The following is a 72,089-nucleotide window of genomic DNA, read 5'->3' on the forward strand; positions in this document are numbered from 1 at the left end:
CTGGACTTCCCCAACATTGGGAACAATCTTCCTGCATCTAGCCTGTCCAATCCCTTTAGGATTTTATACGTTTCAATCAGATCCCCCCTCAATCTTCTAAATTCCAACGAGTACAAGCCCAGTTCATCCAGTCTTTCTTCATATGAAAGTCCTGCCATCCCAGGAATCAATCTGGTGAACCTTCTTTGTACTCCCTCTATGGCAAGGATGTCTTTCCTCAGATTAGGGGACCAAAACTGCACACAATACTCCAGGTGTGGTCTCACCAAGGCCTTGTACAACTGCAGTAGTACCTCCCTGCTCCTGTACTCGAATCCTCTCGCTATAAATGCCAGCATACCATTCGCCTTTTTCACCGCCTGCTGTACCTGCATGCCCACTTTCAATGACCGGTGTATAATGACACCCAGGTCTCGTTGCACCTCCCCTTTTCCTAATCAACCACCATTCAGATAATAATCTGTTTTCCTATTTTTGCCACCAAAGTGGATAACTTCACATTTATCCACATTAGATTGCATCTGCCATGAATTTGCCCACTCACCCAACCTATCCAAGTCACTCTGCATCCTCTTAGCATCCTCCTCACAGCTAACACTGCCACCCAGCTTCGTGTCATCCGCAAACTTGGAGATGCTGCATTTAATTCCCTCATCCAAGTCATTAATATATATTGTAAACAACTGGGGTCCCAGCACTGAGCCTTGCGGTACCCCACTAGTCACCGCCTGCCATTCTGAAAAGGTCCCGTTTATTCCCACTCTTTGCTTCCTGTCTGCTAACCAATTCTCCATCCACATCAATACCTTACCCCCAATACCATGTGCTTTAAGTTTGCACACTAATCTCCTGTGTGGGACCTTGTCAAAAGCCTTCTGAAAATCCAAATATACCACATCCACTGGTTCTCCCCTATCCACTCTACTAGTTACATCCTCAAAAAATTCTATGAGATTCGTCAGACATGATTTTCCTTTCACAAATCCATGCTGACTTTGTCCGATGATTTCACCGCTTTCCAAATGTGCTGTTATCACATCTTTGATAACTGACTCCAGCAGTTTCCCCACCACCGACGTTAGGCTAACTGGTCTATAATTCCCCGGTTTCTCTCTCCCTCCTTTTTTAAAAAGTGGGGTTACATTAGCCACCCTCCAATCCTCAGGAACTAGTCCAGAATCTAACGAGTTTTGAAAAATTATCACTAATGCATCCACTATTTCTTGGGCTACTTCCTTAAGCACTCTAGGATGCAGACCATCTGGCCCTGGGGATTTACCTGCCTTCAATCCCTTCAATTTACCTAACACCATTTCCCTACTAACATGTATTTCGCTCAGTTCCTCCATCTCACTGGACCCTCTATCCCCTACTATTTCTGAAAGATTATTTATGTCCTCCTTAGTGAAGACAGAACCAAAGTAATTATTCAATTGGTCTGCCATGTCCTTGCTCCCCATAATCAATTCACCTGTTTCTGTCTGTAGGGGACCTACATTTGTCTTTACCAGTCTTTTCCTTTTTACATATCTATAAAAGCTTTTACAGTCAGTTTTTATGTTCCCTGCCAGTTTTCTCTCATAATATTTTTTCCCCTTCCTAATTAAGCCCTTTGTCCTCATCTGCTGAACTCTGAATTTCTCCCAGTCCTCAGGTGAGTCACTTTTTCTGGCTAATTTGTATGCTTCTTCTTTGGAATTGATACTATCCCTAACTTCTCTTGTCAGCCATGGATGCACTACCTTCCTTGATTTATTCTTTTCCCAAACTGGGATGAACAATTGTTGTAGTTCATCCATGCAACCTTTAAATGCTTGCCATTGCATATCCACTGTCAATCCTTTAAGTGTCATTTGCCAGTCTATCTTAGCTAATTCATGTCTCATACCTTCAAAGTTACCCCTCTTTAAGTTCAGAACCTTTGTTTCTGAATTAACTATGTTACTCTCCATCTTAATGAAGAATTCCACCATATTATGGTCACTCTTACCCAAGGGGCCTCTCACGACAAGATTGCTAATTAACCCTTCCTCATTGCTCAAAACCCAGTCCAGAATAGCCTGCTCTCTAGTTGGTTCCTCGTCATGTTGGTTCAAAAAACCATCCCGCATACATTCCAAGAAATCCTCTTCCTCAGCACCTTTCCCAATTTGGTTCTCCCAATCCACATGTAGATTGAAGTCACCCATTATAACTGCTGTTCCTTTATTGCACACATTTCTAATTTCCTGTTTAATACCATCTCCGACCTCACTACTACTGTTAGGTGGCCTGTACACAACTCCCACCAGCGTCTTCTGCCCCTTAATGTTACGCAGCTCTACCTATATCGATTCCACATCTTCCCGGCTTATGTCCTTCCTTTCTATTGCGTTAATCTCTTCTTTAACCAGCAACGCCACCCCACCTCCTCTTCCCTCATGTCTATCCCTCCTGAATATTGAATATTCCTGAACGTTGAGTTCCCATCCTTGGTCACCCTGGAGCCATGTCTCTGTAATCCCAATTATATCATAATCATTAATAACAATCTGCACTTTCAATTCATCCACCTTATTACGAATGCTCCTTGCATTGACACACAAAGCCTTCAGGCGCTCTTTTACAACTCTCCTAGCCCTTATACAATTATGTTGAAACGTGGCCCTTTTTAATGCTTGCCCTGGATTTGTTGGCCTGCCACTTTTACTTTTCTCCTTAGTACTTTTTGCTTAAATAGTGAGCTAATGTTCATGGACTTGTTTTGGGGGACTTTGCATGCGTTTTTGTGGATTCTGGATACTTTTTTTGCTGTTTCTGAGTGGTTTATTGGAGCGGTTGATGTGGACTGGGGTGCTTCGGTGAAAACTGGCTCTGCAGCCAGCAGTGGACTAGTGACGTGATGCTGAACTGAACAAAGATAAATACACCGGGTTTGGTGTTGATATTCTACATGTCATTCACTTGTTTTTCGCCATTTGTGCAATTTGTTCTTTTTCTCATGGTGTTTGATGTTTTTCTTTGAATGGGTTCCATGGTGTTTCTTTGTTTCATGGCTGCCTGCAGGAGGACTAATCTCAGAGTTGTATTCTATGTGCATACTTTGATAATAAATCTACTTTGAACTTTGAATTTTTTGACCGTTCAGAAATCTGATGGTGGAGGGGCAGAAGCTGTTCCTAAAACATTGATTGTGCATCCTCGGGCTCCTGTGCCTCCTCCCTGAGAAGGCACATCCTTGATGTTGAGTGTCCTTAATGATGGATGCTGCCTTTTGAGCTAGGATCAAGATATCTTTTGATGATTGGAAGGCTGATGCCCATGATAAAGCTGGCTGAGACTACAACCCTCTGAGGCTTTTTCCAGTTCTCTGCATTGGAGCTGCCATACCAGGTGGTGATGCAACCAGTCAGAATGCTCTCCATCGTACTTCTGTAGAAATTTGGTAGAGTCTTTGATTTTAAAAAAAAAGTTTCCTCAAACTTCTGTGGAAGTTTAGCCACTGATGTGCTTTCTTTTTGATTGCATCAATATGTTGGGCTGAGGATAGATCTTCTTAGGTGTTGCCCAGGAACTTGAAGATGCTCACTCACTATTTCCACTGCTGAACCCTGACTTGGCCTTGCTGAGGTACACAATCAGTTAATTGGTCTTGCTGACACTGAGTGCAGGGTTGTTGTTGTGGCACCACTTAGCCAGTCCAACTCTCTCAGTCCTGGACGCCAGGTGAAACCAGGGCCCCAGTGGGTGGAAATGAACATGGGAACCTTGCTCAGGATGGACAGAGTGGAGCATGGAATAAGCCCTAATAAGTGAAAGGGAGCGGAGGAAACAGACACCAAGCAAGTTGGAAGGGAGCTTCGGAAATTCAGTTCTGGCAAATCGGAAGGGTGTCTGAGGTGCTGGTGAGTCAGAAAAACCATAAGACACAGGAGCAGAATTATGCCATTTGGCCCATTGAGTATGTTCTATTGTGGCTGATTTATTTTCCCTCTCAATCCCATATTACAGCTTTGACACCCTTTCTAATCAAGAACCTATCTACCTCCACTTAAACTATACCCAATGTTTTGACCAACGCAGCCCTCTGTGGCAATGAATTCCTCCATAGATTCACAACCCTCTGGCTAAAGAAACTCCTTCTCATCTCTATTCTGAAGGAACATCCTTCTGTTCCCTCTAGTCCTAGACCCTCCCACGATTGGAAACATCCTCTTCATGTCCACTCTATCTAGGCCTCTTGAAGAGTGCAGAGAGAATGTTACCTGATGATCCAGATGCCAAACCAATTTGGATTTCTGAATGGTGACTAGCAGATTGTCGTAATTTACTGTAGTAATAACTGCCATTTTCCTAAGTAATAAAACAGTGAGAATATCCAAATTACACTGCTGAATTCCAAGTTCAAAGTCAATTTATTCTCAAAGAACATAAATGTCACCATATACAATCCTGAGATTTGTTTTTGTGGGCACACAGTAAATCCAAGTGTAGCCCCCTCACTGGGCTCAGATGTGAACTTGGCTTGTTAGCTGGCTCTGCTAACAGCCACATGACTAGGTGGTGAGGCCACCCTTCATAAACGATATCCATCTAGGGTCGATATGATTTGGGGTTTAACCAAACAGGAAAGCTGGGAAGTTCTAATTAATGGAACCCTAATTTGAGCGAATGCTGTGTAAAGACTGGCCATACACAATTGTCAGTCAGCAAGAAATAACAGATCGTACACTGCATATAATTACAAAGAACGTGTATTTACTAACTTCTATGTGCTCAATGATAAGTTGGGCTTTACCTGTGATGACTGGGCCATATCCACTACTTTTGTAGGCTTTTCTGTTGAAGGGAATTGGTGCTTCCATACCAGGCCATGATGTAACCAGTCAATATACTCTCCACCACACATCTATAGAAGTTTGTCACAAGTTTTAGATGTCATGCCGTATCTTAGCAAACTCCGAAGGAAGTAGAGATGCTGCCGTGCTTTCTTCATAATTGCACTTGCATGCTGGGCCCAGGAAAGATCCTCTGAAATGATAACACCGAGGAATTTTAAGTTGCTGACCCTCTCCTCCTCTGATCCCCCGATGGGAACTGGCTCATGGGCCTCTGGTTTCTTCCTCTCGAAGTGGGCCGAAGGGCCTGTAATATGTGCTGTACTATTCTATGTTCTAAGACAATAATCATCCTCCTTGGTCTTGCCAACATTGAGTGAGAAGTTGTTGTTGTGGCACCACTCAGCCAGATTTTCGGTCTCCCTCCTGTATGCCATTTTGTCACCACCTTTGATTAGGCCTACCACAGGGGTGTTGTCAGCAAACTTGAATATGGCATTGGAGCTCTGCTTTACCTCACAGTCATAAGTGTAAAGCGAGTAGAGCAGGGGGCTCAGCACACAGACTATTGGGCCATCTGTGCTGATGGAGATCATGGAGGAAATGTTGCCAATCCAAATTGACTGAGGTCTGCAAGTGAGGAAATTGAGGATCCAATTGCACAAGGGCATAATGCAGCCAAGGTCTTCAAGCTTATTATTTTTGAGGCTGTAGTTGATGAAGAGCATCCTGATGTAGATATCTTTGCAGTCAAAATGTTCCAGCGTTGAGTGAAGAGCCAAAGAAATGGCATTTGTTATGAACCTGCTGTACCAGGAGGCAAATTGGAGCAGATCCAAGTCATTTCTTAGGCAGAAGTTGATCACTTCATCACAGTAGATGCAAGTGGCACTGGACAGTAGTCATTGAGCAAGGTTACCATGTTCTTCTTAGGCACCGGTATAGTTGAAGTCTGCTTGAAGCAGGTGAGCATCTCAGACTGCCAAAGTGAGAGGCTGCAAATATTGGTGAAGGCACCAGCCAATTGATCACATCAAAAGTGTGGGTTGCATGGGCACCAATAAAGAAGTAGCTTATCGATCTCTGCTTTGATGTAACTGCAATGCTCCACATTCTCATCATTTAGTAAGAGAATATTAATTCAAAGTCAAAGTAATATTTATTATCAGAGCACATGCATGTCACTACATACAACCTTGAGATTCTTTTTGGCCGGAGCATACTTAGCAAATCTGTAGAACAGTAACTGCAGGTAGAATCAACGGACAACAAATTGTGCAAATGCAGATAATAAACAGCAATAACTAGAGAGCATGAAATAATGAGGTAAGGGTCCTTAAATGAGTGTAGTTATCCTTTTTGTTCAAGATGGTTGAGGGGTAGAAACTATTCTTGAACCTGTTGATGTGAGTCCTGAGGTACCTGTACCTTCTACCTGATGGCAACAGTGAAAAACGTGCATAGTCTGGATGCTGAGGATCTCTGATGATGAATGCCGGTTTCCTACAGCAATGTTTCATCTTGATATGGTCAATGGTTGGGAGGGTTTTACCCATGATGTACTGGTCTGAATTTTCTATCTTTTGCAGGATTTTCCACTCAAACGATTGGTGTTCCCATTTCAGGCAGTAATGCAGCCAGTCAGCACACTTTACACCACACACCTATAGAAGTTTGCCAAGGTTTTTGTTGGCATGCTGAACCTTTGCAGACTCCAGAGGAAGCAGAGGAGCTTTCGGGTTTTCTTCGCAATTTATTTACATGATGGGTCCACAACAGGTCTTCTAAGATGGTGACAACCAGGAACTTAAAGATACTGATCTTCTCCACCTCTGATCCTCTGACGATTACTGGCTCATGGACCTCTGGTTTCCTTCTCCTGAAGTCTACAATCAGTTCCTTGGTCTTACTGATATTGGGTGAGAGGTTGTTGTCATTACACCACTCAGCCAAATTTTCAGTCTCCCTCCTTTTACACTGATTCATCAGCACCTTTGATACGTCCCACAACAGTGTGTCATCAGCAAACTTGTACATGCTGTAGGAGCTGTACCTAGCCACACAGTCACAGGTGTAAAGCGAGTAGAGCAGGGGGCTAAGTACACATCCCAGCAGTGCTCCCGTGCTGATGGAGACCATGAAGGAGATGTTTTTGCCAATCTGGACTGACTGGGGTACATTGTATTCATAAGAATACAGAACATTACAGCATAGTACAGGTCCTTCAGCCCACAATGTTGTGATGACTTTTTAATCTACGGTAAGATCAAGCTTACCCTTCCCTCCTACATTGACCTCCATTTGTCTATCATCCATGTGCACAACCAAATGAAATAACCACATTCCTCCGGACCAAGGTGCACCCACAAAACATTTATCACACACAGCACATAAAACAAAATATTACCATAAATAAGTTAATAAAACTTAATTCAGAATGTGTGTACACGCAGCACAGGTAAACGGTAAACAGCTTGTTGTCCTAGGGATGGAACCTCAGTGGTGACAGGGTATTCATTAATCTCACGGGCTGAGGGAAGAAGCTGTTACCCAGTAGGGCAGTTCTAGTCCTGACGCTCCTGTACCTTCTTCCTGATGGTGAGATTGTGGGGTGGGTGTTAGGGATCCTCAACATTGCTTTGGGACCTTCGTCTGCAACATGATCCTGGTAAATGTCACAAATAATGGGGAGGGAGACCCGGTGATCCTCTTGGTGTTTTTTACTATCTTCTGTAGGGTCTTGCAGCTTCCAGACAGGACCTTCCATTTTATAAGCCCATGAGACTATGAGATGTAGGAACAGAATTCGGCTGTTTGGCTCATCGAGTCTGCTCCACCATTTCACCAAGGCTGACATTTCCTCCTCAGCCCGTCTCCTTCCTTCTCCCCGTATCCCTTCATGTCCTGACTAAAAAGAATCTATCAACCTCTGACTTCAATATTCCTAATGACTTGGCCTCCACAGCCCTCTGTAGCTACAAATTCCACAGACTCACCACTCTCTGGCTAAAGAAATTCCTCATCTCCATTCTAAATGGACATACTTCTATTCTGAGGCTAAGTCCCCAGACCCCTACACCATAGGAAACATCCTCTCCACATCCAGTCTATCAAGTGGGTTTAATGGATGTCTGTGATAAAGAATCCATTAATAACACAGGGATGATCGGCATGATAATGCATTTCTCATTGCAACTGTCTGGAATTATGAGTGACTGGTCCATTTAGAAGTTCTTCTTTGCAGATGTGCATCTGGACGTTGAGAGAACATGCAAGGTCATTTTCTATCCTCCAAGTAGCATACCATATGACTTTAAACCCATTTGTAGGAATTGGAAGACACACAAGGCTACTTATGTGTACATCTGCAGCAAACGATCTGCTGGAGGAACTCAGCAGGTCAAGCAACATCTTGTGTGTGACGGAGGAAGAAATTATTGATGCTTGGAGTTGAAACCCTGCATCAGAATTGGAGTCAAACATTGACAGTTCTTTGATTAATTCAGCTCAGCACCGTGAGCCAAAACAAAACACACAAAATGCTGGTTCGGCAACATCTAGAGTGAGGAATACAGTCGACATCTTGGGCTGAGGCTGTTCATCGGCAATGGAAAGCAAGGGGGGAAAAGCCAAATAAGAAGGTGGGGGAAGGGAAGGAGTACAGGCTGGCGGGTGATAAAAGTGAGACCAGGTGAGGGGGGGGGGGCCTGGGGAGAGAAATGAATTAAGTAGCTGGGAGGTGATAGGGAAGAGATAAAGAGCTGAAGAAGGAATCCGATAGGAGAAGAGAGTGGACCATGGGAGAAAGAGGAGGAGGGAAATGAGGAAGGTGATCGGCAAGTGAGAAGGGGTATGAGGGAACACAGAATGGGAATTAGAGAAAGAGTAAAGGGGATGGGGGGGAATCATAGATCGTTATAGAAATCAACGTCCTGCCATTAGGTTGGAGGCGACCCAGACGGAATATGAGATGCTACGCCTCCAACTCATGATGAAAGTAGAGAAAGCCATGGACTGACAGGTCAGAATGAGGATGACACGTCGAATTGAATTGGTGGCCACCAGGTAATCGGTAAGATGGAGCGAAGGTGCCCGATGAATCGGTGTCCTGACTGTAGGGAAGGCCGCACCGGGACTGGCACAAAACACTGCAGGGACTCAGCAAGGAGCACTTTCTCAGGCGACCGTCACCCAGGAAGGTCCTTTTTCCAACTGTCTTCTACAATGCCTGCCCCAAATTCGGATTTTATTTTTGTTATTTTCGTGTTTGAATTTCCCTTATTTTTTCCTTTGCTATAACGAGAGCGGTTTGAAGCACACGCATTTGCCGGAGACTTAACGGGGTAACGGGCGATTTGATCAGGCAAGAGAGGTAGGGGAGATTAGAGATGCGCCAGGTTGTGCGGGAGGTCCCGTTGTTGTGGCGTTCGTCGATCGGTGATGGGCTCGGGGGTGGATGGCGGTCGGAGTCACCGGGAGCGGGACCAGGGAAAGAGGGAGAGGGAGCGATCCCGGGGCACGGAGAGGGAGCGATCCCGGGACAGGGAGAGGGAGCGGTCCCGGGACGGGGAGAGGGAGCGATCCCGGGGCACGGAGAGGGAGCGATCCCGGGACAGGGAGAGGGAGCGATCCCGGGACGGGAAGAGGGAGCGATCCCGGGGCACGGAGAGGGAGCGATCCCGGGACAGGGAGAGGGAGCGATCCCGGGACGGGAAGAGGGAGCGGTCCCGGGACGGGGAGAGGGAGCGGTCCCGGGACGGGGAGAGGGAGCGGTCCCGGGACGGGGAGAGGGAAAGGTCCCGGGACGGGGAGAGGGAAAGGTCCCGGGACGGGGAGAGGGAAAGGTCCCGGGACGGGGAGAGGGAAAGGTCCCGGGACGGGGAGAGGGAGCGGTCCCGGGACGGGGAGAGGGAAAGGTCCCGGGACGGGGAGAGGGAGCGGTCCCGGGACGGGGAGAGGGAAAGGTCCCGCGACAGAGAGAAGGAGCGGTCCCGGGACGGGGATCGGAAGGGGGTCCGGCGCCGGAGGGGGAGCAGGAGCGACAGCCGCAGCCCGGGCCGAAGGCGATCGAGATGCGAGCGCGGGTCCAGGCCGAGCAGATCCCGCCGCCGGCGCTCGTCCTCTGGCTCCCGTTCCCGGTCTCCACGCTCCGACCGCTCGGCCTCCTCCTCCTCTTCTTCTTCTTCCTCTTCCTCCAACCACTCGGGCATTTCGAGCCATACCAGCCGCTTGCTGAGCCTCCAGGAGAAGCTGAAGGAGAAAGCGGAGAAGAAACGGCAGCGAGAACTGGCCAAGGCCATGGAGACCCCCGAGGAGAAGCGAGCCCGCCGGCTAGCCAGAAAGGAGGCCAAAGAGAGAAAGAAGAGGGAGAAGATGGGCTGGAGCGAGGAGTACATGGGCTACACGAACGCTGACAATCCCTTTGGAGACAACAACCTACTTGGGACCTTCATCTGGCAAAAGGTTAGATATTGTCAGATAGTTTTTATTGAACGTTTATAAAATTGGTGGTTTTGTGGTGAATGAGGAATGTTGTCTAAGGTTACAAGATAGTCATCCTTTTCTCCCATGCAACACACATAAAATTCTAGAGGAACTCAACAGGCCAGGCAGCGTCTGTGGAAAAGAGTAAACAGTCGACGTTTCAGGCCGAGACGCTTCATCAACCTTTCTCCCATGGTTCACTCTCCACTGTTAACGGATTCCTTCGCCAGCCCTTTGCCTTTTCCGTCTATCACCTCCCGGCTTCTTACTTCATTCCCCCTTCCATCCACCGACCAGGCTTCACCATCACCTCCTTCCCCCACCTCACCTTATTCTGGCATCTTCCCCCCTCCCTTCCAGCCCTGATGAAGGGTCTCATCCTGAAACATTGACTGTTTGTTTCCATAGATGCTGCCTGAATTCCTCCAGCATTTTGTGTGTGTTGCTCTGGACTTCCAGCATCTCTAGAGTTTCTCGTGTTTATACACAGGATATGAGTAAGTAGGAAAGTGGACAAATGAACGAGTAAACTCTTCTCAGGTTTCCAGCAAGGTACAGGTATCGATTATAACCAATGTTTCGATGATAAACTCCACCATCTTCATCCTGGCTGGAAGCGCGTAGAGAGTTTATTTATCATATACATTGGAAAAGCCCGAGATCTGTTTTTGAACAAAAGAATGTCATATGCCAAGTGTTAGGTAAGTTAAACCAGAGTAGGACTTGTACAGTAAGTGTTCTAGGAGTTTGGTAGAACAGGGAGACAAGTACAGCATTTCCTGAAAGTGGCAGCACAGATAAACGGTACTGAAAATGCAATTTGGAATGTTTACCTACGTCACATGGATTCACTGAGCAGAAAAGTTAAGGAGTCATGTTGCATTTGTGTACGACATCCGTTGGAAACATTTGGAGAATTATGTACAGTTTTAGTCACCACACTCTGGGAAGAAAATGATTAAGCCAGAGCAGAGAAAAGGGTGGAGGAATGTAAAACTAGGGGCGGCACGGTCGCATCGTGCTATTACAGCACCAGTTACCCGGTTCAATTCCTGCTGCTTGCTGCCTGTACGTTCTCCGCCTGGGTGTCCTCACGGTGCTCCAATTTCCTCCCACTTTCCAAAGACGTACAAGTGAGTAGGTAAATTGGACACGAGCCTATTGGGCGACACAGGCTCATTTGGCCAGAAGGGCCTGTTATTGTGCTGTATCCATAAGTAAATAAATCAATAAATAGATCGGTGTGAGGTGGTCAGGAAAAGATTTAAAAGGCACTTAGTCATAGAACACTACAGCACAGAAACAGGCCCTTCAGCCTATCTAATCTGTGCTGAACTATTAATCTGCCTCGTCCTATTGAGCTACACCTGGACCAAAGCCCTCCGTACCCCTCCCATCCATGTACCTACCCAAACTTCTCTTAAATGTTGAAATCAAATCTGCATCCACCACTTCCGCTGGTAGCTCATTCCACACTCTCTCCACCCTCTCTTTCTGTGTGTTGCTTGAATTTCCAGCATCTGCAGATTTCCTTGTATCTCAGTGGAAAATGCCTGCTTGCATTTACCCTATATATACTCTTCATAATTTTGTATACCTCTATCAAATCTCCCCTCATTTGCCAATGGTCCTGGAAGTAAAGCCCTAATCTATTGAACTTTTACCTAGAACTCAGGGAATTGTAACTTAGAGCATTTTTTTTTTTGTCTTGCACTGTACTGCTGCCGCAAAACAACACAATTTATTGAGGGACAAGTTTTTCCTGCATATCTGTTGATGGGAATATGCAATGAGCTGCTGGAAGAAGGTGGACAATATTTAAAAAAGCAAATTTGGATCGATGAATACATAGGAGAGATTTAGGGGATGTGGGTGGACGGGATTCGCCTGGAAAGGTGTATTGGGTGAGGTTTGCCCAAAAGGTCTGTATGACTTCATGACTCCTCAGAAACTCTGGTCCTGACCTGGGCTATTTTTTTTCACTTCTGGTTGCCGTGATATCAGAAGGAAATGAAAGCATTAGGGAATGTCGAGGAAAAATAGAGTTTCTGAGAAGGTTTCCTGGATGAGAGACCAAAGTTCCGAGGATAGATTACAGAGTCTGCAGTTGCTTTTGGAGAGGAGAAAGCTATGTGGTGATCCAATAGCATTTAGTTGTTAGTGGCAGCTTATCCCCATTACCTCCCGCGGCTATGATAACCTTGAAAAGCCAAATACAGGCCTACTAGCACTTATTAACCCATACATCTTTAAAATGTGAGAGGGACCTGGAGGAAACCTGCAAAGTCATAGTAAGGACGGAGTGGCAGGAAATGAACCCAGATCACTGGCACTACAAAACATTATGCCAGTCCCACCCACATATAATCATGGCACAGGAGAGAAACAGTTAGCACAGCAGTATTACAGTGTCAGTGAGCTGAGTTAAGTCTCACTGCTATCTGTGAGGAGTTTGTATGTTTCCTCTGGGAGCTCTCGTTTCCTCCCACATTCCAAAGACGTGTGGGTTAGTAGGTTAATTGGTCACATGGGTGTACAGTGTAAGGGTATAACATCTTTTTTAATTGTTTGTTTTCTTGCATTATAGGCACTAGAGAAAAAAGGCATCAGTCATCTCACTGAAAAAGATTTGAAGGACAGAAACAAGAGAATTCAAGAGGACAACCGTTTGGAACTGCAGAAGGTATGGGCTAATATCTTAGTTTTCTACAAACCTTTCATTCTGCTGTCTTTAACCTTAATGTTCCTGAAGTTTCTGCAAATCTGATTTTGGTGCATTTCCGCATCTTCCTTCCAAACTGACCGGGTCAATTGGCACTCAGGAGGAGAAGTCAAAACCCTTTCTTGTTTGAAGTGTCTTTTGAACTGGGGAAAAAAATTCGGTGTAAAGTTTCTTGTGTTTTCAGAACATAGCTTGGCTCAATGGGCACCCTGTTGGCAGTGATTTCTTCACTTTCTGAAGGATGACTTGCTTTCTATTGAGGACCATTAGGTAATAGCTACAAAGTTTAATTTCATTTATTTGGGGATAGAGTGTTTGTTCTACATTTAAATAAATGTTAATTCTATTAGCTCAACATTTCATTTATTTTTAAGGAAATATTTGGAAGTTATGCTGTTGATGACTGATAATTATTTCAGAATCAGATTTAATATCACTGGCATAGCAATGCTGCAGTGAATTGGACAAATATCTTTGATTCCACTCCACATTGGAGCAGAAATTGTGGTATAGAGTGATTCTAAATCAACCATTTTCAAGATTACAAATTTCAGTCAAAACTTGTGGAATGATTGTATTTTTATGGACCTGTCATTGACTCTTACACAGCTGCTTATAGATGGGAATTGCAAGAAGAAATGTGTGGATAGCTCAAATCTACCCAAATGTTTCTGTTATTTAAATATGAAGCGTGGCTGGATATTGGGAATATCCAGATTAACCCTCAAACTTTCCGAATCAGAATAACGTTTTTATATCACTGGTATATGTCATGAATCCAACGTTTGGAAGTTTTAAGCGCCATTCCAGATCGAAAAGGTCAGTGTGTCGCGGCCCGGGGTGAGGACGGGCTGGTTCAGTTCGCTGCCACAAAAAAAAGAAACCCCAAGAAAAAGCATTAAAAAGACTGTCAAATACCCAATGTGCAGAGAAATAATAAACAAATCACGCAAACAATTAGTGTTCTGAACTAAAGTTCACAAAGACAGTCCAGTGTATCTGAGAAACAGGACTGAAGAAACTGGAAATGTGGTTTAAAGGAGATCAAAAAGCTGTTGTCAAATGAAGAACCTGAGCTGAGGATTAAGCGTTGATCCACATTAATCAGACAAACAGATTGGCTTTATGTACATTGAAACAGAGTGAAATGCATTGTTTGCCTAACACAGTACAAGGATTGTTCTGGGGAAGCCCCCAAGTGTCACTACACTTCTGGTGCCAGCGTAGCATGCCCACAACTCAGCCTACCTCCCCGTCTTTGGAGTGTAGGAGGAACTGGAGCACCTGGAGGAAACCCATGCAGTGACAAGCTTCTTACATACAGCTGGGGAAATTGAAACCCAATCACTGGTGCTGTAAAGTGATTGCTCTACTATGCATATGTGCATTGTGTTGTTGCATTTCAGGTGTGGAGACAATATCCAGTGGCAGGAACGTAGCAAGACTCAGATCTGCCGTTTCCTGTTGGTCACGGTAGGCATTGTAATACACAGATTCTTGTAACTTGTGGTGTCTCAACTCCAGTAGTTGTCCCAGTTAAACATTCTGGACAAGGTGTCTGATTTGGTGGCTTCATTGCAAACTAAGATGATTCTCACTCTGACTTCATCAAATAAGAACATTGTGCGATCATGTGGATCTCCTCTGGGTGCTCTGGTTTCTTCCCACAGTCCGAAGGCGTACCAGTTAGTAGTTTAATTGGTCATTGCAAATTGTCCTGTGATCTCCTAGGGTGAAACTGGGGGGGTTGCTGGGTGGTGCGGCTCGAAGGGCCGGAAGGGTCTGTTCTGCGATGTATCTCTAAGTAAATAAGTAGATACCACTTAATAAGTTTTTTTAAAAAGGTGCCACGGTAGCGTAGCAGTTAGTGTGTTGCTGTTACCACTTGGGGCATCAGAGTTCAATCCTGGTGTCTTTGATAAAAGGTCTTTCCATCCATCCCGTGGAATGCGTGTGTTTCGTCCAGGCACTCTGGTTTTTCGCACAGTACAAAGACCTTCAGGTTAATTGGTCATTGTAAATTGTCCTGCATTAAGCTAGGGTTAAACAGGTGGGTTGTTGGGTAGAGTGGCTCAAGTTAACCTATTTTACGTCACGTGTTGGTGATAATAAACCTGATTCTGATTTATTGGGCCCGAGGGGCCTATTCCACCCTGTGTCTCTGAATAAATAAAAAATAAATAAAGAAGTTAAAGATACCATGAGGTTCGAGAGAAAGCTATGTTGCCAAGAGTGGAAAATACAAAAGTTGGGAAAAATTCTGATTTTGGCAAAGGTGGACCAAGAAATTAGGAAGAGAAGGAAAGTAATATATGTAATCTTCATTATTTTAAGACTATATGATATAGGAGCTGAGTTAGGCCATTTGGCTCATTGCTCATTGTAAATTGCCCTGTGATTAGGCTAGGGTTAAATAGGTGGGTTGCTGGGTGTGGCTTGTTGGGCCAGAGGGGCCTGTTCTGTGCTCTAACTCTAAATAATTAAATAGCAAAAGTAGAGGATAATTTTATAAAACTTGGCTGTGGTTTCTGCTTATTGTAATTAAAGTCATAATTAACCTTTTAATTGTTTGACAACCTATTTTTATCCATGTTCCTTTTATTTAATCCTAAGTATGACAAGGTATTGTGTGGGCACGTGGCCAAGTGGTTAAGGCGTTCGTCTAGTGATCTCAAGGTCGCTAGTTCGAGCCTCAGCTGTGGCAGTGTGTTTGTGTCCTTGAGCAAGGCACTTAACCACACATTGCTCTAGCGTCTGTGCAAGGAGTGGCGCCCCACACAGACTTCCAGTCTGCGCCTTGTAAGGCATGAAAATGCCCGACTCAGGCCCCTCATGGTCTGAGTCGACGTTCCCCTCCCCCATGACAAAAACTGAGACTGACTTACACTTGATACATTATGGGAACATTTCTCAATTTTGTTCATCACCTACTCATCATAAAAAAACCAGGCTTTTACATGGTTGGTTAAGGTATCGGGATACTGACATATTGTCATCGGATCTGAGGTAGATTTTTGTAAGTGGAAGAGGAGAAATTAAGTTTATTGATCAGCAGTCTGGTTCTGGGTACAAACTCAACACCGACAGATTAGGTTTTTGATAAATGAGTTTTATCAGTGAACGTTTTATAGATCTTAATCTTGTTGACAAAATATTGATTATATGTATTGTTTAATTTTTAGTTAAACATTTTAATAAATTAGTATCAGTTTTGTGCGAGCAGTTCCAGTGGAAGATAACATTGAGGGGAAGTGCAAGGGGGTAGACTGATGCATGAACAGTGTTTAAGCTTGCCCCATTGAATCCAAAATGACTAAGAATTTTATTGAAAAATCAAGCAATATCCTTTAATTGAAAATTAAACATAGAACATCACAACATGGTACAGGCCTTTAGCCCACAATGTTGTGCAAAATATTAACCTACTCTAAGATCAATCTAACCCTTCCCTTCCTACATAGCCCTCCATTTTTCTATCATCCATGTGCTTATCTACAGTTTCTTCGATATCCCTAATGTATCTGCCTCTACCACTTCCCTGACAGTACATTCCACATACCACTCTCTGTGTTTAAAAAAGAACCTCTGATATTCCCCCTATATTTTTTTCTAATCCCCTGAATGTTATGCCCCCTCCTATTAGTTTTATTTATCGCATGTTGACCGAAACATTGCAACATACAGTGAACTCACTTTGAAAATGTGCTGGGGGCTGCCCAGAAGTATCTTATTCTTATTGAGATGCAGCGCCGAACAGACCCTTCTGGCCCTTTGAGCCGCAAAGCCCAGCTATCCCCCGATTTAAACCGAGCCTAGTCACAGGACAACTTAAATGACCGATTAACCAACCAACCAGTACACTATTGGACTGTGGGACGAAACTGGAGCACCCGGAGGAAACCCATGCAGTCATGGGGAGAACATACAAGCTCTTTCCAGGCAGCGCGGGAATTGAACTTAGGTTGTCTGCACTGTGAAGCATTGTGCTAACCACCACACTACCGTGCCACCCCACACTTGCAGCGCCAACACAGCACACCGATGAAAATTGGGATCTGTAAATACAGAAGGCCAAATGATTAAACAGAGCTTGTGCTTAATTGTTTGCTTTTGTTGTTCACTTTACTCGAAGCTCTCATTTTGCTCTCCAGGTGAAGCAGCTTCGTCTGGAACGGGAGCGGGAGAAAAGTCTGCGGGAACAGGAGTTGGAGATGTTGCAGCGGGAAAAAGAAGCAGAACACTTCAAGACCTGGGCAGAACAAGAAGATTATTTCCACTTACAGCAAGCCAAACTGAGGTAAACTGGAATAGAGAAGCCAAGCTTCCAAATGATTTAAAACATAGCCACTCGTGTGCTTGATGTTTGGTAGAAGTACTGTTCTGCAATCTTAAACACTTAGTGGCCACTCTAGTAGGTGCCTCCTGTACTTAATAAAATGGCTACTGAGTGTATGTTTGTGGTCTTCTGCTTCTGTAGCCCATCCACTTCAAGGTTCAATGTGTCGTGTGTTCAGAGATGCTCTTCTGCACACCACTGTTGTAACGTGTGATTATTTGACTTACTGTCACCTTCCTGTCAGCTTGAACCAGTCTGGCTATTCTCCTCTGGTCTCTCTCATTAACAAGATGATCTCGCCTACAGAACAGCTGCTCACTGGGTGTATTCTATTCAGTTTTTTTTTGCACCATTCACGGTAAACTCTAGAGACTGTTGTGCATGAGAATCTAATAAGATCAGCAGTTTCTGAGATACTCAAACTACCCTGTCTGGCACCAACAATCATTCCACAGTCAAAGTCACTTAGATCCCATTTCTTCCCCATTCGGATGTTTAATGTGAAAAACAGGTGAAGCTCTGGACCATGTCTGCATGGTCAAGGTTGTTGTTGTGTCACCGCTCAGCTTGATTTTCAATCTCCCTCCTATGTTCTGATTCAGTGCCATCTTTGATTTGATCAATGACATTGATGTCATCAGCAAACTTGAATATGGCATTGGAGCTGTGCTTAGTTATTAAGTATTAAGCGAGTAGGGCAGGGGGCGAGGGATACAACCTTGTGGTGCACCTGTGCTGATGGAGATTGTGGGGGATTGTGTTTTTATCAGTCCGAACTGACTGGGGTTTGTAAGTGAGGAAATCCAGGGTCCAATTGTACAAGGAGGTATTGAGGCCAAGGTCTTGGAGCTTATTAATTAATTTTAAGAGATGATGATATTGTGTGCTGATGTGTAGTTGATAAAGAGCATCCTGATGGATGCATCTTTGCTCTCCAGATATTCCAGGATCGAGTGAAGAGCCAGTGAGATGGCATATGCTGTGGACCTTTTGCTCCGGTAGGCAAACTGGAGCGGATCTAAGTCTCCTGTCAGGCAGGAGCTGATGTGTTTCATCACCAGCTTCTCAAAACACTTCATCACTGTGGATGTGTGTGCTACTAGGAGATAGTCATTGTGGCAGGTCACAACATTCCTCTTGGGAACTGGTATAATTGAAGCCTGCTTGGAGCAGCTGGGTCCACACACTGCTGAAGCGAGAGGTTAAAGATCTCAGTGAACACATCAGCCAGTTGATCAGCACAGGTCTTTAGTGTGTGGCCAGGTACCCTGGTCAGGTAAGGTTGCTTTCTGTGGATTCACCCTCCTGAAGGCAGCCCGCACGTCAGCTTCGGAGACTGAGATCATAGGGCCATTTTGGAGATGGTTCATCTGATGGCCAAAGCAAGAACAGAAGGCATTGAGCTCATACAGAAGCAAAGCCCTGCTGTTTCCCATGTCGCTTGATTCAACTTTATAAGGCGTGATAGTGTTCAAGCCCTGCCACAACTGTCAGGCATTCAAGTTTGGTCCGGAATTTCCACTTCACTCACAAGGTGGCTTTCCAGAGATCATACCTGCAACTCTTGTAGTTTTCTTAGTCACACTCTTAGTCTGATTAAGAATCTGGTGTTTTCTGATTTCTGCCAAAACACATGTTCACTGAACTGGCTCCATGGCCGTGGACTCACTTTCAGCATCTCTGCATTCATGTTCTGTGTGTTACTTCTTTATCTTCTTGTTTGCAAGATTTATTCATTTTTTCTCACATTGTCTGTTTGACGACCTTTGTTGTATGCTGTTGTTCATTCTATTGTGTTTCTCTGTTTTGTGATGGCTGCAAGCAGACAAACCTCAAGACTGTATCTGATGTACATAAATAATGTACATTCAACAAAAGGGATATAAAGGAGATTAAGCACTGTTTGAACACAAGATTTGTTTTATTTTTTCCTATTACAGGAGTTGTTATAACAATATTTAACTGGAATTGTACTTTTATTTTGTGTATAATACAAATATTACTTTGGTTTGGTTATCAGGAGCCCAAAAGGATTCATTTTGCAACAGGGAGCTAGAAGTTTGTTTGCAAGTTTGCTGCTGTATCATTTTTTTAATCTTATTATTATGAGCCTCAGGATCCACCCCATCTGGTTCAGGAACAGTTATTATCCCTCAGCCATCAGTCTCTTTAACCAGACGGAATGACTTCACTCACTACATCACTGAACTGTCTCCCACAAACTATGGACTCACTTTCGAGGACTCTTTATCTCATGTTCTCGATACTTCTTGGTTATTTACAGTGTATATATATATATATGTGTCTGTGTGGCTAAGGTGCCTAAGACTTTTACACAGTACAGGTTGACCTTCACTAATCTGACTACCTGTAATCCGGTTCCTTCAATAATCCGGCACTGATTATGTTTAATGTGATCCTTCTGTAATTCGGTATTTTCACTAATCCCGGCACTCCTCAGGTCCCAGTGGTGCCGGATTAGTGAAGGTCGACCTGTACTATATTTGTCAACGTGGAGCAGAGAGCGAATTTGTAAATCTGGCGGGAGCAAAGGATGTTGGGAATGCCGAGGGTGGAGTGGCGTGGCAGAGTTATGGGGCATGTGGCAGAGAAGGAGTGCGAGGGTGGGGCTGGTGTGGGTGTAGACACACCCAGCCCTGAAACACCAGGCAAGGTCATTTGATTCCAAACAATTAGTTATAGATTGTCTCTCTGGTGCTTCCTGCTCGCTCCCCTCTCTCTTCCCCTTTTCCCACCCATGATTCCCCTCTCCCTACCCCCTTCCCACTGTCGGTACACAATAGAGACCATTATCATCACTCACATATGTAACGAATTTTTTTTTGCGGCAGCAGTACAGTGCAATACATAAAATTACTACACTATTGTGCAAAAGTCTTAGACACCCTAGCAATGTATATGTGTCTAAGGCTTTTGCACAGTTCTGTATTTATTTGTTTTCTTTTTGTACTTGCACAGTTTGGTGTCTGGTGCACACTAGTTTGGCCATCCTGTTTTATCTGGTCTTTCATTGATTGTATTGTGTTTCTTGTATTTACTGTGAATCCCCACAAGAAAATTAATCCGAGGTTTGTAAATGGTCCCATATATGTACTTTGATAATGAATTTATTTTGACCTTTAAACTATATTTCAGCTATAATCTCATCTTCCCATCACACTTGTGGGCTGGAAAGTGTTTGAGATTGAGCGTGCATTATGTTGATTCAATGAGAAAATGACTTTCAATGTATTCCTTTTGTTTTAGATCAAAGATCCGTATTATGGGAGGTCGAGCGAAGCCGATAGACCTTCTTGCTAAATACATCAGTGCAGAAGATGATGACCTAGCTGTAGAAATGCATGAACCATACACATTCCTAAATGGGCTGACTGCTTCAGACTTGGAAGACCTCCTTGAGGATATCAGAGTATGTCACTCAGTTAATACACCGTAATTTTTAATTATCTTAGTAATGTTTTAACACCTGTCCATATTAGCTCAGTTGTATTAAATTACTGAAGGGCTACTGCCACCTTCCTGGGTATCTGTGGGGGTGAGTAATAAATACTGATTTTAAAAATGGCATTCTTGTCCTCAAAGTCAAGTTTTTTTGTCATGTGCACTTGAGTCAGAGTGAGGAAGACAAATGCATTGTTAGCATTCATTTCAAGAGGACTAGATTATAAAAGCAAGCGTGTAATGCTGAGGTTTTACAATGCATTAACCAGGCCATGTTTGGGGTATTGTGAGTAGATTTGGACCTTTTACCTAAGAAAGGATGTGCTGGCATTGGAGAGGGTCCAGAGGAGGTCACAGGAATGAAAGGGTTAAAGTATGAGGAGCGTTTGATGGCTCTGGCCCTGTACTCGCTGGAACTCAGAAGGGGAGGGGAGGGATTTCATTGAAATCTATTGAATAGTGAATGGCTGAAATAGTGCGGACATGGAGAGGTTATTTCCTCTAGTGGGAGAGTCTAGGTCCAGAGGGCACGGCCTCAAGATATAAGGACGTTCTTTTAGAACAGAGATGAGGAGGAATTTCTTTAGCTGGGAGTGGTGAATCTGTGGAATTCATTGCCACAGATAGCTGTGGAGGCCAAGTCATTGGGTATACTTAAAGCAGAGGTTGATAGGTTCTTGATTAGTCAGGGCGTCAAAGGTTTTAGAGGGAAAGCAGGAGAATGGGGTAATAAATCGGCCATGGGTGAATGGCATAATTCTGCTCTTGTATCTGATAGTTACTTTACATTTTAACACCAGTAGGCATTTGTGTGAGCAGCAAAGGCAACAAAATAATTTGAACAACTGGTTCACAATTTGGCACATAATGTAGTAATAGGTTCTTTTAATTATAACAATACCTTAGCATCTGCTGTAATTTCACAAATTTTTTGATTTACAAGTATTCAAATTATGCCCAGATGCTCTAGAAAATATTAATGAAAGGAGCAAAAAGTTTTTGAATCATTTAATTTGAATTAACCTTGTTCAAATGAAATAGATTCTAATTATCTTAGTATTTCTATCCCACCAGCAATCTAGAAATTAGAAGATAACTTTGAATTCTTAGATAACTAAGTCTACTATGTCCTGATGAAGGGTCTCAGCCCAAAACGTTGACTGTTATTCCCGTCCATGGATACTGCCTGACCTGCTGAGTTCTCGCAGCATTTTGTGTGTGTTACTCTGGATTTCCAGCATCTGCAGAATCTCTTGTGTTTGTGATAGATAACATTAGTTGTGTTGTTAACACCTTAAAACCTTATGAATTCTAGCACCAACAAGAATTCAGTGAAAAAGTTAAATTTTTCCCCATTTATCAGCTTCTAGTGTCAAGATTTGACAAGAATAGCTTGTTTCTTATAAACTTAAAATGTTTTATTTGTGACTAAATGATCCTCATTTTTTTAAAAGAGAAAGAAAACGTAGTTCTGCGTTAGAACCACCAGGAGTCAGTGTTGTGCTAAATTGGAAATTCCACAGAGTTCATGTTCACGGTTTGGAGTACCATACACACTAAGGAAAAATAGGAGGAAATTTTTAGGAATTTAAAACTGAGATTAATTTAGAAATGTTTGGAAGAAATGGAGAGAAACAAAGTACGTGGAATTCATGAAAGGAGAAAGAAAATGAAAAAGATTTTAAGTATAACACTACAGTTGTAGAGTAGGTTCAATCTTGCCTGCATTGTGTGTACTTATTCCACAAATGGAACAGGCAAAATTGCTCTTACCAGAAATGAAAGCCCAAAAATCATTGGAATGGGGAAAAAGATGGAAGAATTGACCCTGAAAGCTGTCAGAAGTGAAAAGAGAGCAGAATTGGGTGAGAGGCTGGAAAATTGCTGCAGGAAGGAAGTTATTGGACAGAAGGGGTTTAAAAATATTGGAAAATATGAAGGAAGGTGCTGAATGGGTTAATATCATAGTTAACAGGTTACTTTGTCCAGTGGGGATGAACCCAGCATTACTAAAAGAAACTAGTGTGGGGGCAAACAGAATCTCATAACGCAGCCTTTCATTTGCCCTTAAAATGGGGCGATACAGTAGCGTAGCGGTTAGATGCTTTTACAGCTCGGGCTGTTGGAGTTTGGAGTTCAATACAGGTGTCCTCTTTTAAAAAAAAAGTTTGTACATTCTTACTCGTGTGTGTATGGGTTTCTTCCAGGCACTCCGGTTTCCTTCCACAGTCCAAAGACATATGGATTAGTAGGTTAATAGGTCATTGTAAATTATCCTGTGATTCGACAAGGATTAAATAGGTGGGTCGCTAGGTGCTGCAGCTCGGTCGGCCAGAAGGGCCGGTTCTGTGCTCTATCTCCAAATAAGAATTAAAGTGAAATGCACAACTTCTGTTCACTATTTTTTCTGTGGAAACTTGTTAAGTTATGGTTAATATTCACACTGAACTGATATCATACGTGAGATATTACCAGAGCCTTTCTTAAGGCATCCTGATCATACTGTATGTTGAAGATGCAGGTTCTCCAGAGAACCATTTGCTATACTCATTAGAGACTCATTAGTCTTGATCTCCTCAAGGTCAGGTTTTAAGGTGCAGTTTTACTCTTGCTGCTCTTGATTACCTAATGAGTTGCTGAGCTATTTAAATTAGGAAGACTCTCAATCTACCCCAGCTTCAAGGTTGGAAGAAGAGTGAAAGGGAGGAGACTGGTTTGGTGGTTCCTGTTGGAAGTTGCTGAAGGTTTTCAAAGTAGATTCTAGTTGCCTCCCTTTTGAGCTAAGGTACCGGTGACCCCGGTTTCCATCCAGGGGGTCAGTGTGGACATGGTGGAGGATTACAAATACCTGGGGATACGAATTGACAATAAACTGGACTGGTCAAAGAACACGGAGGTTGTCTTCAAGAAGGGTCTGAACCGTCTCTATTTCCTGAGGAGACTGAGGTCCTTTAACATCTGCCGAACGCTGCTGAGGATGTTCTACGAGTCTGTGGTGGCCAGTGCGATCATGTTTGCTGTTGTGTGCTGGGTCAGCAGGCTGAGGGTAGCAGATACCAACATAATGAACAAACTCATTTGTAAGGCCAGTGAAGTTGTGGGGATGGAACTGGACTCTCTAACGGTGGTGTCTGAAAAGAGGATGCTGTCTAAGTTGCATGCCATCTTGGTCAATGTCTCCCATCCACTACATAATGTACTGGTTGGGCACAGAAGTACATTCGGCCAGAGACTCATTTCACCGAGATGCAACACACAGCGTCATAGGAAGTCATTCCTGCCTGTGGCCATCAAACTTTACAACTCCTCCCTTGGAGGGTCAGACACCCTGAGCCAATAGGCTGGTCCTGGACTTATTTCCTGGCATAATTTACATATTACTGTTTAATTATTTATGGTTTTATTACTATTTAATTATTTATGGTGCAACTGTAGCGAAAACCAATTTCCCTCGGGATCAATAAAGTATGACTATGACTATGAGACTCCCCATCAAATTAATTTTAGTTGATGTTGTTTAGTTATTGTTAATCCTCTGGATCTGAATTATTGATGTCTTTTGAACTGGTGACATTGGCGCCACTGTAGGGTAGCGATTAGCATAAGACTAAAACGGTTCGGGACATTCTGGAGTTCAGTTCCAGCTCTGTGTAAGGAATGTATATGTTCTCCCCATGAACAGCATGTGTTTCCTCTGGGTGCTCTGGTTTTCTCCCCCACAGTCCAAAGATGTACTGGATGGTAGGTTAATTGGTCATTGTAAATTGTAATGTGGAAGCTCATTCAGTGGTTTGATGAGTGAAATAGAAGACACTGATTATGAATAAGCATGTTATTTATTTATTTACAAACTGTAAAAGATTTGACCAAACATTTAAGTTCCCTTAAATTACACAAACAACAAAATTAAAGACCATGAGACCGTAAGTCATAGGAGCCAAATTAGGCCATCTGGCCCATCGAGTCTGCTCTGCCATTCAATCATGGTTGATCCTTTTTTTTTCCCTCCTCCTCAACCCTAGTTCCCGGCCTTCTCCCCGTAACCTTTGATGCCATGTCCAATAAAGAACCTATCAATCTCTGTCTTAAGTAAACCCCACAACCTGGTCTCCACAGCTGCACATGGCTACAAATTCCACAAATTTACCACCCTTTGGCTAAAGAAATTTCCCCCCATCCCTGTGTTAATGGATGTCCCTCTATCCTGAGACCGTGCCCACTTGTCCTCGACTCTCCCACCAGGGGAAGCATCCTTTCCACATCTACTCTGTCTTAGGCCTTTCAAGATTTGAAAGGTTTCAATGAGATCTCCCCTCATCCTTCTGAATTCCAGTGAGTACAAACCCAGAACCATCAAACGTTCCTCGTATGATAACCCTTTCATTCCTGGAATCATCCTTGTGAATCTCCTCTGGACCCTCTCCAATGCCAACACATCTTTTCTAAGAGGCATCGGCTCTGTGTAATGCGTCTGTTAAGGTTTCCTTTTAAGTTAGTCCTGACGAAGGGTCTCGGCCTGAAACGTCAACTGCACCTCTTCCCACAGATGCTGCCTGGCCTGCTGCGTTCACCAGCAACTTTGATGTGTGTTGCAAGGTTTCCTTTTTGTTTTTTTTTCTCTTACTGTACCATTCAAATGGCTGTGGTGTGCTCTTCGTGCTGGATGTTGGAGAACTGGGAGACCTAGGGTCTCCCGGGGAACTATATCTGTGTGAAATGCATCCGGCTGCAGCTTCTTGAAGACCATGTTAGGGACCTGGAGCAGCAACTGGATGACCTTCGGCTTGTACGGGAGAGTGAAGAGATAATTGATCAAAGTTACAGGGAGGTAGTCACCCTGAAGTTGCAGGAGGTGAGTAGCTGTGTGACTGTCAGGTGAAATGGAAATAGGCAGTTAGGGCAGAGCACCCCTGTGGCAATTCCCCTCAAAAACAAGTATACTGCTTTGAATACTTTCGTGGGGGATGACCTCCCACGGGAATGCCATGGCGACCGGGTTACAGGCACTAAGCATGGGTCTGTGGTGCAGAAGGGAAAGAGAAGAAGGGAGCGGTAGTGATATGGGACTCAATAGTGAGGGGAATAGACAGGAGATTCTGTGGACATGAACGGGACACCCGGATGGTATATGGCCTCCCAGGTGCCAGGGTCAGAACAGTGTTATGGTGAGAAGGCGGGGGAGTGGAACTAAATGGGAGAATGGATCAGCTCACGATAAAATGGCGAAGCAGACTCGATGGGCCGAATGGCCGACTTCTGCTCCTTTGTCTTATGGTCAGGGATGTCTCAGATCGTGTCCACAACATTTTGGAGAGGGAGGGGGAGCGGCCAGATATCTTGGTACATATTGGTACCAATGACATAGGAAGGAAAAGCAATGAGGTTCTGAAAAGAGTTTTTAGAGAGCTAGACCGAAAGCTGAGAAGCAGGACCTCCAGGTTAGACATTTCTGGATTGCTGCCTGTGCCACGCGCCAGTGAGGGCAGAATCAGGATGATCTGGCAGATAAATGTGTGGCTGAGAAGCCGGTGCAGGGGGCAGGGCTTCAGGTTCTTGGATCATTGGGATCTCTTCTGGGGGAGGTATGACCTATTCAAAAGTGACAGGATGCACCTGAACCCGAGGGGGAGCAATATTCTCGCGGGCAGGTTCGTTAGAGCTGTTGGTGAAGGTTTAAACGAATTTGGCAGGAGGGGTGGGAACTGGAGTGAAGCGACTCAGGATAGGGCAGATGGTAAAAAAGTAAGGATAGCATGCAGTTAGACTGTCAGGAAGAGCAGGCAGGTGATCGTTCAATATTCAGCAAACAGATACTTAACTAAGAGTGCGAGTGGGCCTTCTAAGTCTAGAGCATACTTTCTCAATGGTTATTCAGCACTAGCCCCCAGAGACAAAAGAAAAGAGGCCCTAACCTCCCACATGTGCCGTGGCACACAAGGCAACCGACGGGAAAGAGCTGCTGCGGGCCAGTCGATGACCGGCATGATGGAAGCAGCTTTTGACCAACAAGTAAACTAACCCCACATAACAATTATCCTGTGATTAGGGAAGTGTTACATAGCTGGGTTGCTGCAGGGCCTGTTCGTAAAACCAGTACTTAAGAGAAGTTTGGGAAATAGGTGGTAGAAATGCGTTTGTATTCTAAGATTTGCTAATATAGATAGTGCTAATGTTGACTGTATCCCTTTGTGGTTTTGTTACCCTGGAACTACTAATTGGAATATCATTGTGTATGAATGTGTTGAGCAATTTCCCGTCGGTTACCGACAAGTCTCAGAGGGGAAAAGTATCTTAAGTAATTTTACTTAAAAACTACTTAAGTTAAGAAAAAACTTCAGTAAGTAATAGTTAAGTTGTTCAATCTTTAAGAGAAGTTTAGATAGGTACCTGAATGAGAAGGGTATGGTGGGCTATGGTCTTGTTGCGGGTGGATGGGACTAAGGAATTTAGATGGTTCGGTATGGACTAGATAGGCTGAAGAGCCTGTTTCTGTGCAGTAGTTTTCTAGGACTGTCGTTAAAAGCCCGATAGATTCTGCAGATGCTGAAGGTTCAGAGTAACACACACAAAATGCTAGAGGAACTCAGCAGCTCTAGTAGCATCTATGGAGAGGAATAGTTGACGTTTCGAGCTGAGGTCGTTTACTCCTCTGAAGATGCTGCCTGACCTGCTGAGTTCCTCCAGCTTCTTGTACCTAATTTTGTTTAGCTGCATACATGTGTGCAGTTGAATGACAATAACTGCCATAAGTGTAACTTTCCAGTGGCCAAACATCTTAATTCCAATTCCCATTCCTGTTCCAACATGTTGGTCCATGTCCTCTTGTGCCAAGATGAGGCCACCCTCAGGGTGGAGGAGCAACATTTTCTATTCCTTCTGGGTAGCCTCCAACCTAATGGCATGAATATCCATTTCTCCTTCTGGTAAAAAAAATGTTTTCCTTCTCCCTCCCCTCATCTTCTATTCCCCACTCTGGCCTCTTGCCTCTTCTCACGCAGCTATCACCTCCTCCTGTGTCCCCTCCTCTTACCACTCTCCTCTCCTATCAGATTCCTCTTTCCCTTTACTGCCTTCACCTATCACCTTCCAGCTATACTACTTCACCCTCCCTTCACCTTTTTATTCTGGTGTCTTCCCCTTCCTTCCCAGTCCTGAAGAACAGTTTCAGCCCGAAACATCAAAACGTATTCAATTCGATAGGTGCTGTCTGACCTGCAAAGTTTCTGCAGCATTTCGAGGATAGCATGGTAGTGCGGTGCTTAGCAGAACACTTTACAGTAACAACGACCTTGGTTCAATTCCCGTCACTGCCTGTAAGGAGTTTCTACGTTCTCCCCATGACTGCGTGGGGTTCCTCCAGGTGTTCTGGTTTCCTCCCACAGTCCAAAGATGTATTGGTTGGTAGGTTAATTTGTCATTGTAGTTTGTCCCATGATTAGGCTAGGGTTAAATCAGGGATTGTTAGGTGGCGCGGCTCAAAGTGTCTTTGCTCACTGTATCTCAATAAAAAATTTAAGAAGAATTTCCAGCCTGTTTAAACTTGAACTTCAAAATGTTACGATCTAGAAATACAAACATTAGTGTCTGTGTGTGCTCACATCATGAATAATTTGAAGATTCCTGTGACTCACTGTTTTTTACTTTGTACATAAGGTTTACATGGAACTGGAGCAAGGCAAGAATGCTGACTTCTGGAGAGATATGACGACTATTACTGAGGATGAAATCAGTAATCTGAAAAAACTGGAAGCTTCAGGAAAAGGGCCAGGTAATGGAAAACTACCGGACCTTTCAGTGGATTGGGGCAAACATAACTGAGGCGCACCGTACAGTACAACCCAGATCTCTCCATAGGGACTGAGTAAAGACTACAACTAAAGTAATATTGATTTAAGCAGTATTGATTACCCAAGATGATATTGCTACTGAAGATGATAAATTTTTAAATACTGCAGTATTGCCCTACAACCATCAGTCTCCTGAACTAGCATGGATAGCTTTATTCACCTCAACTCTGAATCTGATTCCACAACCGACAGACTCATTTCAAAAACTCTATAACTCACATTCTCGATATTTTCTTTTGCTCATTTTGTCTTCTTTTGGTAGTTAGTCTGTCTCTGTTTATGTGTAGTATTTCATACTTTTTATTGTATGTATTTATTTTCCTATGAATACTTACTGCCTGTTACAACGTTGCTGATTAGGTCAGCAATGAAGATCCTCCATCTCTGGTGATGTTCAGGGCTTCCTTCATCGTGTCAGTAGCTTCCTCTCAGTTTTCACTACGGTCAGTCATGCAAATCCTGGGTGGAGACTCAGGAATAACCTCACACTCAAATGTAGAAGGATTCTTCATTACTGTTTCCGTAGCAGTTTTGTTTGACTAGTCAGGGTTGTTAGCCCTGAGCTGGACCCCCGAAGCTGGAGGACCAGTAGACCACTCTTAGTCTGGCCTCTACCCTTTGACCTGTTTGGCATGGGTGACTTAACAAAGAGCCAAAGCATGAAGTCCTGACTCCAGCCAGCATAGCTCCCCAGGTCACTGACGCACACTAGCCTCCAAACCATGATGAAGTTCTGGTCCTCTTAGAGGTCGTATATGGTTAACAAATACGTGCTTTGATAATAAATTTACTTTGACTTTCACTAAGAAATGCTATACATTAATGAACTCTAGTGCCCATAATGGAGCTGACTGAGTTTACAACTTCCTGCAGCTTATTCCCTTCCCCCTCACCACCCCCATACCAGACAGTGATACAACACTGTAACAAGCCCTCCCTCCCAACAAGCCATTTAACCTTCCAAGCCATACATCTTTGGAATGTGGGAGGAAACCAGAGCAAATCCATGCAGTTATGGGGAGAACGTACAAGTTCTTTCCAGACAGTAGCAGGATTGAACCCTGCTCATTGGTGCTGTAATGGCATTGTGCTAGCCATTTTGCTACCGTGATGCCTCCAAAAAGAGATTTCTTTAACCCTAGTGACTGAGAATAGGGCACTACGGTAGTGTAGTGGTTAGTGTGATACGGTTACAGCTCGAGGCGTGGGAGTTCGGAGTTTAATTCCAATGTCCTCTGTAAGGAAGTTTAATGTTCTTCCCCATGACCTCGTGGGTTTCTTCTGGGTGCTCCAGTTTCCTCCGACAGTCCAAAGTTGTATCGGAATTGTCCTGTGATTAGGCTAAAGTTAAATCGGGGAGTTGCTAGGCAGCGCAGGTTCTTGGGCTGAAAGGGCCTGTTTCACGCTGAGTCTCTAAATGAAGATATAATATATCTCAGGCATCACTGATAAGTTCTGTTCCTATGTGCTCAGTAGTTAAAACCTCTCTGTGGCTCTTTGGAAATTACAAATTGTGTGTTCTATAGCTTATATTTTCACATGATACAAAACAGTTTGAATGACTCAATCACCTCCCACTCACCTTTGATTGTACCTTTGTCTTAATCTTTTTCGCTTTTAAGTTAGTGAAATATTTCTTTCCCATCACAAATGAGAGAAAATCTGCAGATGCTGAAAATCTGAGTGACACACACAAAATGCTGGAGGAACTCAGCAGGCCAGGCAGCATCTATGGAAAAGAGTACAGTCGACGTTTTGGGCTGAGACCCTTTGGCAGGACTGGAAGAAAAAAGCTGAGGAGCAGATTTAAAAGATGGGAGGGGAGACAGCAGCACAAGGTGATGGTTGAAACCTGAAGGAGGAAGGATGAACTAAAGAGCTGGGAAGTTGATTGGTGAACGAGATACAGGGCTGGAGAGGGGGGAGTCTGATAGAGGACAGAAGACCATGGAAGAAAGAAAAAGGGGGAGGAGCACCAGAAGGCGATGGGCGGACAAGGAGATGAGGTGAGAAGGAGAAAAGGGGATGGGAAATGGTGAAGGAGAATGGGGTGGGGGGCATTACTGGAAGTTTGAGAAATCGATGATCATCCCATCAGGCTGGAGGCCATCCAAACGGAATATGAGGTGTTGTTCCTCCAACCTAAGTGTGGCCTCATCACGACAGTGGAGGAGGCCATCGATGGACATAACGGAATGGGAAACATAGAAAATAGGTGCAGGAGTAGGCCATTTGGCCCTTCGAGCCTGCACCGCCATTTATTATGATCATGGCTGATCATCCAACTCAGAACCCTGCACCAGCCTTCCCTCCATACCCCCTGATCCCCATAGCCACAAGGGCCATATCTAACTCCCTCTTAAATATTGCCAATGAACTGGCCTCACCTGTTTCCTGTGGCAGAGAATTCCACAGATTCACCACTCTCTGTGTGAAGAAGTTTTTCCTAATCTCGGTCCTAAAAGGCTTCCCCTCTATCCTCAAACTGTGGCCCCTCGTTCTGGACTTCCCCAACATCGGGAACAATCTTCCTGCATCTAGCCTGTCCAATCCCTTTAGGATTTTATACGTTTCAATCAAATCCCTCCCTCAATCTTCTAAATTCCAACGAGTACAAGCCCAGTTCATCCAGTCTTTCTTCATATGAAAGTCCTGCCATCCCAGGAATCAATCTGGTGAACCTTCTTTGTACTCCCTCTATGGCAAGGATGTCTTTCCTCAGATTAGGGGACCAAAACTGCACACAATACTCCAGGTGTAGTCTCACCAAGGCCTTGTACAACTGCAGTAGTACCTCCCTGCTCCTGTACTCGAATCCTCTCGCTATAAATGCCAGCATACCATTTCCCTTTTTCACCGCCTGCTGTACCTGCATGCCCACTTTCAATGACTGGTGTATAATGACACCCAGGTCTCGTTGCACCTCCCCTTTTCCTAATCGGCCACCATTCAGATAATAATCTGTTTTCCTATTTTTGCCACCAAAGTGGATAACTTCACATTTATCCACATTAAATTGCATCTGCCATGAATTTGCCCACTCACCCAACCTATCCAAGTCACACTGCATCCTCTTAACATCCTCCTCACAGCTAACACTGCCACCCAGCTTCGTGTCATCCGCAAACTTGGAGATGCTGCATTTAATTCCCTCATCCAAGTCATAAATATATATTGTAAACAACTGGGGTCCCAGCACTGAGCCTTGCGGTACCCCACTAGTCACTGCCTGCCATTCTGAAAGGGTCCCGTTTATTCCCACTCTTTGCTTCCTGTCTGCTAACCAATTCTCTATCCACATCAATACCTTACCCCCAATACCGTGTGGTTTAAGTTTGCACACTAATCTCTTGTGTGGGACCTTGTCAAAAGCCTTTTGAAAATCCAAATATACCACATCCACTGGTTCTCCCCTATCCATTCTACTAGTTACATCCTCAAAAAATTCTATGAGATTCGTCAGACATGATTTTCCTTTCACAAATCCATGCTGACTTTGTCTGATGATTTCACCGCTTTCCAAATGTGCTGTTATCACATCTTTGATAACTGACTCCAGCAGTTTCCCCACCACTGACGTTAGGCTAACCGGTCTATAATTCCCCGGTTTCTCTCTCCCTCCTTTTTTAAAAAGTGGGGTTACATTAGCTACCCTCCAATCCTCAGGAACTAGTCCAGAATCTAACGAGTTTTGAAAAATCATCACTAATGCATCCACTATTTCTTGGGCTACTTCCTTAAGCACTCTGGGATGCAGACCATCTGGCCCTGGGGATTTATCTGCCTTTAATCCCTTCAATTTACCTAACACCACTTCCCTACTAACATGTATTTCGTTCAGTTCCTCCATCTCACTGGACCCTCTGTCCCCTACTATTTCTGAAAGATTATTTATGTCCTCCTTAGTGAAGACAGAACCAAAGTAATTATTCAATTGGTCTGCCATGTCCTTGCTCCCCATAATCAATTCACTTGTTTCTGTCTGTAGGGGACCTACATTTGTCTTTACCAGTCTTTTCCTTTCTACATATCTATAAAAGCTTTTACAGTCAGTTTTTATGTTCCCTGCCAGTTTTCTCTCATAATCTTTTTTCCCCTTCCTAATTAAGCCCTTTGTCCTCATCTGCTGAACTCTGAATTTCTCCCAGTCCTCAGGTGAGCCACTTTTTCTGGCTAATTTGTATGCTTCTTCTTTGGAATTGATACTATCCCTAATTTCTCTTGTCAGCCATGGATGCACTACCTTCCTTGATTTATTCTTTTCCCAAACTGGGATGAACAATTGTTGTAGTTCATCCATGCAATCTTTAAATGCTTGCCATTGCATATCCACTGTCAATCCTTTAAGTGTCATTTGCCAGTCTATCCTAGCTAATTCACGTCTCATACCTTCAAAGTTACCCCTCTTTAAGTTCAGAACCTTTGTTTCTGAATTAACTACGTCACTCTCCATCTTAATGAAGAATTCCACCATATTATGGTCACTCTTACCCAAGGGGCCTCTCACGACAAGATTGCTAATTAACCCTTCCTCACTGCTCAAAACCCAGTCCAGAATAGCCTGCTCTCTAGTTGGTTCCTCGACATGTTGGTTCAAGAAACCATCCTGCATACATTCCAAGAAATCCTCTTCCTCAGCACCTTTCCCAATTTGGTTCACCCAATCTACATGTAGATTGAAGTCACCCATTATAACTGCTGTTCGTTTATTGCAGACATTTCTAATTTCCTGTTTAATACCATCTCCGACCTCACTACTACTGTTAGGTGGCCTGTACACAACTCCCACCAGCGTTTCCTGCCCCTTAGTATTATGCAGCTCTACCCATATCGATTCCACATCTTCCCGGCTTATGTCCTTTCTTTCTATTGCGTTAATCTCGTCTTTAACCAGCAATGCCACCCCACCTCCTTTTCTTTCATGTCTATCCCTCCTGAATATTGAATATCCCTGAACGTTGAGCTCCCATCCTTGGTCACCCTGGAGCCATGTCTCTGTGATCCCAACTATATCATAATCATTAATAACAATCTGCACTTTCAATTCATCCACCTTGTTACGAATGCTCCTTGCATTGACACACAAAGCCTTCAGGTGCTCTTTTACAACTCTCTTAGCCCCTATACAATTATGTTGAAAAGTGGCCCTTTTTGATGCTTGCCCTGGATTTGTCGGCCTGCCACTTTTACTTTTCTCCTTACTACTTTTTGCTTCTACCCTCACTTTACACCCCTCTGTGTCTCTGCACAGAAGTGGAATTAAAATGGGTGGCCACTGGAAAATCCTACTTTTTCTGGCAGATGGAGTGTAGGTGCTCTGCGAAGCAGTCTCCCAATCTATATCAGGTTTCACCGATATATAGGAGGCCATGCCAGGAGCACCAGACACAGTATATGACCCCAACAGACTCACAGGTGAAGTGTTGCCTCACCTGGAAGGACTTTTTAGGGCCCTGAATGGGAGTGAGGGAGGAGGTGTAGGGGAAGGTGTAGCACTTGTTCAGATAAATGCCAGGAGGGAGATCAGTGAGGATGAGGAGGGACGAATGGATAAGGGAGTCACATAGGGAGCGATCCCTGCGGAAAGCAGAAAGTGGGGTGGGGGGGGAGATGTGTTTGCTGGTGGGATTCCATTGGATATGGTGGAAACTTTGGAGAATTATGTGCGGGAAGCAGAGGCTGGTGGAGTGGTGGGTAAGGACAAGAGGAACCCTATCCCTGGTAGGGTGGCAGGAAGATGGGGGCAGACGTACATGAAGTTCTTTCCTATTCTTATTTCAGTGAACTTTCAACAGAATGCCATCTTGTTTTCTTTTACTTTTCATTTATTTAGTAATACATTGTGGAGTCGACCCTTCCGGCTCTTCATTTGGCTTGTCATACGAAGAGCGTTTGACGGCTCTGAGCTTGTATTCGCTAGAATTCAGAAGAGTGAAGGGTGACCTCATTGAAATCTATTGACTGGTGAAAGGCCTTGATAGAGTGGATGTGAAGAGGATGGTTCCTGTGGTGGGAGAGTTTAAGAACGGAGCAGACAGCCTCAGAATAGAGGGTGCATCTTTTTGGAAAGGAGATAAAGTGGAATTTCTTTAGCCAGAGAATGGAATTCTTTGCCACAGGCAGCTGAGGAGGCCAAGTCCTTATGTATATTTAATGCAGAGGTTGATAGATTCTTGATTGGTCAGGGCATGAAGGGAAATGGGGAGAAGGCAGGAGACTGGAGCTAAGAGAAAAATTGGATCAGCCATGATGAAATGACGGAGTTAACTCGATGGGCCACATGGCCTAATCCTGCTCCTATATCTTATAATCATATGGTCTCATGATGTCTAAGCCACACTGCCCCGGCAGAGCGCGAGAAACCTGACTAATCCTGAACTAATCATGGGACAATTTATATTAACCAGTTAACCTACCTGGTAGGTCTTTGGACTGTTGGAGAAACCGGAGGACCTGGACGAAATACAAACACATATGGGAGGAATGTATAAACTTTCTTACAGTGGACACTGGTATTGAACTCCAAAGTCTGACATCCTGAGCTGTGATAGCATCTCACTAACTGCTACACTACTGTGTCACCCCATTTTAAGGAAAAATGAAAGACCGTGTTATCACCATGAGATTCTGTTTGCCCCACACTAGTTTCTCTTCGTAACGCTGAATTCACTCTCACGGGACCAAGTAACCTGTTAATTTTGAGTGATATTAACCCATTCAGTGCCTTTCTGCATATTATCCAATATCTCTAAATCCCTCATGCCCCAATGACTTCTTTCTGCGCTTTTCTAGCTTCAAGGATCCATTCTTGCATCTTTTTCCCCATTCCAGTCACTTCTGGGCTTTCATTTCTGGTAAGAGTTGCAAATTTGGCCTGTTCCATTTGTGGGATAACTTGCACACAATGCAGGCAAGGTTGAACCCAGTCTGCAACTGTAGTGTTATACTTTAAATCTTTTTCATTTTCCTTCTCCCTTCATGAATTCCATGTACTTTATTTCTCTCCGTTTCCTCCAGACATTTCTAAATTAATCTCAGCTTCAAATTACCTAACCGCTACGAATTCCCTAGTTCCCTACCATGGCACTGATTGTTGTTTTGCCTATCATCTCCATATTTTGAAGGTCAAGTGAGTGAGTTGCACTCCAGTGAATTTACTGTTAATGTCTCCAAAGGCTTTGGGAATGTATCCAGACTCGTGTTGTTACTTTATAAACTATGTTGTTACTTTATAAATCTGAAAGGCTTTTGAGCTGCCAAACCACAGACATTCAGAGAAGGTCCAGACAACTCAATTCCTTCAGTTCACTCCCTATGGTCAATTTGAAGGCAATTCAAAACATTTTGGTGATCTGGAGTCGAATTTTTAGTTGATTTTTCATCATTATTGGTTAAACTAATCTTAAACGCATTTGTAGACAGAAATTCCATGAAGTCCGGAGCTTCCTTAAGTATAAACTTTTTATTTATTACAAGCTGATGACAACAGGCATCGCTCGTCCTCGAACAAATGCTTCCCAATCCAAAGTTTTCATTTCATTGTGTAGCTCGTGTGGGTTGAGTTGTTCTCTGATCTTGGCAATTCATTTGCAAACGTTTCGTCACCATACGAGGAGACATCATCAGTATGCTGTTAAGTTGTGGTGTATCTTCTGAATACTTGGCCTTCATGTACTTCTCTATCGGCTGGCTGGACATCATTTCAAGATTCCAGATTTATTTATTATCAAAGAATGTACAAATTATACAACCTTGAGATTTGCTTGCTCACAGGTAGCCACAAAGCAAGAAACCTGAAAGAACCCAATTAAAGGAAATAAAAAGACCAACACTCGATGTGCATGAGAAAGAAAAAACAAGAACTAAAAATCATGCGAACGGTTGAAATGAACAACAGCATTCTGAACCAAAAATGAATCCTCGGATCTGAGTCCTGGAGTAGGCCCAAAGCCTCACTTATCAGTTCATCACATTAGCGGGTACGGAGCACAGCAGCCAGGGCAGTCTTCAGCTTCAGAGCCATGGAGGTGACCATCGCGCAGAACGAGTGAAGTCAGCTCTCGTCCCGACTGACGCTGTCTTTTCCGTCTATCTGGGCCGGCGTTCAAATTGACCCAACGATGGAACAGCGAAAGGCTCTGTACCCTGGAGACAGGAAACTCAGTTGTGATGTGAGACTCTGCCTAGTCTCCACCCATGAAGATCAAGAGGGCCACAAATTCAACTGGGCATCAGTGAAAGTCATGGCGCTAGCAAACGCACGGCATGCTGGAGAATTCCTGGAAGCAGGGTTTTCCACGAACAGTTCTATAAACAGACACGTCGACCTCGATCTGATTTATGAGACAATATGGGCAAAATTCCAAGACCACAACGCACAGAGTTCGTCACGCAACCAATCAGCGACAAGTTCTCTTCCCTGCATCACAATTGTGTTCCCGTAATGGCAACAGATCAGCTGATTGATCATTACGTGAAGCCAAGCATTCGGAGGACACGCCACAACCTAACAGTGCAATGATGATGTCTCCTCGTATGGTGACAAAACGTTTGCAAATGAATTGCCAAGATCGGAGAACAATTCAACCCAATGGTTTTCATTTTTCTTATACCATTTCTTAACTATTTCTCCCCACTGTCTCTACCTCACATGTGCTGTTTATACCTGGAATGAGCTAACCGGTTTGCAGTGTAACGCTTCAGCAGCTGTGTTCTGCCGAGCATCATGGGCATGCTCTTTTGGCACCAGAACAATAACTGAAAAGCTCCCGTGCTCATTGCCTTTGTTGCCACACAGCTGGAGTAAAGAGGGACAAGAAAAAGTTTATGAAACGTGAAAGTTGTGCTATATTTCATTATACCTTTCAATTAAGAAATGAATTCAGAAGCATGTAATTTTTTCCGGTTTTCATTCTGAGTATTCATGTTACCAAAAAACATTTAAAGTACCATGCAGTTTCAGGGCATGTAAAAATAAATAATAATTTAAAAATCCTGCTCAAAGCAATGATTGGTCTGCGCAGCTGTTTTTAAAAAAAATCAGACAGAATCTTGTTTGTGTTAGATCCTTTTTGTGCATATGTTCAACAGAATTGCTATCTTGGTTTTACACATTTGAAGTTGCATTATTCTTACATAAAGGGTGACTGGATATTGGGAATTAACATGACCAAATTCATCCTTCTCTTGAACATAAACAACTCTGACTCAGAACTGAAAACAAATATAGTACTTTTAACAAAAGCATATCTTGCAGGGCCTCGTATGAGAATGGAGTGTATTCGTTCCACAGTGAGAAAGCACTTGACAAGCAATGTTAAAAATGGCCTCCATGCACAGACTTTCTTCTGGTATGGGTCATATACTGTACTGTGCAAAAATCTTAGGCTCATTTATATAGGTGGAATACCGAAGACCTTTGCACGGTTCTGTAGTATTATTCATTACACTGTACTGCTGCCACAAAAAAAGAAAAAGAATTTCAGGACGTGATTCTGATATAGGTCTGTATTGTGGACTGAGAGTGGGAAAGGGGAAGGAGAGGGGAATCATAGTTGGGAAAAGGGGGATGGGAAAGAGGAGAGAGAGAGGGAAGCACCAGAGAGACATTCTGTAATGATCAATAAACCAATTGTCTAGAATCAATTGACCTTGTCTGGTGTCTCGGGGCTGGGTGTATCTGCACCCACACCACCCCTACTCCTGTCCCACACCCCTCCCGCGACACTCCACCCTCGCAATTCCAACTTCCTCTACTCCCGTCAGATTTACAAGCTTGTATGTGCCTAAGACTTTTGCACAGTACTATATAGTTCTGTTCAAAGTGGGCTGCAGCATAGTGGTTAGTGTGATGTTTTACCAGCCAGCTGTAAGATCAGGGTTCATTTGTTACCACCATTTGTAAGAAGTTTGTATGTTCTCCCCATGGATGTATGGATTTCCTCCAGGTACTCTGGTTTTCTCCCACATCCCAAAGACATATGGGTCACTTGGTCACAGGGCTATAATTGGGCTGTGCAGCCTTGATGGGCTAGAAGGCTCTGTTACCCTGCTGTATCTCTAAATAAAAATAGAAATAAAATAAAAAATAAAATTAAATGTAGGTAAGCGTGACTAGCTCAGTCTCACATTTCCTCCCACATTCTAAAGCCATAATGTTTAGGGTTAATGACTTGTGAGCATGCTAGTTTGGCACCATAAGTGTGGCAACACTTGAGGGATGCCCAGCACTGTCCTTGCTAACTCGATTTGCTTTGCTGTACACGTGATAAATAAAAGCTAATCAAAACTAAAGCAATGTACCCACAACCTATGGACTCACTTTCAGGGACTCTTCATCTCATGTTCTCAATATTCATTGCTTATTTATTTATTATTATTCTTTCTTTCTTTTCGTATTTGCACAGTTTGTTGTCTTTTGCACATGGGCTGAATGCCCAAGTTGGTGTGGCCTGTTACTGATTTTATTATAATTATTATTCTATTGTGGATTTATTGAGTGTCCCACACAAGAAAATGAATCTCAGGGTTGTATGTGTACATGTATGTACTTAAAATTTACTATGAATTTTTAAATTTAATCATTATCATTTCAACATAATAACAATCCTTTTTCTAAAACAATAACCATTTCAGGAGAGAGACGAGAAGGAATCAATACTTCGGTGAGCACTGATGTTCAGTCAGTGTTCAAAGGCAAAACCTACAACCAGCTTCAAGCACTGTATCAAAACATCGAAGCGAAAATCAAAACTGGTGGTTCAAATCTGGACATTGGCTACTGGGAAACTTTACTGCAGCAACTCAAGGCGTATATGGCCAGAGCCAGGTACTACTCAGCACGTGAAGATCCAATACTGGTGTGAATGTTTCTCCTTGGTCTCCTAGATTTGGTTTTCCTGTGGGAAAAGGTCCGTCTGTTCATTGTGATGATCTCATGGTTTATGCTGTGTCAAAAGTATCAGATGCTCTGTTACAAGCGTTATAAGGCATTGGTCAGACAGCACGTGAAGCATTAGACCACTTTTTGGCCCCTTATCTAAGAAAACGTCTGCTGCCCTTGCAAAGGGTCCAGAGGAGGTTCTCGAGAACGATCCCGGGAATGAAAGGGTTAACCTGTTAGGAGGGTTTGATGGCTGTGGGGCTGTACTTGCTGAATTTTAAAAGAATGAGTAGGGAACTCATTGACACCTGTTGAATATCAAAAGCTGAGATTGAGTGGATGTGGAGAGGATGTTTCCAATAATGGCAGAGGGGATCTAGGACTGGAGGTCACAGCCTGAAAAACGGTTTTTAGAACAGAGATGAGGAGGAATTTCTTAGCAGAGGGTAGTAAATCTGTGGAGGCCAAGTTATTAGGTGTACTTAAAGTGGAGGTTGATGGGTTCTTGATCAGTCAGGGTGTCAAGGGTTATTGGGAGGAGGCAGAAGGGATAAGAGGGATAATAAATCAGTCATGATGGAATGATAGTGAATACTCAATGGACAGAATGGCCTAATTCTGTTCCTATTTCTATGGTCAGAGAGGATCATGTATCTATGTCAATGAAAAGATGTAAGCAATAAAGCTTCCTACTCTATTGAAGGCAAGGTGTTTTAAATGCATGCGTGAGTTTTGTGTGGCGAATTGGACAGAGACAGCCAACAGGTATATTCCATTTCTTTTAGAAAGAAGCTGCAACAAGCTGTTTTACCCAATCGGTACATGTTTGTAGAGTTATCCAGACGAGAGCGAGGCCCTTCACAAGGAATTTGCTGGAACTTGAGGACCTGAGTTATAGGGAAGGTTGAATAAGTTAGCACTTTTTTCAAGAGGATGAGCAGAGATAGTATTGTACAAAATTGTCAGGGGTGTAGATAGGGTAAATACAGACAGGCTTTTTACCCTGAGGTTTGGATTAGTACACAGATGGGAGGGGTGTGGAGGACTTTGGTTCAGGTGTAGGTCAGTGGGACCAGATACAGAATTAATAGTTTTGCACAGACTAGATGGGCCAAAGGGCCTGTTTCTGTCCTGTAACACTATGCCTCTGACTCTAGAACTAAGTAACTAGAGGTCATAGGTTAAGGGTGAAAGGTAAAATATTCATGGAGAACCTGAGGAAGAACTTCACTCAAGGGGTGTTGTGAGTGTAGAACAGGCTTTCAGCGGAGACTGTGGACATGGTTTCAACTGAAACATTTAAGAGAAGTTTGGACAGGTACATACAGTAGATGGAAAGGGTATGGAGGGCTATGATCTAGAGTTTGATAGATGGGACTAGGCACAACAATGGGTTGGTACAAACTAGAAGAGCCAAAGGGTCGGTCTCTGTAGTTCTCTATGACTCTGTGGTCCAGCTCGTTCATGTTGTAACGGCTTTTCTCTCAGCAAGATCTGTTTTTACTGAGCATCCGCTAAACTGAATATCCAGTAAGAAGTCATAGATCTTTGTATATTACTGTTTGGATGGATTGACATCCATCTCTGTCTCTCTCAGGTTGCGTGAAAGACATCAGGATGTATTGCGACAGAAGCTGTACAAACTGAAGCAGGAGCAAGGGGTGGAAAGTGAGCCCTTGTTTCCAATTCTGAAGAGCGAGCCACAGTCTCCCAAGGACAAGTATGTACCTGTGCAGTTTTAGATTGTGTTGTATAGCTTGTTATTGCAGAAAAGCGTGACGCTCTTTGCTACCATTTTGAATCATGCCATCTGAACTAATATTTTTAAATTAAAAGCATTCTTTCTACAGCATAATAGACAATCTCAGATGTGTGAGTAAATATCTAATGCATGTCGGTTCTGTTTCCTTCACACTCATTGCAATCACCCCTGCTTGCTACTATCCGTATAGTTTCGAGGCTTTGTGTGTTTGGTGAAGTTTGAACATTACTCTGGATAAAGTAGTGGAATAGGGATGTAAGGAGATTATTACATTTCACGTTAAAAAACCTGGCTTCCATTCTGCTTAATATTAGTAACTGTTTTCCTCAAAGAACATTTGATTCATTGGCCATTTGTAAGTGATTGAACTTAAATGGTATATATGAAAATGACACTTTGAATTTTTTTTTACATGCTGTCTTATATAATATTTCAGTAGAGATCACAGCAACCTTTCCTCATCCGACCACTCTAGTGCAGAGAACTCTCCTCTCAGGTAAAGGTATTTTATAACCTTAGACTCTAATGGTCCAGGTTCAGTCCAGTAGAATAATAGCAAAATAATTCCGTTTTTAAACAATAAAATGTTAGCAAAATTTTATAATGAATACGTACTTAGATGCTTATTCCTGCCTGGTGTATTCCTCTAAGGCTTAGATCAGGGGTTCCCGATTTTTTTTTATACTATGGACCAATACCATTAAGAGAGGGGCTTGGGAACCCCTATTCTAGGGGAATACTGCTGAAGCATTTAAAATAACTTTTTTGTTTTGCAATAACAGAGCTATTTCTGCTGTTAGTTTCATGCACTGAAGAGTATTTATGACGTGGTGTACAGTTTGAGCTTTGCTCATTGTATGAGGTTTAAAAAAGGCACAAAAAGGCTACTCATTTAGGGCCTCACCTTTGTCCCCCTTCGCCCACACCTCAGCGAGTTCCGTGTTCGCCATGATGCGGAACTTTTCTTCCGCCGTCTCCGTCTCCGAGCCTACTTCTTTGGCAAGGACTCTTCCACCCCCACCGATGACCCCTTCTCCCGTCTTCAACCCTCCTCTTCTTCATGGACACCCCGCTCTGGTCTTCTGCCTGCTCTGGATCTCTTTATCGCTAATTGCCGACGGGACATCAACCGTCTCGACTTCACTGCACCTTGTCCCCATTCCAACCTCACTCCTTCGGAACGCTCTGCTCTCCACTCCCTCCACACTAATCCTAACCTTATTATTAAACCCGCCGATAAGGGGGGTGCTGTTGTAGTCTGGCGTACTGATCTCTACCTTGCCGAGGCACAGTGTCAACTCGCGGATACCTCCTCTTATTTACCCCTCGATCGTGACCTCACTAAGGAGCACCAGGCCATTGTCTCCCACACCATCACCGACTTTATCCGCTCAGGGGATCTCCCATCCACTGCTACCAACCTTATAGTTCCCACACCCCGCACTTCCCGTTTCTACCTCCTACCCAAGATCCGCAAACCTGCCTGTCCTGGCCGACCTATTGTCTCAGCTTGCTCCTGCCCCACCGAACTCGTTTCTGCATACCTCGACACGGTTTTATCCCCCCCTTATTCAATCCCTTCCGACCTATGTTCGTGACACTTCTCACGCTCTTAAACTTTTCGATGATTTTAAGTTCCCTGGCCCCCACCGCTTTATTTTCACCATGGATGTCCAGTCCCTATATACTTCCATCCCCCATCAGGATGGTCTCAAAGCTCTACGCTTCTTTTTGGATTCCAGACCTAATCAGTTCCCCTCTACCACCACTCTGCTCCGTCTAGTGGAATTAGTCCTTACTCTTAATAATTTCTCCTTTGGCTCCTCCCACTTCCTCCAAACTAAAGGTGTAGCTATGGGCATCCGTATGGGTCCTAGCTATGCCTGCCTTTTTGTTGGGTTTATGGAACAATCTATGTTCCGTGCCTATTCTGGTATCTGTCCCCCACTTTTCCTTCGCTACATCGACGACTGCATTGGCGCTGCTTCCTGCACGCATGCAGAACTCATTGACTTTACTAACTTTGCCTCCAACCTTCACCCTGCCCTCAAGTTTACTTGGTCCATTTCCGACACCTCCCTCCCCTTTCTAGATCTTTCTGTCTCTGTCTCTGGAGACAGCTTATCCACTGATGTCTACTATAAGCCTACTGACTCTCACAGCTATCTGGACTATTCCTCTTCTCACCCTGTCTCTTGCAAAAACGCCATCCCCTTCTCGCAATTCCTCCGTCTCCGCCGCATCTGCTCTCAGGATGAGGCTTTTTATTCTAGGATGAGGGAGATGTCTTCCTTTTTTAAAGAAAGGGGCTTCCCTTCCTCCACTATCAACTCTGCTCTTAAACGCATCTCCCCCATTTCACGTACATCTGCTCTCACTCCATCCTCCCGCCACCCCACTAGGAATAGGGTTCCCCTGGTCCTCACCTACCACCCCACCAGCCTCCGGGTCCAACATATTATTCTCCGTAACTTCCGCCACCTCCAACGGGATCCCACCACTAAGCACATCTTTCCCTCCCGCCCTCTCTCTGCATTCCGCAGGGATCGCTCCCTACGCAACTCCCTTGTCCATTCGTCCCCCCCATCCCTCCCCACTGATCTCCCTCCTGGCACTTATCCGTGTAAGCGGAACAAGTGCTACACATGCCCTTACACTTCCTCCCTTACCACCATTCAGGGCCCCAAACAGTCCTTCCAGGTGAGGCAACACTTCACCTGTGAGTCGACTGGGGTGGTATACTGCGTCCGGTGCTCCCGATGTGGCCTTTTATATATTGGCGAGACCCGATGCAGACTGGGAGACCGCTTTGCTGAACATCTACGCTCTGTCCGCCAGAGAAAGCAGGATCTCCCAGTGGCCACACATTTTAATTCCACAGCCCATTCCCATTCTGACATGTCTATCCACGGCCTCCTCTACTGTAAAGATGAAGCCACACTCAGGTTGGAGGAACAACACCTTATATTCCGTCTGGTTAGCCTCCAACCTGATGGCATGAACATCGACTTCTCTAACTTCCGCTAAGGCCCCACCTCCCCCTCGTACCCCATCTGTTACTTATTATTATTTTTATGCACACATTCTTTCTCTCACTCTCCTTTTTCTCCCTCTGTCCCTCTGAAAATACCTCTTGCCCATCCTCTGGGTCCCCCCCCCCCCCCCGGTCTTTCTTCCCGGACCTCCTGTCCCATGATCCTCTCGTATCTCCTTTTGCCTATCACCTGTCCAGCTCTTGGCTCCATCCCTCCCCCTCCTGTCTTCTCCTATCATTTTGGATCTCCCCCTCCCCCTCCAACTTTCAAATCCCTTACTCACTCTTCCTACAGATGCTGCCTGGCCTGCTGCATTCACCAGCAACTTTGATGTGTGTTGCTACTCGTTTTAATTCTGCTTCCCATTCCCATTCTGACACATCGGTCCGTGACCTCTGCTGCTGGAGGAGCAACGGCTCATATTCCGTCTCGGGAGCCTCCAACCGATAGCGTGAAGTTTGATTTTTTAACATCCAGTAATTTCTTCCCCCTCCCCCTTCTCTCTCTCTTTCCATTCCTCATTCTGGCTCCCCTCTTCTCCTCACCTGCCCATTATGTCCCTCTAGTTCCTCTTATCCTGCTCCTTCTCCTTCATGATCAGTTCTCCTTTCTAATCAGATTCCTCCTTCTTCAGCCCTTTACCTCTTCCACCTTTCATCTCCCAGCTTCTCACCTCATCCCCCTTCCCCCACTCACTCACTTTCCCCCTCACCTGCTCTCACTTGTCAGCTGTCAGCTTGTACTCCTACCCCTCCCTCCACCTTCTTATTCTGCCGTCTGTCCTCTTCTTTTCCAGCCCTTATGAAGGGTCTCAGCCCGAACCATCGACTGTTCATTCCTTTCCATAGGTACTGCCTGACCTGCTGAGTTCCTCAGCCATTTTGTTTGTTACTTTAATTAATGCTTTTTGTGTGTGTTATGCAGTTTTAATATTTTTCCAAATAATTTAAATTATGATTTACATTAGAATTGCTGTAATGGAGTGATGTTGAAGGAGCCTGAATTTTTCAAGGCACTGAAGTGGTGCGGCAGTTCGCACTGCTGCCTCACAGCTCTAGGTGTCTAGGTTTCAGCCTGACGGTGGTGCTGACAGTGTCAAACTCGGCCGTTCACTCCATGCAGCACACATCAAAGTTGCTGGTGAACGCAGCAGGCCAGGCAGCATCTCTAGGAAGAGGTACAGTCGACGTTTCAGGCCGAGACCCTTCGTCATACACACATTCTTTCTCTCACTCTCCTTTTTCTCCCTCTGTCCCTCTGACTATACCCCTTGTCCATCCTCTGGGTCCCCCCCCCCCCCCACCGTCTTTCTTTCCGGACCTCCTGTCCCATGATCCTCTCGTATCCCCTTTGCCTATCACCTGTCCAGCTCTTGGCTCCATCCCTCCCCCTCCTGTCTTCTCCTATCATTTTGGATCTCCATCTCCCCCTCCCACTTTCAAATCTCTTACTAACTCTTCCTTCAGTTAGTCCTGACGAAGGGTCTCGGCCCGAAACGTCGACTGCACCTCTTCCTAGAGATGCTGCCTGGCCTGCTGCGTTCACCAGCAACTTTGATGCGTGTTGCTTGAATTTCCAGCATCTGCAGAATTCCTGTTGTTTGCCGTTCACTCCATGCTTGATTGGTTTGTTTCCGCCCCCACCCCCTGCCTGGTGCTGAATTTTCCCCCATTATTCTAAAATTGTGCTAAGTGGGAGGCTGTAAGTTGTCCCCAGTGGTGGCAGTAGCAACAGCTGCAGCTAATGGGCCAGAGAGCAAGAACTGCTGACTGGGAAATGTCAGTGATGGGGTTGCCTTCAGAGCTCGAATGAGTTTGATGGGCCAGAAGGCCTCATTTGAAGTCATAGGAAAGATGAAATAAGGATTACTATGTACTTGTAGACTCAGGGATACTCTACTATCCATAGAAACATAGAAAACCTACAGCACAATACAGGCCCTTCGGCCCACAAAGTTGTGCTGAACATGCCCCTACCTTAGAAATTACTAGGGTTACCCATAGCCCTCTATTTTTCTAAGCTCCATGTACCTGTCCAAAAATCTCTTAAAAGACCCTATCATATCTGCCTCCACCACCACCGCCAGCAGCCCATTCCACACACTCACCACTCTCTGTGTAAAAAAGCTTACCCCTGACATCTCCTCTGTACCTACTCCGAAGAACCTTAAACCTGTGCCCTCTTGTGGCAGCCATTTCAGCCCTGGAAAAGTGCCTCTGACTATCCACACGATCAATGCCTCTCATCATCTTATACACCTCCATCAGGTCACCTCTCATCCTCCGTCACTCCAAGGAGAAAAGGCCAAGTTCACTCAACCTGCTTTCATAAGGTATGCTCCCCAATCCAGGCAACATCCTTGTAAATCTCCTGTGCAACCTTTCTATAGTTTCCACATCCTTCCTGTAGTGAGGTGACTAGAACTGAGCACAGTACTCCAAGTGGGGTCTGACCAGGGTCCTACGTAGCTGCAACATTACCTCTCAGCTCCTAAATTCAGTTCCACAATTGATGAAGGCCAATACACTGTACACTTTCTTAACCACAGAGTCAAACTGCGTAGCAGCTTTGAGCGTCCTATGGACTCGGACCCCAAAATCTCTCTGATCCTCCACACAACCAAGAGTGTTACCATTAATACTATATTCTGCCATCATATTTGACCTACCAAAATGAACCACTTCAGACTTATCTGGGTTGAACTCTATCTGCCACTTTCCAGCCCAGTTTTGCATCCTATTAATGCAGGGTCTTGACCCAAAACATCAACTGTTTACTCTTTTCCATGGATGCTGCCTGACCTACTGAATTCTAGCATTTTTGTGTGGGTTGCCTTCATTACTAGTTTATTTTTACTTAGAGATACAGCGCAGAATGGACCCTTGTGGTCCAACGAGCCGTACCATCCAGCAATCCATCAATTTAACCCTAGCCTAACCAGGTGACAACTTACAGTGACTAGTTAGCCTACTAACCGGTACTGCCTTTAGACTGTGGGAGGAAACTGGAGCACCCGGAGGAAAGCCATGCATGCATGGAAAGGACATAAAACCTTCCTTACAGAGGATGCCAGAATTGAATTCTGAACTCTGACACCCCGAGCAGTAATCAGCTGCACAAACTGTTCTGCTGGTCAGTCACATGAGATTGGCCATAAATTCTCTGAATTGTTTTTTACTTTCTCTCCATACGGCCATAAGACGTAGGAGCAGAATTCAGCCATCTGGCCCATCAAGTCTGCTCCGCCATTCAATCATAGCTGATCCTTTTTTTTTCTCCTCAGCCCCAGTTCTTGGCCTTCTCCCCGTAACCTTTAATGCCATGTCCAATCAAGAACCTATCAATTTCTGCCTTAAATGCACCCAGCGACCTGGCCTCCACAGCTGCATCTGGCAACAAAATCCACAAATTCACCACCCTCCCATTGCACCCCTTGTGATCTTCACTCATCCCCTCCTCCACCTCAGCCTATACATCCCTGGGCCACTCACCTGCCTTTGGCTCCTTATTGCCTTGAGGGAGATTGATCCACTATTCCGTCATGGCTGATTTATTTTCCCTCTCGATCCCATTCTCTTGCTTTCTCCCCATAACCTTTGACACCTTTACTAAAGCTAGCATTTGACCAGAGCCCCATCCCCATTCTGTGTCTACTTCCAAAAGGACAGGGAACTGAAGAGGTAAGAGAAGAACCACAAAGAGTTTAGCTTTTTATAAGTGAAGCTGATGTTGAGACCCAGCTACCTTTCTGATTAGAATGTTTTCCATATTGCTTAAAACTAAACTTTTATCAGAGCAGCTATAACAAGTTTTCTAAATGGAGTCAAAATTCTCCACAATAGAATCAAATAGATTTTAGCCTATGTTGTAAATAACATTTTTAAAAAATTAAACAAGCCATTAATAGTGTTCAAAATTTGTAAGTTCTTCCAATTTTGGCACCTGTGTTCACCAATCTCTAGTTTTAAAAGGCGGAGCTAATTTTATTTGTATCATGCAGGTCACAGGATGAAGCCAAAGAAGTACCGGGAACTTGCGAGGGGAATGCAGAAGAGGAGAATGCGGAGGGTGAAGCTGAGGGAGAAGCAGTCCTCACCGAGGAGGATCTGATACAGCAGAGCTTGGATGACTATGACGCTGGCAAATACAGTCCCAGGCTACTGAGCACACATGAACTGCCGATGGACACTCACATTGTAGATGCTGAGGAGGACCTGCAGAAGCTGTTGATGGCACGGCAGCAGTTACAAGTGACTGGTAAGAGAAAGAACGTGAACAAACTGATCTCGCAAACTTGGTCTTGGTTTATCATTCTCACTTTAATTAAGATACAGTGAAAAGCCTGCCCTGCCTGCTGTTGATTCAGATCAAATCATTTCACAGTGCACTGAGCTAGATTAAGATAAGTAGTAGAGCTACTAGGACTTGATGTTTCAATCCCTATGGTAAGTTGGCACTCTCGATGTTGGCAGTGGGTTTGGAGTGGTGATGAGGGAGGGTAGGTACGTCATCGGGGTCAGCAGGTGGGCACCCTCCTCCTTTGACGTTTCGTTGATAAGCCCACGACATCTCCAGAGGGCTCAACGGTGCTACCTGGCATCCCAGATACACCCCCCTCTGTTCCATTCCCTCCTGTCTTCATCTTGCAGCCCAGTTGTCTTTCCTTTTAATCCAAATCCAATTGCTGCTTTCTTCTACTGCATTTGACAAGGACTTGCTTGCTTGTTGGAGGGAGTAGCCCTCACCCCCATCTTCTTCAATAGATGTAGCAACGAATCCCCTGCATCCCACTTCTACAGGGAAAATCTTGGCCTTCTAGCCATTCTGGGCAGCTTCAGTTGCCAGTTCAGAGTATTTGGTCTTTTTCCTCTCATAAGCTTCTTCAACACCATCTTCCCATGGTACTGTCAATTCCACAACATTTGCCAGCTTGGCTGTTGTGGACCACAGGGCCATGTCTGGCCGGAGTGTTGTAGCTGCAATGTCTGGGGGAAACACAAGCTTTTTTTCCAAGTCCACGTCCATTTTCCAATCCCGAGCAACCTGCAGATGCTTACATCTCTTGATGTTATATGGTGCTCTGGAGGTTGGCCTGCTGGTACAAATCGTGTGATGTGGACATTCCCTGACGATGTTTGTGGGAGAGCATTTGTGGTGATTCGCCTCTGTTCCAAGATTGTAATGATGCAGAATAAAGTGTGAAAGCTAATGGAAAAAGTGCAGTGCAGGTAAATGATAAAGTGGAACACCATAACAAGTTAGAATGTGAGGACAAGAGTCTATCTTAACAGATAAGAAGTCCATTCAAGAGTCTGATAACAGTGTAATAGAAGCTGTCCTTGACCCTGGTAGTACGTGCTTTCGGGCTTTTGTATCTTTCCTGGCCAGGACAACAACGTGGTTGGAACAGGGAATCTGAAGTCTTTATTTTTTATGTAATCTTTAGCCTTCTGAGGAAGTAGAAATGCTGTTGAACTTTCTTGGCTGTGACACCAGTGTGGTTGGACAAGGACGGCTATTGATGATGTTCACATCTAGTTGTCATGTAAAGGGTGGCAAGCTAGCGTAGTGGTGAGCACAGTGCTTTACTGTAATTAGGCTAGGGTTAAATTGGGGGGTTGCTGAGTGGGTGGCTCGAAGGGCCAGAAGGGACAGCTCTGCACTTTACCGCAATCAGTCAAAGAAGAATCGGGTGCAATAGCAGAAATAAATTACTGCAATAATGAGTTAGTTGAATGGGTTAGGAGAACACCCTTATTGACACGTTTCTGCGGTAGAGGGGTGGAAGTTGCTGGAGATGGGACGATTTACCATGACCAATCAACCTACCAACCGGTATGTTTTAGTGCAACCATATTGATGTCACGGCCAAGAAAGCTCACCGACACTTCTACTTCCCCAGGAAGCTAAAGAAGTTTTCCCTGTCAGGTAGTTTACACAAAATTTATAGCTGGAAAAGTGCCCACCCTGGGTCAGAACTGAAAAAGCCTCTCGGATGAGTGGTGAAACGTCTTCTAGACAACACGGGAAGTCCAGTTACCTTGATTTACTACTGCTTGATAGACAATCTTGAAACGATGCAACTTAAGTGTAATTAAGCATTCAGCAAAAGATACGACACCCAGCGATCCCCAGGTCCAAGCTAAACTGCCCAGAACAAAGCAAGGATATGTAACTTATACCCTTCGCTTTTACTATGCCCCCACCCATGTGACTAACTACCATAATAAACTAATAAATGTGTAACACAGAATACAATGTAGATAGAAAACAGCTACATGGCTCCCACAATTGTGATCTTGCATTATGATTGTTTTGATTATGACTGTACACAATTATGATTATTTACCTGCACTGCATGGTTTCAGTAGTTTTTCTAATTTATTCTACATTGTTATTGTTTTACCTTATTCTAGCTCAATGTGCTGTGTAATGATCTGATCTGGATGAGCAGTATGCAAGACAAGCGTCTCGTACCTTCATACGTGAGACAATATCAAAGTATACCATTTACACCCCAAGTTGCAGATGAAAAATAGAATTACATGACATGCAGATCCAAAATCATTAGGCCAAGTCAGTCTATCTCCACTTGATCCAACCTTCCTTTCCTCCTCCAAAATTATCAGCATAATTCTTTGCAACACGCACAAAATGCTGGTGGAACGCAGCAGACCAGGCAGCATCCATAGGAAGAAGCATAGTTGATGTTTGCCTGAAACGTCGACTGTGCTTCTTCCTATAGATGCTGCCTGGCCTGCTGCGTTCCACCAGCATTTTGTGTGTGTTGCTTGAATTTCCAGCATCTTCAGATTTTCTTGTGTTAGCATAATCCTTTGTTTTCTTCTTCCCCCAAACATTTATCTAATCTGTGACCTCAACTTTTTATTGTAGCAAACTCCATGCTTTCACCACACTGTCAGTGAAGAATCTTTCCTCGATTCCCCATTTGATTTATTGCTGAATTCCTTAAAGGCCACAACTGTGCAAATTTATGCATTACCATATTTAGTCATGATTTTAAATATTTTCTTGCAAACTGCAGCCTCAGTCAAAATAAGTTAGCTCTGATGCCCATGTTAAACCGATTATCGTTGCTTTGTTCCAAATGAAGATCAAAGATGTACAAGTTATTATTTTGTTCTCTAATTCATGTTCAAATTTGTCACTTCATGTGTCATAACTTTAAAATTATATTTTTAGAATCCTTGTTAAGAGTCTGACTAACTTGAGGAAAATATCTATGTAATCTATCCCACCCACCCATCTATCCATCTTATCTATCTATAGAGATAGGCCCTTGGGGCTGCGCCACCCAGCAACCTTTAACAACCCCCAATTTAACCCAGGTCTCATCACAGGACAATTTACAATGACCTATGCACCTCCTAACTGGGACGGCTTGGGACTGTGGGAGGAAACCAGAGCACCTGGAGAAAACCACACATCCCATGGGAAGGACGTACAGCCTCCTTATAGAGGACACAGGATTGAACTCTGAACTCCAGTGCCCCGAGCTGTAATAGCATCACTCTAACCACTATGTATTCTTGAACGTAGTTCGTTCGAAGGCTCTCAGCCCAAAACATCGCCTCTCTATTCCTTTCCATGGGTGCTGCCTGACCTGCTGAGATCGAGCAGCATCTTGTGCATGTTGCTCTGGATTTCCAGCGTATGCAGTGTTGCTTGTCTTGAAAGTATTCTCAGATGTTTTCTCTGTGTGTTTGCATAGGTGATGCCAGTGAGAGTGCTGAAGATGCATTTGTACGCAAAGCCAAGGAGGGAATGGGAACCGATGAGGCTCAGTTCAGCGTGGAAATGCCCTTGACGGGCAAAGTCTATCTGTGGGCTGACAAATACCGACCCAGAAAGCCACGGTTCTTCAATCGCGTCCATACTGGCTTTGAATGGAACAAGTACAACCAAACCCACTATGATTTCGACAACCCTCCTCCCAAGATCGTGCAGGGTTACAAATTCAACATCTTTTACCCAGACCTTATCGACAAGCGGGCAACTCCTCAGTATTTCCTTGAGCCGTGTGCGGACAACAAAGATTTTGCCATTCTTCGCTTCCATGCCGGTCCTCCCTATGAAGATATTGCCTTTAAAATTGTAAACCGGGAATGGGAGTACTCTCACCGGCATGGTTTCAGATGCCAGTTTGCCAATGGAATATTTCAGCTATGGTTCCATTTTAAAAGGTATCGCTACAGAAGGTAGAAACACCCTGAGGTGAAACTAATTGACTGGTTATCATTTTCAAGTTACTTTCCTTTGTGAAACTGCCAGCCAGTAATATGTGCTGCACAGGACTTTGAAAGGGATGTAGCCAACAGGATAGTAAAGGATATTTTCCAGTGATGTGAGATAATTTTAATTTTTCCCATGCTATCATTATTTTCCCCATTATACTTTGTGATTATTGCAACAAAACTTAATTGAACCATAACAAATCTGTTCTGCTGAAAGAACTGAAACCTTAAGGTATTATCTCCTTTGTTACATCGTCAGTTTGACTTCCTTATATCCTTATACTCTTATTGTAATACCGATCTCTTAATTGTTCATTCTGTGAGGAACTGTGATTGACTAAATTGAGCTACGCAGAAGTTGTAACTGGGAGATATAATGGTCTTTATTCAATACAGCATAATAGAGAGAATCTCGTTGTCCTCATCTTGCATAATATTTTATGCTTTTTGATCACAGATAATAAACAATTAACCAATGGCTATAACTACCATTTTGAATGTAGTTGGCAGATTACATATTTACAATGGTAGAAAATATCAGCTAGCCGAACCTCTTTGCACACTTAATACTAGTGGCTGGTCCAAAAGCTCAGTACAAATTCCAGACACCCAAAATATACTCCTTCTGTTACAGTGTTGAGGGATGGTTCCCTGAATGTTTATTCATTCATTATGTGTCGATGTGGGTGATCATGGTCTTGACAACTTTTTCTCCAGAAGTGGTTTGCCATTGCTTTGTTCTGGGCAGTGTCTTTACAAGATGGGTGACCCCAGGCACTATCAATACCTTTCAGAGATTGTCTGCCTGGTGTCAGTGGTCGCATAATCAGCACTTGTGATATGTCCCAGCTGCTCATACGACCATCCACCACCTGCTCCCCTGGTTTCATGTGACCCTGATTCGGGGGGCTAAGCAGGTGCTACATCTTGCCCAAGGGTGACCTGCAGACTAGCGGAAGGAAGGAGTGCCTTACATCTCCTTTGGTAGAGACATAACTCCACCCTGCCACCTATATGTATTTAAGGAAAATCACAACTGTAAAAAAACAAGTTACAAGTAAGATTAATTCTTCACAAAAAGATTGATAACAACTAAACAACACACAGCAGGCCAGACAGTAACAGACACAAAATGCTGGAGGAACTCAGCAGGCCAGGCAGCATCTATGGAAAGGGGTAAACAGTCGACATTTCAGGCCGAGACCCTTCTTCAGGACTGGAGATAAATGATGAGAAGTCAGAGTAAGGAGGTGGGGGTGGGAGGAAGAAGTACAAAGTAGTAGGTGATAGGTGAAACCAGGAGAGGGGGAGGGTTGAAGTAAAAAGCTGGGAAGTCAATTGGTGGAAGAGGTAAAGGGCTGGAGAAGAGGAAATCTGAAAGGAGAGGACAGAAAGCCACGGAAGAAAGGGAAGGGGAAGGAGCACTGGAGGGAGGTGATGAGCAGGTAAGGAGAGAAGGTGAAAGAGGGAAATGGGAATGGAGAATGGTGAAGCAGAGCCGAGGGTATTTCTGGAAGTTGGTGAAATTGATATTCATGCCATCAGGTTGGAGGCTACCAGACGGAATACAAAGTACTGCTGCTTTTACCTGAGTGTGGCCTCATCACAACTGTAGAGAAGGCCATAGCCATATAACACAAGAACAGATTTGAGCCACTCTGCTCTGCCATTCGAAAATGGCTGATCCTGGATCCCACTCAGTCCCACGCACCTGCCTTCTCACTATATCCTTTGATGCCCTGACTGATCAGAAAAATAGAACTTTCATCTTAAATATACGCATGGACTTGGCCTCCACTGCAGTCTGTGGCAGAACATTCCACAGATTCTCTACTCTCTGGCTAAAAAAATTCCTCCTTACCTCTGTTCTAAAAGACTATAGACTGGCATGTCGGAATGGAAAATAGGAAGTGGAATTAAGATGGGTGGCCACTGGGAGATCCTGCTTTTTCTGGCAGACAGACCACAGGTGCTCGGCTAAGCGGTCTCCCTGGAGAGGTGTCAACGTTCCTTCGTTGTTTACTCAACTTAGCACCATCACCAGACGTATGAGAACCATGTACACATTGTGGAAGAGACCATCTGATTACGACCTTCACTTCAACTTGCTTCCATAGCAACTTCCAACCCAAAACCATAATAAATCTCCTTCTTCACAACATCACAACCTTGCAGGTGTATACCTCCAAATGTCCAAACAAAATTCAATAGAGCAGCACATCCTTTCTCAGCAAGCCTTTGTCCTGCAAGCAGGGTCAAAGGTCTTGCAACCAATCCAACCTTTTCCAGCACGTTACCCAAAAGTCCAGGAACAGTACTTTTCCCATTATTTCCATTAACATTTGCCTCATCAATTTTCACCTCATCACTAACTTTTAAAACACTAATACAAGTGACTGAGAATCCTCACATTCTACTGGTGCCAAGGTTAACCCCTTATTCACTGAACCAAGATCATCTGACAAAAAAACTGCATTCCTTTCCAACCAAGTCAGACACCTCAGACTTTAACTGAGTCTCAGCACAAGGTTCAGAACTCTGAATTCACAGATACTTCAACAACCTGAGCTCAGGCAATCTGGACAGCTGCCTCTTCTGGACTTTCATTACTTGTCCCAGTTTCAAATTCAAGGTCACCCCGAACCTCCCAGCTATTTGCTGGCAAACTCTCATCTGGAGTAAACTCAAGCTCGTAGGTTGAAACCTCTTCGTCTGCTTTCTTAGCAGAGCCCCGCAGGGTGGCGGCATCCTCCGCATCCAGGTATGCCCTTACATCATCAGGAGCACAACTTTTAAATTCATCACACAAAACAAGCCCTTCCGAGCTGTAAAAATCATCAGAGTCCGACACTAAACCTCTCAGCTGCCACATCTCCCTTTCAAACTGTCTCTGTCTTTCAGACTCTTCTGTCTGCCTCTCTGGCCTCTTTCTTGAGCTGTTTTAATTTCAATTCATGCTCCATTCTTAATTTTTCCAACAGAAGCTGAAGCTCATCCTCAATAGGTTTACCTTCCATGAACATTTTCAACACATCCTCAGTAAATTGCTTCGTCAAAATATAATATTCAACTATTTTTCTTTGAATTTCTACCTTAGTCATACCCTTCTTTACCTCGATTCTCAATTCTTTAGCAATGTCCCACACATCATCCTTTTTAGCTATCTTCAAAGTCCCCGGGTCTGGCGATTTCAGAAAGTCCCCAACATCTATTTCTGCTGTTTTTCCACACAACCAAATCAAAAGGGATTTTCCCCAATCAATTCAAACAAGCCTCCCAACCAATTTGTTCATATCACGGACGCAGACCCCAATTTTGTCACATACCCCGTGACGGGTTAAAGAACCAGCAGAAATAGAAAACACTTTGGAGTCCAGTATTGCTATTAACTAATGGTATTTATTAGTAACTATGCAATACAGTAATATAAATGTAGATAAGTCAAACAGGCTAGCAATGATTGTATATCAGTAAGTAAAAAACCAAGCTTCTTCAAGTCTAGGGGTAAAAAGATGCAGTCTTACGATGATGAGTGAAGTTCAGTTCAGTTTGTAGTGTTGAGTAGTGAAGGAAAGAGAGAGAGGGAGAGATTTGAATCTTCAGTTGAGCTGATGCCGTCGATCTTCCTGTTGTCCTCCGAAATTCTTTAGAAGTGACCGACTGTGACCACAACAAAGGGGACCGTTCTTCTGTGGTGGAGCTATCAACCCAGGCAAGGGTGGACACATGGACAACTCCCCACCGGTCAATCCCTTTTCTCACTGCAAGAGCGACTGATCGATCTGCCTGATCGATCCTCCAAAAACCCACTTTTTCTGCAGGCACAACAAAGCTCATTCAGTGTCCAAAACATATGCCTGAGGTCTATATCATCTGACCTCCTATTTATCTCACCGTACTGGGTACCGACTGTCATTCAAATAACTCCTCCTTCCTTTGTCTGTGTAAGAAATGCACCAGCATGCCATGTCCTTGGGAAGTATAAACACGCTGCCGAAAAATCGTAACATCTATTGTCCATCAAATAACGCTGCCGTCGGACACCATAGCAGCTTACGAGCTGCTCGGTTCTCTCTTTCTCTGAGCTCAGCAGAAATCCAAAAGTTACTCCCAGTGCCTTAAAGTGACAGTCCAACAGTTAGTCTTCATCTCTCTCTCTCTCTCTTCAAAACAAGATATCGATGTTAAATATCTCTCTCTCTCTCTTTTCAAAAGCACAGTTCATAGGGTTAAATTAGGACCCCGTCACAAACATACAAACTCCTTCCACACGATGCCCGAATTGAACACCAAACTCCAGAATGCTCTGACATTCCACCATAAATGCTGGAAAAAAATTAAATCACCTTTTCAGCATTTTATATAATTTACTGGTTAGTGGGGTGGAGATGCACCCCTTCCCTCCACTAGCCTGCAGGTCATCCTTGGGCAAGGTGTAGCACCTGCTTAGCCCCCTGATCAGGGTCACGTGAAGCCATGGGAGCAGGTGGTGGATGTCGTGAGCAGCTGGTGCACATCACAAGTCCTGGTTATGTGACCACTGACACTGGGCAGACAACCTCTGATAATGGCTGGAGTCCCCCATCTTGTAAAGACAATGGCAAACCACCTCTGTAGAAAAATTTGCCAAGAATAATCATGGTCAAAGACCACAATTGCCCACGTCATACAACACAGCATGTGGTGATGATACAAAATGATGAGGGGTATAGATTGGGTAAATGCAGACAGGCTTTTTCCACTGAAGTTGGGTGAGGCTGCAACTAGAGGTATGGGTTAATGGTGAAAATTGAACTGTTTAAGGAGAACATGAGGGGAACTTCTTCACTCAAACATGGCTAGAATGATGATATAATTTACAAAAATAAATATATTCATGGTGTTGGAAATAAGTCTTAACCAGAAGGATCAATCGGGATTGCTGTGTGATACTTTGTCAAGTCTGGCATTGGACTGAGTTAATTCACCATGTCTGTATCTCCCATTGCTGTACATTGGGGTGAGAGTACCATATATTGATAAAAATAACTGATTCAGCCAATCACAAAATTCACCACAAGGTAAAGTTGGAAAAATGAGTCCTGGTGATAGGTTTTGATCCGAAATGCCAACGAATTCTTCCTTTCCACAGATGATCCTTGCCCATTGAGTTCCTCCAGCAGGTTGACCCTTCCTCCTGATGAAAAAGTTATTTTATGTTGTAGTTTTAATGGGAGTTCAATTTCCATTTTTCGTCATTGAGTGAGTGCATTTCAAGTAGAGGCCTTGGTGAGCCCACACCTGGAGTATTGTGTGCAGTTTTGGTCCCCTAATCTGAGGAAAGACATTCTTGCCATAAGGGAGTACAAAGAAGGTTCACCAGATTGATTCCTGAGATGGCAGGACTTTCATATGATGAAAGACTGGATCAACTAGGCTTATACTCGCTGGAATTTAGAAGATTGATGGGGGGATCTTATTGAAGTGTATAAAATTCTAAAGGGATTGGACAGACTAGATGTAGGAAGATTGTTCCCAATGTTGGGGAAGTCCAGAACGAGGGGTCACAGTTTGAGGATAAAGGGGAAGTCTTTTAGGACTGAGATGAGGAAAAACTTCTTCACACAGAGAGTGGTGAATCTGTGGAATTCTCTGCCACAGGAAACAGTTGAGGCCAGTTCATTGGCTATATTTAAGAGGGAGTTAGATATGTCCCTTGTGGCTAAAGGGATCAGGGGGTATGGAGGGAAGGCTGGTACAGGGTTCTGAGTTGGATGATCAGCCATGATCGTACTGAATGGCGGTGCAGGTTCAAAGGGCTGAATGTCCTACTCCTGCACCTATTTTCTATGTTTCTAAGTAGGTTGACCTGAATGAAATGGATTGCAGTTGCTTTTTCTTAAGCCAATCACCCCCACTGGGACATAGGCCTTCGACAGCCCCTTGCCAGAGTCCTCTTGCCTGGCCTAATAGAAGATCGATCAGCCCTGTGGCTTCTGCTTTCACCAAACAACTTCAAACACCTTCTAGGCCAGGGGTTCCCAACCTGGGGTCCATGGAGTGCTCACTAATGGCAGGGGTCCATGGCATAAGAACAGTTGGGAACGCTGTTCTCGGCAAAGATCCTCTCTTTTCCAGGGAAAAGAGCTTTGGAACTTCTGCTGGCATTTTTGTACTTCTGGATTTTTACGGGATAGGGTTGCTAGCCCTGTTCCCAATCCTCCTTTCGCACGCGGGCTTGGGACCATCCATGGCGGAGCTGGATTGCAGAAGGGGCAGAAAGGATGTAAGTTCTAGTTCATTGTAGTATTGTAGAGTACTGCAGCACAGAAACAGACTCTTTGGCCCAACTAGCCCATACCAGCATGATATGCCTAGCCCAATCAATCTGCATCCAAACCGTGTCCCTCTGAAACCCCTCTCACGCAAGTAGCTGTCCAAGCTTCACTTAAATATTACAATTGAACCCCCATTGGCAGCTCATTCCACACTCACACCACCCCGAGTGAAGAGGGGAAAAAAGTATGGCCACGAGGTGGTGAGCCTTGAGCACCCAACCCACTGAATGAAGGAAAGTTAGAGGGGAATGTCAGAGCCAGGTGTTTTATAAAGAGAGTGGTGGGTTCATAGAGTGTGCTGCCAGGAGGCACATACATTACAGACTCTTAGATAGGCACATGGCTGAAAGACAGTGGAAGGCTATATGGGAGTGAAGGATTAGATCAGGGCTTCTTAACTTGGAGTCCAATGAGTTTAAACTGGGGTAAAGGTGACTTTTCAAGTCAAGACTATTTAACAGGACCAATGCAACCCTGTTGCCCCCACTGATGCTGCCTGACTCGTGCTCTTCCGGTTGTTTCGTTCCTGATAACATCTGCAGTCATTTTCAGACAAGGTAGTATCTGAAATTAGTTCCTTTCTCAGGCTCAGAAGGATGTTTTCCATTTATGCTGCTCTATGTTAATGTGCGCATCCTGTAATCGTACTGTGCAGCAATGTTCTAGGTTCAAAACTCAGTGGCCACTTTATTAGGTATACCTGTGCACCTGCTCATTAATGCAAATATCTAATCAGCCAATCTTGTGTCAGCAACTCAATGCATAGAAGCATGTAGACACAGTGAAGGGATTGAGTCATTGTTCAGACCAAACATAAGAACAGGGAAGAAATGAAATCTAAGTGACTTTGATTGTGAAATGATTGTTGGTGCCAGACAGGGTGGTTTGAGTTTGTCAGAAACTACTGATCTTCTGGGATTTTCACACACCAGTCTCTAGAGTTTACAGAGAATGGTGCAAAAAAAAAAAAAAAACAGCCAGTGAGAGGCAGTTCTGTGGGTAAAAAAACTTTGTTAATGAGAGAGGTCAGTGGAAAATGGCCAGACTGGTTCAAGCTGACAGGAAGGTGCTAGTAACTCCAATAACTATACGTTACCACAGCGGTGTGCAGAAGAGCATCTCTGAATGCACAACACATCGAACCTTGAAGTGGATAGGCTACAGCAGCAGAAGACCACAGACACTCAGTGGCCACTTTATTAGGTACAGGCGATAACTAATAAAATGGCCACTGAGTGTATGAAGTCCATGAAAGAGTGGTGCAGTGGAAAAGTCTGGCAGTCAATTCAAGAAGGATGTTTCATAGAGTCATTTAACACTACAAGACAGAAACAGGTCCCTCAGCCCATCTAGTCTGTGCCAAACCATTAACCTGCCTAGTTCCATCGACCTGCAACCGAACCACAGCCCTCCACTTCGAGTTTACTTTAAGCGAGGTGTGCACATATCACATGGTAGTGTAACAATGCATGCAATTAACGTATTTTACATATAACCCGTAACTAATTATTTAAACAAATAAGTATGCTTAATCAACCAATATAGCATAGCGTAGTGGGTTCAATACTCACCGCTGTCAAACTCTTAGGAGTTTGTGCGCTCTTCCCATGACCGGGTTTCCTTCAGGTTCTCTGGATTCCTCCCACATTCCAAAGACGTATCAGTTGATAGGTTGGTTGGTCATTGCAAATTGTCCCCTGATGAGGCTTGGATTAAAATTTGGCACTGCCCGAAGGGACAAAAGGGCCTATTCGACGCTGTGTCTCAATAAAATAAGAAAAATAAGATTACTCAAATATAACTGAAGTATTAAATACACAGCATGTACACCTCATCATTTTGTATATCTCTATCAAATCTCCCCTTAATCTCCTGGAGTGTTTGATGTGTGTTGCATCAACCTATTTAAACTTGTTTCTTTCAAAAGCAGAGTTAATTAGTCTGTCATCGTTTCTTCTTCACTCCAAAACAGCAATTTCAAGGATGTGGTTAAAAGGATTTTGGATCAGTTAATTAATTCTAACAGAGAAGGCAAAAAATCGGATCAATGACCTTTACTAGACTAATTAGACTTTTCATGTAAACTTTTCCTGAACTCTTATGAACAAAACTCGTGATGAGGTCCACTTAATATTTTAAATTTTCACCATTAGTGATTATAACAACTTAATATTTCAAAATAGTTCAAGGAAAGCCTAATGTTTGGAACTCTTGTAATCTGATTGTTTAATCTAGTTGTTAAATTGATTTGTTTGGGTTAATCACATTTTATCTTTCTTACAAATTATTAAGTGCGCACAGAAGTTAAAGGTTAGCCATACTTGGATGAAACACAGTGAAATGCATCATTTATGTCAATGATCAACCGTGTCGGAGGATGTGCTGGGTCAGCCTGCAAGTGTGGCCATGCTTCCAGCACCATCATGGCATTCTCACAATTTACTAACCCTAACCTGGCCGTATCTGGAATGCAGGAGGAAACCAGAACACCCAAAGGAAACCCACATAATCACCAGGAGAGTGTACAAACTCCTTACGGATAGCAGTGGGACTTGAAACCTGACCATAATAGCACTACACTTCAGCTAAGCTACCATACCACCCCACCTTGGAATAAAGAGAAACTGGACAAACAGATGATTTTTGCTGGAGACCTAGCAGACGTTTATGGAGCAGCACACACAAAATGCTGGAGGAATTTAGGAGATCAGGCAGCATCTAAGGAAAGGAATAAAGAGTCAACATTTTGGGCTGAGACCTTTCATCAGGACTGGAAAGGAGGGGGGAGAACAAGCCAGAGTAAGAAGGTGGGGGAAGGGGGATAAAGTGAGAAGCTTGGAAGGTGATAGATGGAAAAGGTAAAGGGCTGGAGAAGGAATCTGATAGGAAAGGAGAGTGTGGACCATGAGAGAAGGGAATGTGGGGCACCAGGGATGGTGATAGGCAGGTGAGGAGAGAAGAGGTTAGAGGGGAACAAGAATGAAAGAAAGAAGGAGGAAGGGGGGGAGAAATTACCAGAAATTAGGGAGATTGGTATTTAGGCTATTCAGACAGGCTCCTTCACCTTGAGAGAGACCTCCTCATGGTGTGGATCAACATGTTGGAATGGGAACTGGAAGAAAATGGTTGGTCACAGGGAAATCCTGCTATAAAGCTTATAGAATGATGAGAGGTGTGGGTAATCAGTCTTTTTCCCCCAGAATGTAGAGGCGATAGGATTAAGGCGAGAAAGGGAAAGTTAAAAGGAGATGTATAATTTTACGTAGAGAATGGTAGGTGTCTGGAACTTGTACCGCTGGGGAAGTGCCAGAAGTAGATACATTTACGAGGCATTTAGACATTAAACAGAAGGGCCACAGACTGTCACTGGGCACGTGCAGGCAGATGGGATTAGTTTAGGCTGGCATTGTGTTCGGCACAATAATGATAGGCTGAAGGGTCTGTTCCTGTGCTGTACTGATCAGTGTTCTGATATTGGAATTGTACCATTCCTGTGTTATTAACTGTCTGATGGTGCTGCCAAAGGGTTTCGGCCCAAAACTACAACCACTTTATTCCATGGATGCTGCCTGACCTCGTTGTGTGTGTTGCTCGGATTTCCAGAATCTGCAGATTTCCTCTTGTTTGTGATGGTAGAAGATGTTAGATAGAGTCATAAAACAATACAGCACAGGAACAGGCCCTTTGGCCCATCAAATCTGTGCCAAACTATTATTCTGCCTAGTCCCATTGACCTACACCCAGACCATAGCCCACCATGTCCATGTACCTATCCAAATTTCTCTTAAATGTTGACATCAGGCCCATCCGCCACTTTGGCCAGCAGCTCATCCCGCACTCTCGCCACCCTCTGAGTGAAGAAGTTTCCCCTCATTTTCCCCTTGAGCATTTCACTTTTCACTCTTAGCCCATGACCTCTAGTTCTAGTCTCATCCAACCTCAACAGGAAAAGTCTGCTTGCTTTTACCCCATCTATACCCAGAAAATTTTGTATATTTCTATCAAGTCTACCGTCATTCTCCTGTGCTCCAGGGAATAAAGTCCTCACCTATTCAATCTTTTCCTATAACTCCGGTCCTCAAGCCTGGCAACATCCTTGTCAATTTTCAGTGTAGTCTTTAAGAAAATAAATAGGAGCAGGAGTCAACCATCAGGCCTGTTGAGCCTGCTCCGCCATTCAATAAGATCATGGCTGATCGGGCCATGGCCGCACCTCCACCCACCTCCCTTTTCCTCATAACCCTCAATTCCCCTACTATGCAAAAATCTATACAACCTTGTCTTAAATGTATTTTCTGAGGAAGGCTCCACTGCTTCACCACTCTCTGGGAAAAGCAGTTCCTCCTCATCTCCATCCTAAATCTACTCCTCAGAATCTTGAGGCTATGTCCCCTAGTTCTAATCTCACCTACCAGTGGAAACAACTTTCCTGCCTCTATCTTATCTATCCTTTTCATAATTTTACATGTTTCTGTAAGATCTCCAAATCTTATTGATAACTTTCCTGTAGGTGGGTGACCAAAACTGCACACGACACTCCAAATTAGGCCTCACCGAAGCCTTATTCAACTTCAACATAACATCCCAACTCCTGTACTCAATACTTTGATTTATGAAGGCCAAAAGCTTTCTTTATGACCCTATCTACCTCTGACACCAACAGAAATTAATTTCTACATTTTCAGTTGATGAGGTCAGATGATTTTAAAAGATTTACGATGGTTACTGTTACTCTGGTTTTCTCTTAGACTAGGATGCAGTGAAGATCACATCTTCAGGGTCCCAAACAGTCCCTCCAGGAGAGGCAACACTTCATCTGTGACTCTGCTGGGGTCACCCATTCAAAGATTCAAAGTACATTTGTGATCAAAGAACATATAAATTATACAACCTTGCCTATTGTGTCCGGTGCTCCCAATACAGCCCCTACATTGGTGAGACCTTTCGTAAATTGGGGGAACTGCTTCATTGAGCACCTCCACTCCATCCGCCTAAAGCGGAACTTCCTGATGGGCAAACATTGTGATTCTGGTTCCCATTCCTGTTCCAACATCAGTTCGTGGCCTGCTCTCATGCCACAAGGAGGCCACCCTTAAGGTGGAGCAGAAATACCATTTAATCCGCCTGGGTAGTCTCCAACCAGATGGCATAAATATCGATTTGTTCTTCCAGTAAAAAAAAAAATTCCCTCCTCCCCTGTTCTTCTACTCCCCACTCTGGCCTCTTACTTCTTCTCCCCACCTTCCTGCTAGCAGGAAGGAACTTAAGAATGAAATCAGGAGAGCCAGAAGGGGTCATGAGAAGGCCTTGGCGGGCAGGATTAAGGAAAACCCCAAGGCATTCTACAAGTATGTGAAGAACAAGGAAATAAGACGTGAGAGAACAGGACCAATCAAATGTGACAGTGGAAAAGTGTGTATGGAACCAGAGGTACTTAATGAATACTTTGCTTCAGTATTCACTACGGAAAAGGACTTTGGCGATTGTAGGGATGTCTTGCAGTGGACTGAAAAGATTGAGCATATAGACATTAAGAAAGAGGATGTGCTGGAGTTTTGGAAAGCATCAAGTTGGATAAGTCACCGGGACAGGAAGAGATATACCCCAGGCTACTGTGAGGGGTGAGGGAGGAGATTGCTGAGCAATGGGAATGTGAGAGATACCAGAGAATTGAAGGGTTGCAGATGTTGTTCCCTCATTCAAGAATAGAAGTAGAGATGACCCTGGAAATTATAGACCAGTGAGTCTTACTTCAGCGGTTGGTAAATTGATGAAGATCCTGAGAGGCAGGATTTATGAACATTTAGCTTTGTCAAAGGCAGGTCGTGCCTTATGAGTCTGATTGAATTTTTTGAGAATGTGACTAAACACATTGAAGGTAGAGCAGTAGATGTAGTGTATATGGATTTCAGCAAGGCATTTGATAAGGTACACCTTGCGAGGCTTATTGAGAAAGTAAGGAGGCATGGGATCTAAGGGGACATTGTTTTGTGGATCCAGAACTGGCTTGCCACCAGAAGGCAAAATGTGGTTATAGACAGGTCATATCTACATGGAGGTCAGTGACCAGTGGTGTGCCTCAGGGATCTGTTCTTGGACCCCTGCTCTTTGTGATTTTTATAAATGACCTGGATGAGGAAGTGGAGGGATGGGTTAGTAAATCTTCTGATGACAAAGGTTGAGAGTGTTGTGGATAGTGTGGAGGGTTGTCAGAGGTTACAGCAGGACATCGATAGTATGCAAAACTATACTGAGAAGTGGCAGGTGGAGTTCAACCCAGGTAAGTGTGAGGTGGTTTATTTTGGCAGGTCAAATATGATGGCAGAATATAGTATTAATGGTAAGACTCTTGGCAGTGTGGAGGATCAGAGGACCTTGGGTTCTGAGTCCATAGGATACTCAAAGCTGCTGCGCAGGTTGACTCTGGTTAAGAAGGCATATAGTGCATTGGCCTTCATCAACTGGGGATTGAGTTCAAGAGCCAAGTAATGTTACAGCTATATAGGACCCTGGCCAGACCCCACTTGGAGTACTGTGCTCAGTTCTGGTCACCTCACTACAGAAAGGATGTGGAAACTATAGAAAGGGTGCAGAGGAGATTTACAAGGATGTTGTCTGAATTGGGGAGCATGCCTTATGAGAATAGGTTGAGTGATCTTGGCTCTTTCTTCTGTGAGCGATGGAGGTTGAGAGGGGATCTGATAGAGGTGTATAAGATGAGAGGCATTGATTGTGTAGATAGTCAGAGGCTTTTTGCCAGGGCTGAAATGGCTAACATGAGAGGGCATAGTTTTAAGGTGCTTAGAAGTAGGTACAGAGGAGATGTCAGGGTAAGTTTTTTTTTAAAAAAATGCAGAGAGTGGTGATTGTGTGGAATGGGCTGCCAGCAACAGTGGTGGAGGCAGATACGATAGGGTCTTTGGAGAGACTCAGATATGTACATGGAACTTAGCAAAATAAAGGGCTATGGGTAACCCTAAGTAATTTCTAAAGTCAGTCATCGCAGCCATCCCTCAAGGTCGAGGATGATGGTCTTCGTTCCATACAGAGTGAAGACGCCTGGGTGTGTATTTGTTTAACGTGTACTTGATGTTGCACTCCAAGAAGCACATGATACTTCACAAATCAACCAACTGATTCCAATGGCATGGAAGCCATGATGATTGGAGCCGCTGGATTTGTTGCAGCCTTCAACCACCTTCACAGTCCTTGAGTTCAAAGTAACTTTGTCCGCCAGTTCCACTGTCTTGGGTGGATTGTATTTTGTCAGGGGCCTCACCTTTGATCTTACCACCATGGATGACCCTACCAGGAGCATAGCTCCAGATGGCATCGCTTTCATGATCACAGGACCACACAAGCTTCTCCACGGCAACAAGGTGACAATCCACAGAGAAGTCTAAAGTATGTACATGTTCGTCACAGCTTTGAGGGCTGAAGGGCCTGAATTGTGCTGTAGGTTTTCTACGTTCCTACAGTTTCCCTCCTCTTTTCTCCTATGGTCTATTCCCCTCTCCTAAAAGATTCCTTGCTGTCCAGCTCCACCTACCACCTTCTGGATATCCTCCTTCCCCTCTATTCCCTCCCCCCCAAACTTTTTATTCTGGTATCTTCCCCATTCCTTTCCATTCCTGATGAAGGGTCTCAGCCCAAAGCACTGACTGTTTGTTCAGTTCCATAGACACTGCCTGACCTGCTGAGTTCCTCCAGCATTTTGGGTGTTGTCATGACTGCTGGGCTTCTATGGATGCAATCAAAGGGAGACAGGCTGCTGATAAAGGACTGAAAGTAGATGGTGGACACCTATTAGACCAGGGGTTGGCAACCTTTTTGCCTCTGAGGGCCAGATTGCGTATTAATGAGCAGATGGTGGGCCAGATAAATGCCATAAAAAACTTGAAATATGAGAGTTATCCATTTAAGTACATCTAGTTATGTTTTGCCTCAAATTAATGAACACATACTTGAAAGTCATTTGTGCTTAACCAAGGATGCCAATTAATAATCAAAGAACTCAGTTTAGTTTTTCTGTCCCACCATTGCTGGTGCCCCATCAGTTGTGATACCAATTGGCTTCGACACATTAAATTTCATTTCTGACATTGAAGCTTTGCTGAAAACAAAAATGTCTGCTCCAGTAACCGTGTCCTTCATAGGAATTAATTGAATAAACTCTTCAAAAATTTGTAAAGTTGAGGTCACTCCTCGCACAAACACTGCAAGTTGAGCAGTGTCTCTAAAGTCTGTGCTCTCATCCAGCGCAATTGAAAAAAAAATGCAATTCGTTGCAGGCATCCCTTAAACAACTTTTAAACACCTGTTGATATTTCTTCAACTCGCTGTGTGATCATTCTTGCTGACAGGCTGATAGATGCAAATAAAGATTTCTTTTCAGGGCAAACAATATCCACCACTGCCAGTAAACATTCTTTGACAAACTCTCCATTTGTAAAAGGCTTCATCTTTTCTGCAATACGTTTTGAGACTTCGCAGCTGGCACGGGTATTTCCTTCATTTTCACTGCTTTTTTGGCACTCAGCATCTACCTTCCTGCGTTTTGCATTCATTGCCATTGGAATTTTTCTTTTGGTTTTATTTCAAAATGAGAGTTATTCAACAAATATTGTAGCACATGTAAACATCTAGATATTTAGCGTGGGTTTATGTTAAAACACAGTGACACTGTTTGTTTACAAATTTGAATGATCCCATCTGAAAACCTGTGCGTGCAGAGAGTATCTAATACATATTAATAAGGTAGTCTGCCTCCCCGTCATTCGCATATACTAGTTTTTAGTTTGGAACAAAATGGAACCTGGGGCCAGTGTAACAAGACACCATGCATATCCATCAGTGTGGTCACGTGAAACACTAAGAGAAAAAAAAACACTCACGGGCCAGATAAGCATAGTATCTCAATATTTGCTCGCGGGCCGGTCAAAATACCTTCATTGCCTACCCCTGTATTAGACCTTTATGTAGTTACCAGCAAACTGAGGAACTATAAGAAACAGCCATGAACTCCTTTCTCAACACTCTCCTTTCCTCTTTACTGGCCATCTCAGCTCTCAGTCCTAATGAAGGGTTTCAACCTGAAACATTGACAACTAATTTCTCCCCACCCCCCATAGTTGCTGCTTGACCTGCTAAGTTCCTCCTGTAAGAAATGGAATGGGCTTTTGAGGACAGGAAGAGGCTTTATTCTTGGTCTCTAAAGATGCTTATTCTCTTTCACCCATGATTTTAAATTCAGGGCTGTAATGAGGTTATTGTAAGCAGAACAACCTTTCCAGAATCTGCAGAACAAACTTTCCAGAATCTGCAAAAACTTAAAGAACTCTGAGCATCAAGAATCATTTGACCATTTGTTCATAAGATGGTGATAATAAACAATAGATTTCCATAATCAAAGATAGCTTTATTAATGTTTAGAGTACACTTATTATCAAAGTATGTATTCAGTATACAACTGAGATTTGTCTTCCCCAGACAGCCAAGAAACAAAAAGGACAACCATAGAAGCCATTCAAAAGAAAACCATCACTCCCACCCCATACACAAACAAACCACTCGAATGGCAACAAGATCACCACCCCCACAAATGAGCAAAAATAAATCACGCAAACAGCCATAAGAACATCAAACTGTCACAATGGGATGCTAGGAACAGACCCAAATGCAAGACACATACACTGAAGTACAAGGAACAGGGCTTGACTAGAGTAGGGACATGACAGGAAACAGACAAGGAACTATGCACCAGGAGCCTGGGCTCAGGCTCCAAGCCAGAGACTGGACAAGGACCCAGAAGCTGGGTCTTGCCTCTGGCTCAGGCCCGAGAACCAGACAAGGATATGACTTAACCACAGGACAGGAGGCTAGGGTCTCAGATCCCGAGCTGAGAGGCAGGCTGGGAACTGAACATCAACATAGAGCCAGGACTTATCCTTTGAAAAGCCAGGACTCATCATTAACATGACACAACATGAGACAGGACAGCACATAGACAGAGCCAGGACTTATACTTAGACAAGCCAGGACTCAACTTCTTCTCCACACCAAAGTGGGACAGGACCATCTGTCAGGTAACAGCAGGATGGCCAGACTTACCCAACAGGGGCAAAGACAAGCCAAGACAAGTCCCCCCACAGGGCAACAGCAGAACAGCCTGACTTACCCCGCAGAAGCAAGGACAAGACAAGACAAACACCAACAGACAGTTCCATCTCTGCATCAGGGTTGCTCCCAGTCACAGCCAGCAACCTCAGTTGGCTACAGAAACAGCTGGATCCCTACCTAGCTCAGAGTGGCTGGCAGCCACTCAACTGGCCCAGGAAACAGCCAAATCCATACCACAAAGACCACTCCAACTACTGACAGCAAAGCTTCATGAGGGGATGGTTCCCCAACACAACCTAAAGATGGCAAATAGCCACTCTAGCCTTCCATCAGCAGGTTGCTCCCAGGGGGACTGACAAGACAAACCAGCAGCTTATACTCAACCCCAAGGCTACTTATATTCCAAGCATCAAAATGGGAATCAGGTGCCTGTGATTAACTCAACCAAACAAGGGACAACTGGAAGACCCGGAGTCCTGAGTCCACGGACCGGACCGTGAACCGAAATGCGGACTTCACGGACCGGACCATGACACAAACCACCCCCCCCATGTACAAAAAACAAATCACGCAGATGGCAACTTATTTGCATGTTGACTTTTACATGTTACTGAGCCATATTTCAATGCCTATTATATAAATATTGGGGTGTATGGGGTGTCCAGGGAGAGGTGGTACCTCTGGTGAAAGGGTTTGTCGTGTTCATTCTGGGGCAGCTCAATCACATTTGGTCCCCACTGGACACTTAGCTCTCACCTGTGGCTCCAAGTAGCTGTTTGCATGCGACAGGTGAACCAGACCAGGTGAGGGTAGCCAATGGGCTTCATACCTCAGTGACACGGGAACTTGCTTGTCCTAGCATGTGACGTCATCTCGGGCAGACTGGGCGGATGAGATCCGATGGCCAGGAAGGTGGTACTGCAATGCTCTGTGGAGAGCGAAGGGCATGACAAGGAATAGATGGTCATCCACTGTAAACAAAGAAGACCCCAGTTTGTGACGCTTGTTTGTGCCACCGGACCTGGACTTCTGAGGTCGAGAGAGTGGAACTGTCCCAGTGCAATGGCTTTTCTATATTAAAAACTCTCCGTATTGTGATAAATGTAATAATGGAGAAGCTTCACTCATTCATATGTTTTGGACACGTCCGAGTCTTGAAAAATATTGGAAAGAAGTATTTCAAACTTTCTCAATACTTTTCAAAGTAAACTTTAAGCCTAATCCTTTGACCGCTTTATTTGGTATTGTTGGAGGAAAGGATATTATTCTGGAATGATCTGACTTGCACATTTTGGCTTTTATGTCTCTTTTGGCCGGAAGGACGCTCTTGCTTAAATGGAAAGATGCGGCCCCTCCTATTCACGCTCAACGGTTACGTGATGTGACGTCATGTTTAAATTTAGAGAAGATTCGATGTTCAATCTCTGAATCTAGCCAAGACTTTCAAACATTGTGGGGACCTTCTTTGAATTACTTTCAAAACCTTTGGTTTGCTGTTAAAGCACAGGTGATGACTAATAATTCTTTTTTCCTTTTTTTCTTTACTAATCAGCTTCGGTCTTGGGAGTGGGTTAGATTTTTTTTTAATATAATAAAATTACTATATTTCAATGTTACGAATTAATCTGTATGAATACAGGGTAAGGAGTCTTTATATGCGATTTAGTATCATGTATTGATTTTTTTTCTTGTACTCTGTATTCTTACATGTAAAATTAATAATAGAAATATTGGAAAGAAAAACTCACTTGCACAGGGCTCCTGCTTTTGCAGGACATGATGGACAACCAACATATACATATTCCGAAAGCATGAATTCACATTACTAAACTGAATGGTATGGTGCAGAATTTACTGTAATAGTGATTCATCCAGAAGGACAACGGGAATTTAATGGCAGGAGTGTGAACAGGAGGCTGGTGATACATGCCCTGACATTGCTTATAAACCTGGCATGTTATTCAGCTAATACACTGTCAATTGTATTAGCTGGTGCAAACTCCCTTGTTGAAATCTGTGCCAGATTCGACTTTAAAAATAGTCAGTGAATCATACTCTCTTGGTTGTAAAATATCTCAACAACTCACTTCTATGTCATAATTTCAGGGAAGCACTTAACATGTGGAAAGATTTTCAGAGGAGTTATCCATCAAGGTGACTAAATCCTTACTTTCCTGTGGTGTTCAGGGACAGCAATGCGGAGGAGTTAGAGGTTAGGCCTCTTCTCTGCGTTGTCGTTCGAAGTGGACATGGGACGAAGGACATACACAGTCCAGGCCTCTGCCCTGCACTCGAGGGCCACGTGAGCATCAGGCACAAGGGCTGGTGTTGGCACGCCTGGAGTTTGCCTGGTGTTTAGGGTCTCATGATCATCCAGTCTGGGGGCTTGACGCCAAAGGTCGATTGGAACTTTGGAAGTTGAGCCCCGACGGCCGAAACCTGAGGCCCAGTCTGGAGCTGGAGGACTATCCATGAGTGTGGGTGGGAGGAAACAGGTTTGTTTTGCTGCTGTTGTGACTGGTTGTGTTGTTCTGCCATGCATTACGGGAATGCTATATTGGCGGTGGAATGTGCAGCAACACGTGCAGGCTACCTCCAGCACATTGTGTAAGATTGTGATGGTTGTTAATGCAAAGTTATGCATTTCACTGTAAGTTTCAGTGTACAAGTGATAAATAAATGAATCTGAATCTGGTAAGTTATATGCACATCAAATTTCAAAGTAAATTTACTATCAAAGTACATATATGTCACCATATACATCCCTGAGATTTATTTTCTTGTGGGAATACTGAATAAATCTATAGAATACTAAACATAACAGCATCAATGAAAGGCATATGATTGCAGTTAACATTTCAGTGAAACTACTAAAAGTCTCCAGCGGGATGCACTTCTTGCTGAGAAACAACAGATGTGAATTTACCGAGCACCTTTCAGCAACTTCAACCTCCCCAATATCACCGCAGTTCAACCACCACAGGGAAAAGTTAGAGCGGGGCAGGGTAACTCAGACACGTTACGGCCAAAGGACTATCTTGGATTGAGTAT

At 44.0% G+C, this 72,089-nt stretch overlaps 1 protein-coding gene across 1 annotated transcript; it reads left to right on the plus strand.

Annotated features, from left to right (window-relative positions):
- Positions 1-9,227: 9,227 nt before the first annotated feature.
- On the plus strand, positions 9,228-53,087 carry cactin. Its single transcript, XM_072244112.1, has 10 exons — positions 9,228-10,280; positions 12,889-12,984; positions 17,175-17,320; positions 20,627-20,789; positions 28,475-28,589; positions 39,304-39,496; positions 41,148-41,270; positions 41,749-41,808; positions 48,348-48,604; positions 52,080-53,087. The coding sequence occupies exons 1-10, from the start codon at positions 9,258-9,260 to the stop codon at positions 52,568-52,570; spliced, it is 2,667 nt and encodes an 888-aa protein (XP_072100213.1). The 5' UTR covers positions 9,228-9,257; the 3' UTR covers positions 52,571-53,087.
- Positions 53,088-72,089: the final 19,002 nt, after the last annotated feature.

The sequence above is a fragment of the Mobula birostris genome, chromosome 26 (genome assembly GCF_030028105.1).
Source record: "Mobula birostris isolate sMobBir1 chromosome 26, sMobBir1.hap1, whole genome shotgun sequence".
NCBI lineage: Eukaryota > Metazoa > Chordata > Chondrichthyes > Myliobatiformes > Myliobatidae > Mobula > Mobula birostris.

What these genes read in the sequence shown, in the direction of transcription:
- cactin (XM_072244112.1), top strand. Translation starts at nt 9,258, where the DNA reads ATGGGCTCGGGGGTGGATGGCGGTCGGAGTCACCGGGAGCGGGACCAG. An exon ending in ACCTCCTTGAGGATATCAGA is followed by an intron (nt 20,790 to 28,474) that starts GTATGTCACTCA and finishes TTTGTACATAAG; the next exon opens with GTTTACATGGAACTGGAGCA. An exon ending in CCACAGTCTCCCAAGGACAA is followed by an intron (nt 41,271 to 41,748) that starts GTATGTACCTGT and finishes ATAATATTTCAG; the next exon opens with TAGAGATCACAGCAACCTTT.